The sequence below is a fragment of the Aythya marila genome (assembly GCF_965140915.1).
Source record: "Aythya marila genome assembly, chromosome: Z".
In the NCBI taxonomy this organism is placed as follows: Eukaryota; Metazoa; Chordata; class Aves; order Anseriformes; family Anatidae; genus Aythya; species Aythya marila.
In genome coordinates, this window is record NC_139080.1 from 24,251,849 (window position 1) to 24,311,796 (window position 59,948).

Below are 59,948 nucleotides of genomic sequence, written 5' to 3' on the forward strand. Positions count from 1 at the left end.
CACTTAGCTACCATTTTTTATGACAATGTTGAACACTGACCATTTCAAACGGGAGGTGAAGAGTTTCCCAGGCAGGGAACCAGAGAGCATTCGCAAGCAGAGTGGTGTCTGAACACAGCTGGTTGGGAGGAGAAACTGGGCTCAGGGAGCTGCTGGCTGCTGGTCTGCATTGGAAAGGCCTGTCCTCTTTGGAAAGAAACATGAAATTATTCCAGAATCAACTCAGAGAGCTGGTTTTAGTCTTCACAGGGTGCACAGTGAAGTTAGCTTTGTACACAGGAGAGGAAAAACAAAACAAAACAAAACAAAACAACAACAACAAAACAACAACAAAAAAACATTAAAAGTAACCCTTAGGAATTGCACTTCTAGGGTGCACAATAAAGCCTTCTTGCTCCCCAGGAAAGAAAAAGACACTGCAATGGGTACTAAGACAGAACCTCCAGGGATACCTTAGATGGTAACAGTCAGAAGGTTGAGTTGCTGATGCAGGTAGCAGCAAAATAATCAACCTAGGCAATGGCAGAGAGCAGCAGGGAAAGGAGGAGCCCAGCCAGCAGGAAAAGTTGTGCCAGCAGCATAAACTGCACAAAACAACATCAACCACTCCATTGCCTTCTTCCAGGTCTCCTTGTTGCCTGGGAGGATTCAGAGAGACCACATTGGAGGGGAGGACATCCAAAGGGGCTGCAGATCCCTCATGGTTCATTGCCCCAACCAAAAAAAGGTGTCCCCATCCTGGCATGGATCACCCAGAGAAGGAGTAATGGGTTTTCTAGGAATGTTTTTACATTCTTTCCCCTGGAGCACAAAGCATCTGCTCTGGTTCATGTCTGTGGAGATGGTTGCAGGAATGCCTGTGCACTGAGCAAAACCCTGGGAGGGGGCATTTGGGAGGCTGGGAAGAGAAAAAATGTAAACACTTCCCACTGCACTGTGTACCCAGAGTGGCTGCCTCTGCTGCTGGGGCTGCCTGTGGCAGGTGGGAGCCACTGACCTGCCCTGGGGGGTGTCCTCCAAAGCTGGAGGACATCGGGGCTGCTACTGCTTGTTTTCAGCACTGGAGAAGACATTGTGGATTTCTTTCTCTTGCCACTTGCACAGCTTTTCCTCTGCTTCATCTTCTTTCCTGAGGGAAGGACGATGCGTTTTGCACTGCTGAATTTTGCAAACATGGTGTTTGCTGCTGAGGCTTTCCCGGAGGGCTCTGGCTTTTCCAGGCACCAGCGTGAGCTGGTCACAGCAGGCAATGCTCTTGGGTGCATCTCGAGATGCCCCAGGAACCTCTGATGAGGCAGAGGACGCAGGCTTTGCTCCCTGTTTCCTGCTGGGTGTGCACCCAAGGTGGGGGGAGCAAACAGCATCACAGGCCTGGAGTTGTTGCTCAGCTCTGAGACCGCCTGTTTGGTGTGCCAGCACCTTCTGTGTTCTTTCTGCCACCTCACGTGAGACCTGCCACTGTCACTCCCGGTTTTTGTGCCTGTAAGTGTGGAAGCAAGGGGCTGAAAGGGGTGATTTGACAGTTTATGCTGCTGCAGCTCTGTGTTGGCTTTACTCAGGTGGGCAGCTGAGCTCCACCACAACCACTCTCTCACTCTCCCTTCTCAAAGGGAAAGGGGGAGAAAATATGATGCAAAGGGCTCAAGGGCTGTGACAAGGACCGGGAGATCACTCAGCAATTATTGTCACAGGCAAAACAGACTCAGCATAGGACGATTAATAAAATGTATTACGTATTCTTAACAAGCTAGAAAAGTGAGAAAACAAAACAAAACAAAACAAAACAAACAAACAAACAAAACCAAAACAACAACAACAAAAAAACACCTTCCCATCCACCCTCTTCCACTTCCTCTCCCCAGGCAGTGCAGAGGAACAGGGAATGGGGGCTGTGGTCAGCCCCTGACGCTTCGTCTCTGCTGCTTCCTCATGGTCACTCTGCCCCTGCTCCACATGGGGTCACTCCCAGCAGCTCTTCAAGCACTGCTCCCACACGGCTTGATACCACAGGGTCCATCCATTGCCCAGGAGCAAACTGCTTCAGCACGGGTCCCCCACGGGTGGGGGCAGCTCCCCCCAGATCCCCTGCTCCTGCGTGGGCTCCTCTCCACGGGCTGCAGCTCCGGCCCGGGGCCTGCTCCTGCGGGGGCTCTCCATGGGCCGCAGCCTCCTCCAGGCCACATCCACCTGCTCCACCGGGGGCTCCTCCACCCATGGGGGGGCTGCAGCGTGGAGATCTGCTCCATGTGGGACCCATGGGCTGCAGGGGGACAGCCTGCTCCACCAGGGGCCTCTCCACGGGCTGCAGGGGAACTGCTGCTGCCTGCCTGCAGCACCTCCTGCCCTCCTGCTGCACTCACCTGGGGGGCTGCAGGGCTGCTGCTCACTCCTCTATCCAGGCTGCTGTAGCACAGCAGGTTTTTTCCCCTTTTGTTATATCTGCTCTGCCAGAGGCCCTCCCATTCACTCTCCCTGGCTCGGCTCTGGCCAGCAGCAGGTCCCTTTTGGAGCTGTCTGGAGCTGGCTCTGGTCTGACATGGGGCAGCTGCTGGATTCTACTTACCAGGCCACCCCTGCAGCTGACCACTACCCAAAGCTTGCCACATAAACCCAATACATGGTTTATGTATTATTCTTATTTTTTCCCTGCAGAGCTAAGGAAGCACAACAGCACTACAACTTAATTGTTCTTTTCAGTGATGCCCCCTCAGCAGCAGTCCTAAGAAAGGTGTCCCTGCTGGAAGCATCACTCTTTGTTCTCACTGTCAGCCTCACTTCTGCAGTTTTATTCTGCTTTGTCTTCATGCCAGACTGGAAGACTCAGCTGAAGCAAGCCGTGAATCTAGGGAGTATCCAAGGATTACATCAACCAGTAATTTGGGAAGTGTTGCTCTGCATTCATTTCAGTGCCACGAGTCTGATAGGTTTGCTTTCCAACGTGTATGTATGTGATCCATTGGGTTCATAAAAAGTGTAATTAATTGTACTTTAAAAATAGGAGCTAGACATGCTGTTGCACATCTGTTACAGGCTGGCAAAAATAAAAGTCTGGCCCTAGCATCCAGGACATCTCTCTTGCCTATTTGTCCCTTTTCATATAGAGTAAAAGACAGCATTCTCTTGTTCCTTGGGTCATGGCAGTAACAGCTCCAAGCTTTTGATTCCCTGTGCTAACATCCTGCTTTCTACACGAGTGGTGCTGGCCATGTCCTTGGATTTGTTGCTTTATTAGCATCCTTTGGAGGGTGAGGGCACTGTGTCTTTTCCTTTAGCCTATTCCTCCATCACCTTTCCTGTATTGCACAGCCACGGCAGTGCAGGTAATACAGTAGCCATGCAGTTTCAAGAGGGACTATGAGTAGACCATGTGCACCACCTTAAAACACAGATACCTGCCAAGAGAAGGCAGATAACTGTTTTATGTTTGGAAAGTTAAAGCCAACATGTTTAACTCAAGATCAATACTATATTAAGTAAGAGAAGAATTTCACTAATGTACATGTCTTAAATTAATTCTAGTCTTGCTTGGAAAACAGCAGTGTAACAGTAATGAAGACAGAGCTCTGTATAACTGCTTGGGATTTCTTGTAACTCATTTTTCTGTTAGGAGGGATCTTGATTTTTTAAAGATAGGAATATGCTACAAAGTGCTTGGAGAGCAAGTACTCAGTTTTTCCTTCTGCTGAGCAAGTAGCAGTACAACAAACCCTGCCCTACAGGGGCACACAGCCCCATGTTCCTCGGTGGAGTAACTGGGAATGAGGACTTTGGTTAATTGAATGCCATCTTCAAGGAAATGAGTTTAAATTCTCATGCAGTAATTTTTAAACAAAACCAGTGATGTGCAAACCTGCCTGTCCTGTTGGCTCGAGCAGAAGAGGTACTTCAGGGGTGAGTAAGGCCCAAAGTATGCTCTTCCACCATGAATGCTTCTTGCAGTGGAAGTACTGTTCAGATACTCTGCTTCTTTCTTGGGATCTCCAGGGTCCAGGAGCTTTGGAAGAGTATCTGGAAGAAAAGCATACCATTTTCCCACCACAGATATGCAGGTGTCCTGGGAGTCCCACACGTTGAGGAAATGCCTGATTTATTGCTCTTTAATTGCCCGGGTGATCCACATGTGGCCAGCAAGCCCAGTCTATTCAGGCTCCACTGAACTTACCAAATCTGTGCAAAAGTAACTGCAGACCCACACCACAAAGCTGAGTCTTGTTACATTGCAATCACAGAACATAGCATCAGTTTCTGCTTGAGAAGCATATAATAGAAATATGTGGTCCTAAGCTAAGATGCAAACTTGAACTTGGGCTTAGTGCTATTTTTTTTTCTCCTACATCCCCACTACATACCTACATACCCCTGTCTCCCCAGAATGCTACTATTTAAGCCCCCAAATCTGCTTTCATACCCTAGAGAGTAATGCCCTTATGTACTTAGGGTGGACTATTTACATATTCCTATGTAATTCTGCTATGACTGAAACACAGAAAATTATTTACGTGTCTGAATACATGCCCTTTCTTTGAAAGGGAAGTCTTCACTTTGTACTTTAAATACTGATGCAGATTATTTCCTAAACACTACCAATCATTTAAGTCATCTGCACATCTAGTTGCACATTTTGCACATAGTATTTTTATCAATATTTTTTTAAGAAAAACAAACAAACAAAAACATAACCAAACAAAAACAAACAAACAAACAAAAAAATGAAAACAACAACAACAAAAACTTCATGGTTAAGATAATGATACTAGTAGCTACTAGATAGCCAATGTGGACCTCCAACACCAGTGGATGCTGTTGGAGCAGCATGCATAGCTCTCTCCCTTGTCAGCTAGTATTCAGAGCTCACTTGTATTCAGTCTTATTCCAAAGGTTATAATTCATTCTATAAGTATTATTTTTCAGTAATCTTCTTTCTTTCTTTCTTCTTTTTTTTTTTTTTTTTTCCAGAAAAACAGACAGACACATATCTAAAATACAATCACAGTCTATGTAAAGTAATCTCTTAAATTCACTTCAAAACGTAGTTATCCTCTTTGCAAGTAAGAGTTGTGGGACTACATATGCACTGTGCATCCTGAGCCAGGCTCATGACATGGTGTGAGATTGGTTTTTACAACATCACAAGGTTGGTCTACACAAAATAACACTCAGATGAAGGTCTCCTTTTGCCAGCCCCAGCGCTGAGAGCCACACTGGTTTATCTGTTCAGCAGAAGCCAGTTCTCTCCTGTAGCTGCTGTGGCCAGGGATCCAGCTCTCCATCCCTCACTCCTCGGTAGTGTGGTAATGCTTTGGCAGGTTGAAATTCAGCTGACCTCTGTATTAGCAGTGTATGATAAGCTATGGGCTATTTCCCTCTCTGCTTGCAGCAGTGCTTCTCCAAGGCTGAGAAAAACATGTTTTAGAAATGTTTTTACCATGCCTCTGTAATATAAGCCCTGAAGAGGAAGGTGTCTTTCTACACAGACATTTTCCAGAGTGGAACTGCACTTGAAATACACATACATTAACTGTTAATAAAATCATTGTAGTGGAGATCTCTTCCACCTCCTTCCAGGCTGTGCTTGTGCTCCAGGAGCTGCCCTGAAAGTGGTCCCTGACCAACAAATGCTACTTTCCACTATGGCAGAAAATCGCCAAACTCTGCATGAAAAAATGAAGATACTTTTCTACTCCCATCTCCCTGCCACAGCACATGGCTGGAAGCAGAAGAGACACTCACTTCCTTGCTGGCTGTGTAACTATCTGAGCACATTAGCTTCTTGAGAGCTAGCAAATCCTTCAGCAAAATGACAATAATGCAGCAGCGATTCTAGCACAAAATGTAGTTTTCCAAATCCAATTTAAACCTCAATACAGCAGAGGTCTTATTTATTATTCTGCAATGAGAACAGTTCAAAAAGATCATAACTTTATATTACTCTAACACCCATTGCTACGTACCTATTCAAACCCCTGCTGATAGAAATTGTAATTCACATGTGCATCACAGACAATATCACAATACCGTGGATTTAGCAACAATTTATTGGTACTGTGCCGTGCTGGGTATATGTCTTACTACAGCCTTAGTGATAACATGTAATTAAGCTCCACAATAGTAGTATTGGGAAGGGGGAGGATGTTCTTAACTTCTAAAGTAAGGTATCAGTGGACCACTTTCAGTACAAACATGTTTACATTTTAGTGACATATTCCTTTGTAAAAAGGGCTCGCATGAGAGTAAAGTTGTCCCTGTATGCAGGCACAGCACGTGCGCTGTGGTTTACAGATACATGGCCAAGCTCCTCTGCCTGATGTTGCAGGGAAGCATTAAAATCTTTCTGGAGCAGAAAGACCTAAGTAGGATTTGTGGATCAATACTACAGATACTAGCAATATTGCAGCCTGGCACTGTTTTGACAGTAGAAATCAATGTTTCCCTCTTACAGTCAGGCCTATATTCTCATTTCAGAGCTTGATGGTTTATGAGCCTAATCTAAAAACCACTGGAATGAAATCTTTCCCTTTAATGTAATAGGTTTCAGATCATTCCAAATACTTATTAATAATAATTGCAGTATTAGGTATCTGCTTTTGTACTTTCAGAATAAAAATAAACACCCAAATATTGGTACTCATTTATGGTTCTTTCTCTAACTCTTAAAATCTAATCCTATGTATTTCTAAGCATGGGTTGATGATCAGACAGCATACGCGCACTACGTAACCCTGCCAGCCCTAATACAAAGGCTTAGCTACTGTTAGCCAAGCTAACATCCTTTGCTGGAAAGTAAGTCACACAACTTTTAATATATTTCCAGTGCTAAACTCATGAAGTGCAGGAAAAGACATTGACCAGGAGCTTTTTGCCCTTTTTCCTCTGGTGTGTGGTTACAAACTACAGTGACCAGGAAAAATGGATGCAACAAGTCTCGAAATCTCAGCTCATCTGAACAGGAAGTCAGACAGACTGCACTGTTATATTCAAACGTACATGGACAGATACCTTCTGGAAAGTGAGTTCCTGAATGGTGCCACTTCATGCCCATCAGGTAAATAAAAAATCAGAGCAGATGTACCTCTAGGTTTTCCACAGGTGGTAGAGTTTGTACCATACATTATGACAACGAGCAGCTTGAATTTGGCTTTCAGGATCTGCTTTCCTCACCAGTATGATTTTTCTGCCTAAACCAAATCTTAAGTCTTGCATAGCATTTTTTTGTTTCCTGTACACTGTCTTCCATCTCTCCAAACCAGGATCCTGTCTCCAGGCATTTCTTCGCTTGACACGGCTTAATGCAGACCAGATTTAGAAAGTCAAATTAGCTTTTTTAGGGTTGCCTTCAGTGACATTTTAAACTCCAAATCATTTATCCAGCTTTCACATAAACAGTAACTACACTTTTTGATACTACCCAACTAAAACTCTGAGCCTTAAATAAAAATTGGGAAGAAAACAAAGCAGGTATGTTTTTTTGTTGTTGATAGTGGTGTGGCTTTTTTTTGTTGTTGTTATTGATGTTGCTTGTTTGTTTTTCAGAATGAAATAAATATTTCCAACAATGAGGTCCTTTCAGAAACAAATTTTGCCAAGCTGAAATGTTCCGGTAGTTCCTGAGTAGCAGTGTGTGGCAATAGATGAAGCCTTAGCTTTTTGTGTTAATATCATTGTTTACTCATACACAGTTGCGTTTGACAAGGCAATTGCTTCTTGCCTTAATTGAAAATCTACCCAGATAGTTTCATGTCATTTTGTTCTCCTTGCTCTCTGCCCCCTCGGCAATACATCATGTTCGTGTTGGTGAAGCAATCCCACCCCTGGGACAGCAACAATCAGGGAGGGGAGAGCACAGATACAACTGCCCCAGTGCTGGGATTTTTCAGATTTGATTCAAAGCCCCTTGTTAAGCTCCTGAGACAGCCAAACCTCTGGCGAGCTCAGTGGCGGTGGGAGCCTGAGGAACACACGCTGCTGACACCACTGACCTGACACTTGGTTTGTTACCATCTGCTCTGTGTGAGCTTCCGTCCTGCCTTCTGCCTCCATCTCCTCAGCCTTCACGATAACATTGCCCCCAATACCCTTGCTGTCTTTCTTTTCCAATTAATCCTGGACCTTTTTCTCACCATCCTCCACACTGCTACAAAACACCCTTTTGAGCCAATAAGGCGCTACCCTGCTTTTTCATTCCCTTCTCTCCCCAGCAGGAACTCGGAAGTGGCACTCTTTAATTGAAATGCCAAAAAGAACTCTGGCTTAAGATAAATGGTCACAGGATCTTGTTTATCTTGCCTCAAACATCCCACCCTAGCCTGCTGTGAAACTTAAAGAGTGTGGCTTCTCTGGGACACTGAGCAAATCTCATTAAGCAAGTTAAAATGGTCGTCTAGGTGGTGTTACACCATAAATTAAACAGCAACAGCAAGCACCTCCTCTGAGCATAAAAAGCAGAAGTCTTGTTATAACCCACTGAAGTTCTCTCTTCAGAAGCAAACCTTCTCCATTAGGCTCTTGAAATCTGCTTTTCTTCAGGGAGTATGGCTCTTCAGCTGAGCGCAGAAGTGAGTCTGGCAAAGCAGTCCCCTATGGCAGAAACTGCCAGAGCAGGCCCAGTATAAAAACCACCACCCTTGTTCCCTAAGATTAATTTCTGCCCAGCATTCACTGGAGTGTGGCACCACTGGCCCTCATGTGTTCTGCCTTTGGGGAAGGCAGGAAGAAAGCAGTATCACTGATTTGTGTAGTGCTTTGAAACTTGGTTTGAACAAGCCAAGGGGAAAAAACAGCGTTCTGTTCCTCTGCTGGCATCAACCATACTCAGCCTGCCTTGTTCAGCTCCCCTGAAACACTGCATCTTGCCAATGTGGTTCTGGTGCTGGTGTGGATAACTGGGCAGAGCACAGCAGACTCACGGAAATGCCCACAAGCCTGAAATTAGAAGCATCAAATCTGCAAGTGCAAAGGCAAGAAGCAGTGATGGAAAAAGGGCAATCCACAAGAAGGTTGCTGGTAACTTGACTGTTCTCTAATGTCCCAGGTGCCAACTTCCCCTTCACCACTTAAACCATCCACTCAGCAAATTGAGGGTGAAAAACATAGGGAAAGATTTCAGCACCGATGTTTTGTTTCCTCATACATGTTCTTCATGAGTACTTATTTACATGTACAGATATTTACTGAAACACGGTTAGATTGCTTCTGTTAGTCTGGTGTGAGCAGGGTAGGCAGGTGTTGTATATTCAAACTTCATGTGACTGATGTGGAGACTGCTCTGGGATTCATCCTTTTTGCAAACATACAGATTCCTAAGTTTTCAAGTTTTCTTGTGTATTTAAAGAAAAGTGTTGGTCAACAATAACACATGATGTATTAACCTGCAAGATGTTGCAGTTATTGGAAGTTTTGCACATTTTTCATACACATCATCTTGGATTCGGCTTTGATTGTCCTGGAAAATGATGAAATGATGGCTTTTTCTGACAAAAGAAGTCATGTATTGCAGTGAGAGATGCATTTATTTCATACACAGGCTCATCATCAACTTTAAAAAGACAGCAAGCACTGTCGTTATCTTCACAGGGAAAGTACATTTCCCCCCCTCTTAAAGCTCATATCTAACAAATCATTTTTTCCTCCTCCAAAATACTGCTGTGTATATCACTAGGTGTACATTCCATCTGAAGGTGCTGTTTTCTCTCCCGGCTCAAGGTGATTATGTGGCTGAACACTAACTACAATTACTGACGATGTGAGGGAGAGCCATGCACATAGCATTCATCAGAGAAAACTTGACATCCCTCCCTGACTATCCCCTTTCCCTCCCTGACCCTAACACTGAAACTGTTAGTATTCCTGAGAGTGTGAAGCAGGGAATTAGCTGTGCTTCACAAACTCTGGCAGCTCCATTCCTGTGTGCAGGGTAAGCACTCCAGCCTTTTCCAGGGCAAAGGCCGGGTGAGCAGCATCAGTAAATTTGTGCCTGATGGCAAACAGCACCAGTCCTCTCTCTGCATTGAAGAATAACAGTCTGCCACCACTGTAATCCAACAGGATGCCGATCCTGGCTGGCTGCTCTGTCACATGGACATCGCTCATCACGCCCGTGTGAAAAAACCTGTAAAGAAAGCTGTGGGAAAACGGAAATTAAAAGCAGTGAGCCTCCTCATTGTGATTTAACAGAAATAATGTACCACTTAATTCCCACCTATTAACAGCAGGATACAGCAGCGTATCACATGGCAACAGGATTTTGCTCAGTGTATAACCTGCCTACCTAAGCAAATATGGCATTGCTTCAAAGCCCTGTCCAGCATGCTGATGAGTCTTTTCATTCAACATCTTCAAACCCTCCTGCTGAAAGCTGACTTGCTAAAATTGTATTCATCTGTATTTTTCTTATTACATGTCTTTGTGGCGATTTAAGCATGAGCTATGCTATGGCAAAGCCCTTTGCATCCCAGGTGTTTCATTTAGTTGGTTATGTTCATGTGTTCACACGATCTCACACACACAAAACAAACAAACAAACAAACAAACAAAAACAAACAAACAAAAACAAACAAACAAACCACTTGTTTACATCAAAAACACCTTCACATCATTAAGAGGGTTATGACTCACAAATCTCCACTAGCCTCCTGACACTGGCCTACTGAAGACTACCCTGCAGTCCTGCCGCAGTAGCAGGTGGGTCCCTGTTGCTGTGAAGGGCAAGGCAGCAGAAGGCATTCCCTATAGAGGCTTGAAGCTGGAAATAGACTCTATAAAGACTATGCTTAAGGACATTGGTGGCATTTTGTGAAATGGTTCAGGATATGATCCTGGAAAGACAAAGCAGTAATAAATGGAGTTTTGATTCATTGGCTGGGTAAAGGGAGGTAAGTTGGCCTGTTTGAGATTTTTTTAAGATGCATTATAAGACTTTTTTTAAGAGGAGGAGGTTTTAAGATACTTTGTAGTTGCCCTTTTCTTGCTACAAAACTTTCAGAAAGAAAGCAGAGGGGTCCTTTCTGCTCTTGACATTCTTGAAGCTCACCAATTTTGTTTACAGGACAGACAAGTAACTTCTCAAGCAGCCAGACTCACTCAGGTTTACCTGGTTTGTGTAGGACAGCAGTGCATGCACCAGGAATTATCACTCAGTCCCAGGGCACTGCTCTGAGGTGTTGTCTCATAGCAAATCCCAATCCTGTAGCTTCTGCAGGCAGAGACAACAGTTTCCCAGTAATGACAACCCCGAGCAGGCAGCAGCTCACCCAGGACTGATGGAAACCTATTTGTGGAAAAGGCATAGGGTAAAGTGAGTGTGGTGATAGACAACCATATTGCGATATTCATTATAGTTACATCATGCAGCATCATCTAAAATTACTAATGGGTTACAAAGTGAGGAACAACGTGAAAGGAGAGATTACTTTTAGCCACAACATATTCAAAAATAAACCAACAAATCTCATCTTTTCAGTACAGCAAGTTTCTTTGATACTATAGTGCACTCAAGGATTAAGCAGTGACCACAGACCGAGGCAAACTCAGCTGTCGCACTAGGTAATTTCTCTCTGACCATTGTCTTTGACTTTCTGTGGAGATTCCTCAGTTCACCACTGAACTCTGCCCAGCACCTACAACACTGCTGCTACCAGTATTATTGAAGGATTGCAATGTTTAAAAGGAGGTCTGTCACATAATGTGCAGGGGCTGCATGACTGAAAAATTCAGTGCTTCTACAAAGTTAGTTAGTGATGTGCGAAAGCTGCCTACAGAGAAAAGAAAGAGTTTTGCCCATCCAGAATCCCCCAGGCTGGCTGCGCTCAGCATGCTGCTACTCACCCAGTGAATTTGGCTTTCTCGGGAAGGCAGATCACAGTTGCATCAGGGGAGATTTGCAAAGCAGGATGAGCTGTGCCACTCAGTACGTGAAATCGAGTTGCTAGTATAATTCACAACAAAGAAATGCCAGTTCAGAGAGGTTACCAACATTAACATGAGATGAACCATAATATATTAAATAACAACCACTGTCGCCTTAGCAGGACAGAGCTGTGCCTCCTGGCAGGTAGGAGTAACATAAAGCTGCAACAATGCAAGGACTCTTCTTCTGGAAACCAGGCTCAAGGATTATAACAAGTTATACCATCCAAAAAACTAACTAGCTGGGTGACAGAGAAGTCTTTGGTGTTAAAGATGGTTGAATTTTCAATGGATTGCTTTTTCAGAATAGCAAATTTGAATTTTGAAGCTGGTTTGGAAGAACGATGGATGATTTAATCATTTCAATCTCTGACAGAGTTAGAGAATTCAACAGTTTTGCTTCTGAGGTCAAAACACTTTTAAACTGACAGACAACTACCAACTTCAAGTAAAGTAGTCTCAGATTTTGCTAATTGTAAGGAGATAAAATATGGTGCCTTTTACCTCAATAACTTTCCCACTCCCATAACGGCAAATTCAGTTACGATTTCTGGAGGAAAATTATATACTTGACTGCTTTGCCCACTTACCCCATTGTTTTGACATCAGAAAATGGTGATATACCTTTAGTTGAGATGAGAGCAGCTTCACTCTGTTCACTTGTCCCAAATGTGTTGACAGCCCTCAAGTAGAAGAAATAGTTCACATTGGGCTCCAGGGATACTTTCAATTCATTTCTCTTTATACCAGAAAAAGATCTGAAAATATTTAAGATTTTCATACATGAAAACACATGCAGATACACAAAAAAGGAAAGACTAATCTAAACCACCTAAATATATTGTTGACTATTGAAGCAGGCACCATAGGGAAACTACAAAACAGAAAGGTGATCACTGTTTTCAGAAACAAACAGGTTCTGCAGGAGCTTTGCAATTTTACTTGAGATATCCTGACTACTTTTTCTGATGAATTTTCAGACATTTGTCCCTTAACTCCTTCTCACTCAGTGCGGTCATTTGGTGCAACACTGACTTTATTTTGTAGCATAAGTCATCACATAAAATGTTAGCAGCACAGCATCAAATTCTCATCAACCTCCTGTACAAAGCCTGCATTACAAAATAAACAAGCTTATGAAGAAAAAAAAAGCTTTTAATTAACTCAGCTGCATGATTATGAACACTCTTGCTGTGTTTGTACTGTCTGGGCACATGCTTTAGGTCCAAAAGAAGGGATACCCTTTCCTAAGACCACATAGAAACCTTGCAGTTATTATTATGAATGCCTTGCTCACCAGCTGTTCATCAACAAAGTTTTGGCTTTGTCTCCCTCGCTGTGCCATGCCCTCTAACAGGCTGGTTTTGAAAAAGGCAGCAGCAGGAGAACTGCCTTTGCACAGTGCCCTGTTTTGCCTCCTCTTTGAGGTGTCTAAAAAGCTCAAGCCCTTGCATTCTCAGCCACTGAAGTATTGACACACGGCAGACAAATAAGTGTCAGCACCCACTCAATCTGCTTCACAGGCACTTTGAAGCACCAGTGAAAGTACTTTGCATGGCTAGAAAAATGCCAATTTTATTTTATGTATCATTGGGAATACGAAAGATTGGCTTAATAGATTCTCACACAATGGGTCCTGCTTTCCCTCATTTTTGTATCACGTGGCAAAGCCAGACAGTGTATACCTGGTGCACTGTATGCTTGTTGGTAAAGACTGTGTATCTGTAGAGATTAGGCAATTTCCTCCAACAAATGCTTATGGAAGTCTTCAAGGCACGTATTTAATTTTCAAGCATAATACATGTCTTTTGAGATAACCCCCCTGCCCTCCGGGCTGAAAGACAATAACCTCAGCGGTAAGAGGGAGAGCTGAATGCAGGAGTGTTGCTCTGCACTCCAGCAAATTCACAAGCAGGAGATTTGTCTCCAGTGAGCATGCAAGGCACCTTCTTTTCCAAACAGGGTTTGAAAGTGGAGCTCAGGATTGTCTGCCTCCTGCAGGTAATGTCTCCACGGGGAGCCAGATTAAACAAATCACCTTTACCACCACTAATTACTGTGACCCCAGAGGAGGTACGGCAGGCAAGTCAACTGTGAAGTAAAATCATTGCTATTCATTTGTTGTGAATGTTTTTCCCCGTATGTCCCACCAGAGAGCAGCACAATCTGAAGAATAATCTGTGCTCATCCATTATGATTTTTAACACGCCTCCCTCTGCTGCATTTATCAGACAAAGCTAAAATCCCACAGTCCTACACACAGCATATTCCTGTTAACACCACGTAGAGCTCTGCGTCTAGGAGGACAGCATCCTGGGGAAAGGCTGGTGCCTCATCCTTATTATTCTGTAATGTGTATTTTGTACCGAGAGTTGACATTAAAAGTGATTGAAAACACAGAAAAAGCACTGGGTTCCTCTGTGATCTTTCAAATTTGAAAGAATTTCAGACAGTTTGGAGCTCTTGCACGATCAGCACTGGGCCTTGCTGCTTTGGGGCATGTGTTACATTAGTGCTAGAACTCATGCAGTAAACAAAAGAAGTGGGTTGTCCAAACATGGAAGCAATTGCACTCTCGCTTCACCCCTGTAATTAAGCAAAGCCCTAACCATGACAGCACTTCAGCAAGGCACTGGGAGTTAGGCTGGGTGATCACTTCTTCCTGGAAGGTTCAGGGAAGAGGCGCAACCTCACAAGTGAACATCACACATGAAACAAGAAAAAGGCTTTGTTTGAGTACAGGGAACATGAGAAAATGGAAAGATAAGTCAAACAAAAATACATAGGAACTGAGCAAGGAGGCAAATATAGAGGAAGCAATAGAAAGGAAAATGGGGGTGGAAGCTGAGGTATTGGAAAAGAAGTGGACACCCAAGCTTTGAGGAAATTCTGCTCTTTAACAGCATCATCTTGACATCTTTGGTTTGAATCTGAAGCACAAATCACCAGAAAGAAGTTTGAGCAAGTAGTTGCAGGTGAGATGAGATGAAGATATGTAAGCTATTCCTTGAAAGCTTTTTCTGGCAACATCCATGTGTCTTAAGCACAGTGATGTTCTCTGTGTCGTGCCTTCTTCTGTCTTCTGGAAAATGTTACTTAAGCCAGTGCCCTCACAAAGAAATTAGAAAATATTTTCTTTTTCACTATTAGCTAGTTAACTGATGGCTACTTAGTAAAACATGAAAATGCTTTTAATTCTAAGTAGTCATGTACATTTCAGCACAAGAAGTAGATCTGGGATATTCATATTCTAAAGTGTGGATTCCAGAGCCTGGATGTTCGGAAAAGATTTGGAGTCTAGCTGACTGAAAACAGGATCAGCCATCAAAGTTCAGCCTTGTGTTTCTCCCAAACCTGAAATTCTCCAAATAAGAGTTTGGTTGCATGTTTAAATATGAGAGCAATACCATACCTCTTTTCAGCTGTAATAGTGAGAAGGAAATGCCTGGACTTTAAGCAGGTCTGGTCAGTAAAACAATGATCAGGTTTTCAAATAGTGTTCTCTGCTTGGCAATCTTTTTTAGCCATCTCTAAGCTGCCTAAGAGTAAGAGTCCATCATTTTTAGCTACGATTAAGGCTTAAAAACAGTACTGCTGCTGCCAACTAATGAAACAGTATATGCCAACAAGAAGGAATTTCACTTGCAACACTGAGCCAGCTCCAAGCTCATGAAAAGCTGAGTGCAAAGAAGAAATAGGTTTTGCTATTGCCTTTCTGTCTAGAGGATAGGGTGAGGGAGGAAAGTGAATACTGAGGGCTTCTCAGGCTCTTAGCAATTACTGTTGTTTGTCATGCTTCAGGTTAACCATGTAATCAGTAATGAAAAAGTAAAGAGGAAAAGAAGGTATGATTACTGCCCAGCTTACAGCAACAGAGGACAAGAATGGGAGAAGGGAAGGGGAAATGCGTTTCTAATATCCTGATTGTTTTGCGTAAAAGCCTGTTTAATTTCTGAGTTCTTGTAACAATCATTGCAGCTAGGTCTTTCTCACTCCCACCTGAAGTATTGAAGCATGTAATTTTGGCCATGAAGGAAAAAGAAATGCAACTACAACCTTTTTTTTTTTTTTTTTTTTTTTTTTTTTTTTTTTTTGTGGCACCTTTTTTCTACGTGAAATATACCTGACTACTTCATAGGTGATTGAAAATGTAATAATGTTATTGTCAAAGCATGATGCATTCTGGCCTTTAGCATAAATATTATCACATTTACACTTTCCCCACAACATCTTGGTATCATGATACAAATTACAGAGCACAGAAATTCAAGAAACATTGAATTTAAGTATTCTGTGCATCTCTTCTTTATCTTCCTAAGAATAATCTGTAAGTTTCAAAATTCAGGCTCCAAATTTCAGGCATGCGCTATTCAAAGCAGAGCAGAAAGGAGTTCCATGCTTCTTCACCTTTAAATTGACAAGTAGCAACTGTCTCCTACATTTGTGATTTCCCTGTTTTTAGGGAAACCTGATTCTGTGTTTTGATGCATGTTCCTCTCATCAGCATCCTCATTTATTTCAAGAAAGCAGTATCTAGAGGGTATTTCTTAATATTGCATAAACCCAGCAAATGATATGCCTTGTAATGATTCAGAACACCCTCTGTGTTGTCATTGCAATTCCCACCCCCAATATCACACTGAAACAACACCTCCAGACCTGTGCAGGTACCACTGATACCAAGTCATAGCTGAAGATATGCAGGCTTCCAAAGACAGATGCAGAAGCACACAAAAGGGGTACACCATGAGTGCAAAAAAGCCCTAGAAGCTAAATATAAAGAGCAAACTTCTCTGAGTTCCCTTCCAGCTGCGCTGCATGCTTCATTTCCTCTCCTCTGTCCTGGCTCTGACTGTTGCAGTGTTAGATCAACAAAGCACCATCTGCAATGGTCTTCACCTGTATCTAGGATGTCAAACTCAGAACAGGCAGAGAGGAGGAAGATACCCTATTTTCTACACATTGCTTCCTGAGCTGGCTGGAGGGTCATGGGCAAAACAGCAGGAGAGAGGTTTGCTCTCCTGTTTCCAGTGTTAGACCTGTCCTTTGAGGAGACAGAAAATTTCAGTCACTGGTGGTGTCAGTCTCCCATTAGTGGAGAGGGTGACATTCAGTCACTTCCACTTCTATGAACTCACCGCATAATGTACTAATTTCTGTCTCCTTGAGCCTTTCATATTTCTCATGATGTGATACATGGCTTCCATCTGAACAGCCCACACACCTAATCCCTGGACTACACTTCTCACAGTTTTCCATCTTCCACCCACAGTTCCATTGACTTCTCAACAGAAAGAGTCTGAACAGCAAGAAAATAGCAGAGCTCTGGAAACTGAAAGAAACGTTTCAAAGCTGCATAAAGACTCTGGAAAAAGAATCAACCCAGTGAGGAGCTTGAAAAGCACAGCAGCAGGCCAGGGACTTGTGGTTGTAGAAGGCTTAACACCGTTTTATACAAAACCATGCCAAGCTGGCAAAGAGAACCCAGAAATGAAAATCTAGATTTCTTGATGGTATGTAGAAGAAAACTTTTTTTGTGAGGATTTATTTCTAGAGGTTCCTCAAGTTTTCTCCTTGGGGAGCTGGGATTGCCCAAGGACATGCTGAAGGCTACAATGGGCTGGTCCCATCCAGGGGCTCCACACATGGCCCCAGCTGTTTGATGGGGGCATTTCACCCTGCTTGCTCCCTTGGCAGTGTTCCTTGGCTTGTGTGAGCTTCCAGAACAGCTTGCATGAAAACAGCCATGCAAGCTGAGACGGAATCGTTTTCTCCAAGTGAAGTTAGTGAGATATCTGAACATTATTGCCCACAAGTTCTCTAAGTGGCCTTCCCTCACTGCTGCTTACCCGCTGTGCCCCTGAGAGCAGCTGTATGAACTTCACAGGGCTGCTGGGAAATGAATTTGGACTCCCACCCAGTGACGGGGGAATTGCTCATCTAAGGGACTGGGGCAAGCATGAGAGGTGCAGGCTGTCTGTTGGAAGGCTGTGTGTTTGGCAGGTCGCCAGGATGAATGTTGTTCAGGAAATGAGTGAAGGACATACTCTGAGCTTTCAAGGAAAGTAGCCAATAGAAACTATAGCATTTCAAGGCCCAAATGCTCCTAGGTGGATATAAATACACTATTTTATCCCACCTAGTATAGGTACTTTACAGAGTAACTCAAAGCTCCTTACGTGTACTTCCAAAAAGCACCTCTGCTCATCTAAGACCTGACTCACCTCCTGGAGCTATGTGTCTCACTGATCAGCTACATGACAAATTGATTTCTAGTCCTAACTTGCACATCAGCAGTGTTGGAAGCAATACAGGCAGTATGCTCCATCTACCAAATTTCTATTTTTTATGAAAAAAATAAAAAATTTAAAAAAGAAATAAATTCTCCATCCTTTACCATTATGGACTAAACTTTCCAGGTTAATCTTAGGGGGGTTGCTTTTGGAAAAGTAAAGAGAGGCAAATGAGAGGGAAAATAAGTGGTAAAAGGTGGTCTTTGACACTGTAGAAAGATGATGTCAGAACCCTTCCATAAACACAGAGATCTTCAACTGAAGCATTCTGAGAAAAGTCATGATTTTGTCATCTGTGAATTTTTTGTAGTTGCCACAGTAAAAAGACAGCTGCTGCCCACATAAAGGCCAAAAAGTCAAATGTGACTCTGTATGATTATAAACATTTTAGATTTTGCACGAGCTTACTCAAAAAAGGTAATGGGTCAGTTCTGGCAGCTTGTTGCAACAGTTATCTCCACACTAGCAAACGGCTTGGTTTTAACAGCACTGCTCTCACAGATTACAGAAATGGACACACTTGCTGGTTCAGTTTTGAGAAAAAGAGGCAATTGCAGTTAACAGCAAAGAAATTTAAGGACAAGTACACAGCCCAGATCTGGGGAGCAGCTACATTATCCCTGACCGACAGTGACTTTGGGAGTTCGACAGCAACCTGATGGCCTCATGAAATATGTATAAAACAGAGGAGGTCATGGCTGCCCTCCCAGAGAGCAGGAAATCTGGGCAAGATGCCTCCTCCTCCTCTTGTTTGCATTAACACGGCATGCTGGTACTGGGTGAAACAAGGTCTCCCAACCCTGCAGAAGTTTCTTCTTTCAGTTTTTAGCCTACTTTTCTAAGGAACAAGATACACACAAATGCACTTACTTGTCTACTAGAAACCTGTGAGCTCTTTAATCCACTTAACTAATTTTTATTGCAAGGGAAATTTTTTGAACAAACAAACAGCAACAACAAAATACAAAATAAGGACATACAGACTACCACATATTTTTTTCTGCATTTCAACACAACCAATGGTTTTGCTGCCTAGTGGTGTCTATGTCTCTTCTTGGCTTCTCCTGTATGCCACTCACACTTACTGTAGGGGAAACCAGAGAGGGTCTCACAAAAGCATATGCCACCCTGAATTTCAAAGCTGTTCTTTGTGTTGCTGCAGACTCAAGTGGTATTTTTGCAAAGAGTGGTGCAGACACACACATGCAGAGCAGAACAGCGCAGGGCTCTGCTGTGCTTTGGGAGGGATCTGCACATTCACAGGTGGGTAACCAACATTATGGAGATACCAGTATCTCACCTTGCTGTGTCCTCCAGCTGGCTCCTATCTTATTCCCCAGAAAGCAGAGAGCACACTGGGCTGGACTCCTCCATTCCACTGTCTCCCACAGAGCTCAGCTGCCCTCTCCTGCCCTGCCTGGGGCTATCACAGCTGTGGGGGAGTGATTGCTTCCCCAGCCAGCACAGCCCTGCAACTTCTGGTTGATTGCAGACAGTGCAACATCTCCAGGGTTTTGACCCCAAGCAAAAGGGATTCTCCGGTTAAGCAGAATAAAAAAGAAGTATTTTTATGTCTCTTAGCCTAATCTCATAGATTAGTATCCAGCCACTAAATTCTTCAGCATGCAGAAGCTGATTTCTTTCTTGCACAGCTGAAGACAGAATAATCTCTTGCATAATGACCCGCAGTCTGGGAAGCACTCATTAACATCTGCCTAATCTGATTGAGCAACATTTGCAACCGCAGCACTGACCTGAGACCCTCTCCTTCCGGCGAGTGCTGTCGGCAGTACTCCAGGGTGAAGGACTCTGCTGCTGCTGAGCCATCGTGCCAGCGTATGGTGGCTGTGTCCCAGCACACCATGCAGTCTTCAGCCTTGATGGTGGGGATGGCAGGTGCTGTGGACACAGGAACACATTAGCTGCACTGCAAGGCAGGTACCAGCAGCTGCTGAGATGCTGTCAAGGGAAAGGAAGACTCATCTCCCCCCCAAAAAACAAAGGACAGTTAGATTTACCTGTCCAGCAATGATCTTTTGCTTATTTGTGTTTCAACAGCAAAGGTTTACATTACAGGGGAAAAAAAGACATGCTGGAAAAGTCACTGTGAATATATGTGCATACCTGCACATCCTTAGAATGTCCAAAGAGATTTTTATGCCTTTGCTCAAGCACATTTTCACCATTTCCACCATTCTTTATGGAGCAGAGCATCAAGACTCTCCTGTGTATAGCCCTGCTTAGGTTACCTCAGTCCTGTCCTCAGCAGTTTCTGTATGAACTGCATCAGAAAGAAATGTACTGCCACAGAACTGAGGGATGATGATGAGTTTCTGCTTAATTATGTCCTGTTTATTTTTGCAATGTGGATTCTAAAAATTGGTTCGGTAATTTCACGTTTTTAGAGCCTCAGTTTAAGAACTGCAAACCCTACTGCAAGACAGAAAACTGAATGTAAAGCAGTGCACTGAATGCAAGTAATCAAAAGCTATTGTGTAAAATAGCACACCCAACACCACAGGCTGAAAATTGTTTAGTTGTATTCACTTACTCTATCTCTTTCCAGGGAACAGCAACATAGGAACATTGCAGTCTGTTGTTGACTCTCAGATAAACAGTCTTAACACTAATCATTAAAATAAACGTTTTTAATTTAAAGATGTCATAGGAAGTTGTCTTGCTTTTAAAGTAATTAAGTTTCAAATAGAAGGCCTACTAGGTAAAAGATGGAAAAAGGACAATTTTATGACAAGATAATCTCATAGAGCTGCAGTGAAGGTTCAAGATCACTCTGTTTTGTAACAAAAATAATTTCTTATTATCAGAAAAGGAAACAAACAAACAAACAAACAAACAAAAAACACAACAAAGTACATATTGATTTCCTGGTTTAGTGAAAATCAGGTTCCAGGTTAACTTGATGTTTCACTAGAGGAACAGCTAATCTAGGTATTCACCAGAGCAAAGAATCTGTGGGATAGATTCTTATCGACTAATAAATCTGTGCAGTTCCCTTGGCAATAGTCCTTTAATTCACTTCTGACATACATGATTACTGTCTATTTTTAAAAGTATCTATTTCTAGAGAACGAAAAATGAATAGCTAAATCTCCAAATGCCTGCATTCAGAAGCGGACACACATACCCACATTAATGGATATGCAAACAATACATCACAAGATCTCACACACTTTTTTATCTGAAATTATCTGTCTAGAGAATAGATGGAGTCAGAAAGCCAGAAAAAGTTGTTACTGTGCTTCTGAGTTTTTTAGCAAATTAACTGTAGTTACTCAAGCTGTTCTAATTAGAACACATATCTGATTTCCTGGTAATATTCCTGCACACTCATAAGTGATCTTACAAGATGCGAAGAGTGGAAATGTGTTATGTTCTTGCTCTGTCCCTCAGATACAGGATAAATATCAGATAAATTTTGAATGACAAGTTTTGAGTTTAGGATTGCAGAATTATGATCCAAATTTCCCTTTAAATCATATAATCATAGAGTCATTAGGGTTGGAAAAGACCTCCAAGATCATCTGATCCAACCATCACCCTACCACCAATGTCACCCACTAAACCGTGTCCCTAGGCACCATGTCCAACCTTTCCTTGAACACCTGCAGGGATGGTGACTCCACCACTTGCCTGGGCGGGCAGGTAGAAGGGGTGTAGGTGGATATTTTGCTGCCATCACCAAAATATATCTGTGAAACAGTGTGTTCCCCATTAGGAAAGGATACGAGTTTTGGAGGTGAAGGAGCCAGACATAGGAGAAGCTCCTCCTGCCTTCCTCACAGGCCTGCGAGTGCAATCTCAATGGGGAAGCCTTGGGGGGAGGGGAGGTAGTTCCCAACAACTGGAAGAGGCACAGTTTTGATCCACTATTAATGTTCCCATAACTGCATATACCATCAGATGTTTTTCTCCTACAGACATTTCATCTGAAATACTGAAAATAAACTCCCTAAATTATTGTTTTTGAGTTCATGTGGCTAAGTGGGCTATGAAGCACCGAAGCTTTGGGTGAGAGGGGTGAGAACCTCTTTATAAATAATGACTTAGCTGGCAATGATCTGTTATTGATTGACCACTTCAAAGGAATTCTGCATCATGCTCACAACTACATTGTTGATGTCATAACATTTGAATTTCTACTTTAAAATCTTTGGAAAATCAGCTTTGCTAAAAATATGAACTGCAAATTGAATATAATGGAAAAATAACAAATTTGATGTCTAAAGGAATAAGCAAAAGGCTTGAAGTTGTGTTTGCTGCCAAGTGATTTCAACAATACACTCAATGTTGTACAAAGTTATCACATTATGAAAATGTTGAGTATCCTTGTCTTTATTTTGCAAATTCAATTACAGAATGATTTTATTATTTTTTTTTATTTTTACCCTTTAGCACTAGAAAAATCGTCTGGCATGAGGGCCTCAGATAAAGTCTAGAATACAAGATGCTTCATCTTGCTCGTAATTTAAGAAGCAACAGTTTTGTCAATACGAATTATTTACGAAATTAAAACTCAGGAAAATGAATCAGTCAAATGAAGCTCATAAACAATACTCGTCTAATTACTCATCCCAATTTACACCACTTAAACAGCAACAGAGCCTCTCACAGCCACACCTGAGATTTGTGTCCCACAGAGCTAGACATGGCATGTAACCTCTGTAGAACAGGCCTCTCCCTGCAAAGTTAATCATTTAATCAATGTAACATAGATGTACTTGGGAGGATGGCAGAGAGGCAAAACCAGGCAGCTGCTGCCTGCATTTTCCACAGGAGAAGCAGTGGCAGAGAGCAGTAGGGTGGATTTCCCAGAGCTGCGCTGGAGCACTGCAGCCCATTCAGAAGAGAAGTTCGTAATGTGCAGGACCTGAGACTGCAAACATCTTCAAACCTGAATACTTCCAAATTTCCTCTCAGGAGCAATTATGCTGCTATCTTTTAGCAAAAAGACTGTGAATTGCCTGCTATCCACCAGATGGACTAAACAAATCGGCTTTATCTGCTTTAGTAACAACATGGACAAAAATTTCTCTAGGAACCTGAAGCTTACACTAATCAAATGCCAAACTATGTACATACCTGTTTTAAAAATGGCTTTTTCACTGGGCAAGCTACATCCTGTGCAGTTCACAGCCATGACCCACACACTGTAAGTGCGATCTGGCTCCAGGTCCTCCAAAATGCAGTGGCTTTCCTTCACTGTCACTCTGTATTCTTCCACCAAAGCTAGGAGAAACATACACAGGCTGTTACACCTATGCATTTCACTGTTAGGGTCTATAATTGCTCCTCTCAACTCAAATGTAAAAAATAGAGTGTTAAAGTCCAGAAGGTGCTATTAGCTAAGATCTCAATATTTTACTCCAGCTCAGTTTTGACAGAAAGTTTTTGACATGCTCGTGAGTGTATTCTCAGTCTTACTGAGGATTGTGCTGCAAACTGGGACATACAATCAATAATTATTAGCCCTGGTTTCATTTCTCTAAAGAATATAGAGAACAGAGAATAAAGAATAAGAAATTCTAGAGAATTCTAGAGAATTTCTTATAGTGGAATTTATATCCTATGCATCTTTTAGTGTGCACACATGGATATGTGTACCACCCAGGTGTTTTAAGTGACCCTGTGAACAGCCCATGCTTTTTAATGAATGAGCATTTGAATCCTCTTTTCTCAATTTCCATATTTAATCTTTAAATAATGTAATGTCATTTTGAAAAAATAAATATCTGGAACATGTGGAAATACTATGGAAATATTGATTATCTTTTCCTGTATTTTTTTTTTAATTAGGACACATTTCCAAAATACATGCAGGGCCCTAAAAACCAAATCAGGTCCATCCTCTTGGGATCTCTGTCTGCAGCCCCCATTACTACCCACAGGGCAGCAGGGACACATCCTCTCTGAAGGTCAGGTTGCTTCATAAAAGCACCTAAATACACGTGTTGCTGTTTCTCTATGAGCAACTAACTGCTCAGCACTATGCAGACCACAATATTTACCTTGTATTTGGCATGAAGGAGAGAAGAAACATCATCTACATCATGCTCTCCTCCACTGTTATTTGTCCTATATATTATTTTTTCACTGCACCCTGGGCCCTCCCTTGTAGCTCAGGCTCCCCTCTGCTGACCTGAGATCATTGGAGAAAGGGTTGCTGCTGTCATGAAGGCAAGACTGTACGCACCTGCCTCATCTTTGCTGGCTTGTGGCTCCTCCATACAATACACCTGGAAGCAGTCAATGGCATCCCCTTCATTCACAGTCCAGTAGACAGCAATGGAAGTGCTGGTAGCTGAGTTTTGCTCCTGAGGTATTACACTCGGTGTCTGTGGGACTGAATGGAAAGTCTTCAGTTGTTATTCACACCCCGGTATATTCAGGTGAATTTACTACATGTTCAAGAGGCAACAAAATTGCTTATTTTCCCTAAGGTTGTTATTTTCACAGAACAAATATATCAAATATTTGAAATATGGACAAAACTGGTGAAATTTTGCAGCAATAGGTCTGTCTGAACTAGAGAGGGAAGAAATTAATTGTTCAGAATAGAATCTGATGGCCCATTTCCCTCACAGTCCCAGAAAATTAAGATCCAGTTCTGGGACCACTTGAACCCAGCACAAAGCTTGTGTTCATGCCCTGTGCAGATCTCACGGTCCTTCCCTACAGGACCATTGCACAGATGAGTAATTTCTTCTCATTTCTGACTTCCAGCCGGGTGAGGGGAGCAGCACACTGCCTCCCAGGCTTGTGGCAATCCTGGACATGCAGAACTGTCACAAAACCCCAGCGGCATGAAGGACCACTCTCCTTTCCCCAGGAGACCTGCTCCCTCCAATCACACAGAGAGCTTTCCAGCTCTGCACTCCATTTCACAGGCACTCTGCAAGCACATGCACTGAAGGAACCCCAGGAGACACCTATTAACTTCAGGCCGTCTCCTCAGATGGGCCAGGAGACCCTGGACCTCAATGCAAGCTCCTTTGGTCAACTGCCTTCTCCATTACCTGACCACACCAGAGGAGAGAAAATCCTATGGAAAGGATGCTTGTGAAAGTGGGGACTGAAAGTACTTGTTTGTAGCAAGCAGCACAGGATAGATCACTGATGGGGAGAGGGAGCTTGCAGAAGCAGACAGCCTCCTGCAGAGATGTACATAACTGACACCAGAAACACAGGCGGGGGAAAGGAGCTACCACACTGGGGTGTGATTCATGCAGAGTCTCAAATCCACTGATAGACTGGCAACACCAGGCATATGCCTTTAGGATAAGGAAGGCTCAGACCTCCTGCACTCTAAGCCTGAGGAGCAGGAGGCTCATTGCTATCCCACATGCCCAGAAGTGGACCCTCATTGCAGTTAGACAACTGCATACTCCTGGCTGGCATGGGCTGGTGAGACTGAATAAATGCTATAATAAATATAATATATAGTAAATGAATAAATGTAGATGCTTAGCCAAAGCATCTACACCCCATGAGACAGTCAGGAGCATCCCTCACAAAGAGTGCTTCAAAGACCACCACAGTTCCCAAATTTATTTCAAACTTTGTCTGCTGATATGCACGGATCCATCCCTGCTGAGATATTATTTCCCTCTAAGATTATGGCTTAACAGAGAGGGAGGGAGAAGAAAGAAGCAAAAAGCCCCCAAAGATGTTCATTGTTAAAGTAAATGCAGGGAACAAAAATACATGGGTCTTTATCCTCATCTAGTAAATTTCCATGTTGCATGAACTCTGTTAGAATCTCAGCAGAAAGCTTTTACTTTTTCGCAGTTATCTTCATAGTAATGATGATGATCCCCTGTGGCATGTACAAGGCAAATGCAGATGCTGACTGTTGATTTATGCAGAGAGCTACTGGTACAGTAAGATTACATCTGCTTCCCACTAGAAGAAAACATATCTTTTTCATTGCTAAAAACAATCGATGTTTTGTCTTTTGATTGCATCTAGAGTTGGTCAATCTAGAAATTGATCACCTTTAGGAAAGGACTTCCTTCTAGTGGAGCCAGTGGGAAAATCAGCTTTTTTTTTTTTTTTTTTTTTTTCCCTGTGAAGTTGCCTAGAAACTGCCGTTTATGATCACAGAAACCCCACAATTACAAAATTTATTCTTATGCCAAATCTGAAGAGAAGCTAGCTTAATGAATGAGACTTCTGAAAAAATAAAACCTACAACAACAAAGAAACCTTTTGGGTCAAAATTGAGTTCAGTAACAATGAAAAGCATTTGATTTCTAATTTACTATTGCATAATAAGAAATAAACTTTTGAAAGGAAGTAATTTCAAAGCAAAAAAAGTTGAGCTATTCTCTGTGGAAACAGAACATTTCTGTGCTATCAAAATGCTGGTCCTTTTTAAAATGAATTTTAGTCAAACAAAAGAACTATTTGCACCACAAGTTTGACTAAATTATATTTTTCAACAGAAAAGTGGGACATTTTCTGATCAGTTCAGTTTTCACTGAAGTACTCTATGGTAAGGAAACATTTTGTTAATGCTACCTGATCTCCATGGCCCCCAGGTGAAAAAACAGTAATCCCAAATATTTTATGGATATTTACACCTTTCTGGTGTAATAGTAAATAATATTTCCTTTGCTTCATGTACTTCAAGACAGAGAGCATTTACATTCCTCTGTGATTTTAATGGATGATTGTTACCATCACAAAGGTTCTTGTCTTTTGCTATGAATGGGCAGCACTCACAGTAGGCTTTGGAAATAATGATTTTCTGATTTTGAAATGACTTAACTCCTTCTGACAGAGCATTTATTCCAGTGTGACCAAGGGCATACTGCAAGGTTGTCTTTATGCTTACACATTTGTTAATGGGTGGTTTACATGAAAGTAGGAAGAATTTGAGAGAAAAGGACTTTCCATTAGTGGATGTGGAAAATTTGGAAATGGAGGGTGTTTTGAAGGAAAGATGTTTTTGAAGCAATGAAAATAAAGTTCTGTGAAATTGTTCAGTGAAAGACTATTACTTGTGAAGGAAAAATATGTTGATTGGAGAAACATAGCAAATTCACATATTTTTCATCAAATGGCTTCAGTCAAAACAAATTCTGAGAGTGTCTGGCATTTGCCTTCAGTATTTGATAAATGATGTACTCAAAGTTTTAAATTCAAAATTGATTTCATGTAGGTATTTACCTTCATTTTCCTTCAGGAAGGGCACAGTGTTGAAAAACTATATATATATATATATTTGTCCTACTGCTCACCAAAGTAAAAATCACAATAGCCACTGAAATACTTTGTAGTGGAAGTGAAGAGTGAAAACTGTGTATTCTAGAAAAAAAAAGGGGAAAAAGAAATAATAAAAAAAAAAGAGTAGGAAGCATATAAGATGAAGAGCCTTGAAGGGTGGTTGCTATCTGACAGTCATTTCCACTTGGTAAAAGCAAACCTGGTCTGGAGCCATTTGGTGTTCAGTAAACACGGTAGCTAATGCATACAAAACTGAAAAGCAGATCTCAGCAGTCTGGGGAATAACATGTTGGAGTGACTTGTGGGAAAAGGAAACACAACATGTAAAAATTAGGTCTGTTCTCCTGTATGACCTTGCCAGTAGGTAGCAACCTAGGAGGAAAGCATGGTTGCACAAAGGGGACTGTGACAGGGAGTCTAGGAACTAAACTGCAATAGATAGCACATTTACAGTACTAAGTGAACACCTGCTAAATGCAGGTTTAAAAAAAAGAAAAAAAAAAGAAAAAAAAAGATCTTTTCACATGATTTCTTAAAGAAATAAGGCTGAGATAACAATGCACGCACAAATGCCTGTCTGACTTTACCTGAGGAGTTTGGAATACCTCAGGCAAACTCACAAGCATTACAGGGAAGTGAAGGTCTGAGAGATATCCAGTACGTCTACATCTAATAAAAACTAAGTGACCACTTGCAGGAGAGAGACAATCTTTCCACAGTGACATTGCTGAGTGCATTCAGCTCATACTGAAGACAGGAAAGTCTGCACAAGACAGCACTTTGCCAGTGTCCCACCTGATAACCCAGCAAGGAAACAAAGCACCTAAGGGAAATGTGTGCTCTAGCTGCACTGCCCAGGGACCAAAAGTGAGAGAGAGGCACCACCTGAATAGCCAGAGAGTGACTATGATGGCAGTGGTGCATGTGACAGTGTATGAGAGGTCACAAAAATCATGACAGTGAGGTGTGAGATCCCAGAAAAAAACCTCCTCTTGAGAAGGTTACACTGGACCGAGACCCCATTATGAGGAACAGGGATCTTCCTTGACTGCTGACCAGAACCAGATAATTTCTATAGGTGTGTATACAGACAGAGCAGAAAGCCCCCACAGGCAGGCTTTTTACAGTGTATGCAATATGAGATAGAGATAAATAAATCTCTTCATCACATGCAATTTTTGCCACTGTCCTCAGTAGAGGCTGTTTCCAGCTACAGTCATCACTAGCTACATCCAGCTCCACCACATCCCCCTATACAGTGGAGTTTCAAGGTGGTTTCATTCACATGGCACAAACCCAGGGTCCTCAGCCATCCCCCTGCTCTCCCCCTCTCCCCCCCACCAGCACTGCTGGGGCTACCCCCAGTTGGAAGAAGCAGTCTCAGGAGATCATTTGATTGACTCTTCTGTCCCTGCCTGCAAGGGAACAGAAACTTCTTTAGCCTCAGAAGACTTACAGATAAAAGATCTGCTGCTAGTCTGAGATACTGATATTTTAAATAAGGCAAGAATGCAAGAATCCCCCTTTTTAGCACTTTTCCCTCTGCTCATCTTAATGCCCTGCTATAAGCCAAACACTTGTGCACAATTAGACTTCATTTTATATTCAACTCTGATTGCTAATTATATGGTTTGCAAATTCATACTTCTCAAATAGATACTGTTTTTAGCTTCCCAAAATTTAGAAAGCATTGCCAAAATGTTAGCTTTTGTTAGTTTTAAGATAATATTCAGAGAGTCTTACCAGCCACTTGTTTTAAAGAGTGCTGGTTGCTTTTTCCTGGACTGTCCGCGTAGTGCTCAAACAGTGAAAAAGCACTGGGCACCTTTTCTAAAGAGAGAGTAGTATCCATTGCAGAAAGTAACCTATGTGGAAGAAAACAGCTGTGTAAATCCCTTCTGGTGTCACATAACTTGCAAGGGCCAGAAGCAAAGCACATGCAACATGCGCTTCCCTAAATATTTCCCATGAACTTGAAGACAGCATGCAAGGAGAAGCTGTTTTCCTGATTTTGAACATTTAGAGCATACTGAGATTTCAGATAAGGAGTGTGGTGAGAACAAACACAATCTGTCTACACTTGATCCGTGAGAACACGAGGATTTGAAGTTCACAGCAAGACTCCCGAGAACCCAGGGGTTTGGGCTTGGTAACACACTGCCTTTAAAGGTTACAAACATCAGAGCTAAACTACAGCAGCTGACTCCAGAGACATAATGTAAAGCAGCTGCTTGTGGCAAGCAGGAAACAAAACAAAACAAAACAAAACAAAACAAAAAAAAAGAAGAAATACAGATTCCACCTAATTAGCCCATATTTGCTGAGTTCATTATAGAAAGAAAAAAAAAAAAAAAAACCACTACACACATATTTTTAACTTTGAGGCAGAAGCTGCTTCAAGAGTATGAAAGATTATTTTTTCAAAGCAACCGAATTTTACCTTTCTTCCCTGCTTTTTTTTTCAGTCACTGAAGTAGTTAATTATGCATAATTTTCACAAAGCACAACAAATATAAAATATATTTTCTTTAGAAGAGCATGCATTGTGATACAAGCTTGTTTTTAACCTTTTTAGTAAGTCAGGTATTATCAAATAAACTGATAAAGTAATAACCAAACCCATGCACAAAACAGAATCAACTTTAGGTTTAGCATGTAAGTTAAGAAATAAAAACTAAGTATACAAAAAGCCTTGAAAAAAAAAAACACCTACAGGCAGACTGTCACATTTTGCTATACAACAGGCGAGTCCAAATTAATAACCCTCATTTTGCAAATTAATGGAAACTTGTGAAGGGATGTTTGGCACATACTCATCAGACCATTCTCCTGGGGTTGTAATTTGACTATGAACTGGAACCTTTGTGTCATTTTTACATCTCAGTCCAGCAACCCATGTCAGCACATGCATCACTGTCATGACTGAGGCAGCACTGACAAGGGTAGGTTTGCACCACACAGTGCCCCAGCCCCTTGGGCAAAGTCATTGGTTTTTGAAAATGCACAGGCAAAGAGGAATTTTCCTTGTTTTGTGGGCTTGCATAGGAGAATCCTGGAGACAGCCTGTCTAAATATTCATAGTTCACCTTGGAAGATTTATAGGGTGAATATGGACTTTTGGGCAAACTGAGTATTTCCCTCCTGAAGGATGGGTGTAATCAAAATTATTCCCTTGAGGAAATCACACATGACAGAGAATTATTTGCAATGTATGTATTTATTGGTTTCTGCAGGTGGGCCATTATGCAGCTGTGATAAGGCATGACCCCTTAGACACATCCTGAATCAGATGGTGTTGATGAGGAGACAGGACAGCATCGCTCTGTAGTCTCCTAGTAAGCTTTGGAAAGAGCAATGATGGAAAATGTAGATAAAACTGTTACTTAGTCTCTTTTTTTTTATTTCTTCTGGAGTTTTGTTCACAAATACAGCCCATCAACCCCAGACATATGAGTGATAATTTGCATTATAACCTTTCAGAGATCATATAATACCAAACTAGACTAGTAAACAAAAATACGTAATAATGATGTTAAGAAATGTGAGCATAGACAGATGATTTCTATTATATGTGTATATAGTAATAACTACAAGGAACTTGCTTAAAAAGCCTCTGTAGAGATTTAAAATTGAGTTGATATTTTAAAACTGTACTTAACTGATAAATCACAGAACTTCTGCAAAACACCACAAAAACAGTGAATAAAAGCAACAAGTATAAAACATCTTCTCTTAATTTCATTATTTGCAAGGTTTATAAAAGTTACTACTAATATTAGCAATGTAATTAGTAAATGAAGCATCCAGCAGGCAATGCCTAGTATTCACTACAGTGCACTTAACCCATACTTCATATACCTTTTATTCAATTCTTTAGATGACTAAGGAAAGAAAGAAAGAAATGTATTAGCAGTTTTCAAAACCCTGAGAGTGCTGTAGAGCCACTCATCTAGCAGTTCTGGTACTCGCCTCAGAGATAAATACACACAGCTTTATTGACTTGATATTGGCTGGGATGCTGCTCATTCACACCTGCAGAGAATTTGTTTCCTTAACAATATTTCACTTCAAAGCTCTTGCTCAGCAGGCTGTTAGAGTCTGTATCTGGTTTAAAACTCCTGAGGACTCAGCATTCAATATCTAGCTATAAAGACCAGGGTACAGTCAAATACTGTTGTAAATGAAGGCTATTGCAGAAGGAAATCACTTTTACATTTATAACACTTAAATATGAATTCTGGATGAAATCTTCTTCATAGCTTCTGATTGCCAGAAGCTGGGTGAGATTTGTACCCACAGAGGAAGAGTTTCTCTCATATTTAGTGAATCTTCAGCTAACATTTCCTGTCTCAGAGAAAGAGAAGTTCCTGTCCTATATCACTAACAGTAAGGGCTAGGGGATTTTTATGATCATATCTAGTTAAAACCTTGAAGGTTGTGGGAAGTAGTTACACATCCTACAAAAGAATTTCAGATTACAAGGTTTTCTTTTTGCCAAAGGACTAATCCAGTACCTTGCAAAGTTCGAGAAGATAAAATACATTTCTCGCCCGTCCCAAAGTAGCCTATTTCCCAAGGGACTGACTTGGTTACAGGATATTAAGTCACTAGGCAACTCAGAATGAGGAAAGCCAGGTATCGTTCCACCATTTCTATAACAGGTATGTGGACCGGGAGCTTCTACTCAGGAAGCCGTCTTATTTTGCGTGAATGATCAGTCTTCAAACAGTAATTTGAATTTTTCGTTTTCTTGCTTCCCAGAATAGTTTCTGCAACTTCCAAACTATTGGCTAATTCTGTAACAGCTAAAGACTGTTGTCCCAGAAATCTCACCCCATGATACACTTCTGTAGAGGAGAAAATGCCACCGCTGACCTGTGGGCAATTCTTGCAACACAAGAACAGTCTTGGAGGACCCAGGCCATTAACAATTAACCTGCTGGACTCTCTGAGACCAGCTTATAACTGTATCAGCCAGGTAACTCAAGTTATACAGATTCACAAAGTTTTTAAAATCCAAAAAGGACCATTAGAGACAAGAGTGTCATGTTCACATTTCTAAACCTAATCCATTCTGAATTTTTATCACAGCCAATCTGAGTACATAACTTTTCCCAGTGTTTCTTCATAAAAACACAAACCAAAACCACCAAAAGAACCCACTCTACTTACAGTTTGGGTAACTTTCAATTACGCTTTCTTTTTCCACCTTTCTTTCCAATAGTAATGTATCTTTTACTGTGACAGTTATTATTCCTCAGTGAATAATTCTAGATTAATTATTGAGACGTCTCTCAGCTTTCTCCTCACAAAACAAAATAGATAGAACTCTTTTAATGGCGTAAGGCATGTTTTCAACCTATGCATCATCTTTGCAATTCTCTCTGAGTGTTCACATGACAAAAACAACTGATCTGGCAGTTTCAGAGTGGAATAACTGAGCTTGCAGAATTTAGTAATCTTAGAAAAATGGAAGATAAATAACTCATTCTCAGCCTCGGCACTGTGTAAGTGCTTTCCTAACTACAATCATAAAAGCTATGGTATGAATGCCATTTATACTTACATTTAGGAAAACAAATCCATCAAGTTCTTCCATTTCCTTTACTGTTGTCTCCAAAGTTTCCTTTGCTGAATCAACAGTTTGCTGGTAGTTAACCATCTGCTCATACAGGTATTCCATTTTCATCTTCTTCACTTCTTCAAAGTTCTCTGATTTCTCATCATATTGTGCTACCACTTTCTTAAGCATCTCTTCATTCTGCTTTTCCAATAACTCTGCATTTTTCTTACAATTTTCCTGACAAATGAAAACAAATGTAAATTGATCTGCAGACTAAAATTACAACAGTTAATGAATACACAGAAATACACGATCCATCCACCAGACTCCTTTTGGCATCCTGACAGTAAGAGAACTTTATTTCTGTAAGCAAGCTCATCTGGGAGAAATTATACTAGAGAAATACACTTAAAACAATGGTACCTATTTTATTTTATTTTATTTTATTTTATTTTATTTTATTTTATTTTATTTTATTTTATTTTATTTTATTTTATTTTTTACTGTGAATGTTTAAAATTAAACTTTTATACTTGAGCATAGAGATGGGTAGTCTGATTACAAAATAGCTAAAAATCCATATTTTTAACTGAAATTAATACAGTCCTCAAGGCTTAAGAACTTACAGGCACTGAGCAACTCCTTTAGGTATTCAACACAGGACTCTAAATACAGACACAGTGTGAGCTTTTTATAAGCATAACCAAAATTAAGGAAACTTTTTCCTCCAGTGCTTGATAGTCACATATTCCATTTCGCAATGATGTATGAAAAAGCAGTATTTTGTCTCCCTTAAAGTAACTCTTTCCTGCAGGAGAAGTGAGTTTGAGGACTGGAGAAACAGCCCATTTTAGCAGAAAAAAAATGACACATCATCAACAACAAAAAAGGCAAACATAATTTAGAAGAAATTTTGTAGAGGGAAAGAACTAGTAAGAAAAAACACTGGACTTACCTCAACACAGTTAAATAGGGATTCAATATCACTCACAAACTCTTCAATCTTCATTGACTTTTCTTCCAGTGCTTTTAGCAATTCACCTAACTGATCCTGAAATTTAAAGTTTCAGAGATTAAGTATGTTGTTTTCATGTGGAGCATAGTTGAGATGAATATTTTGTTTTGCCATAATGGAACAATGGCTAAATTAAGTTCAGCCATCTCCCTGACTACAAGCACAGATATAGCAACTGGAACAGCTACAACATTGTTTCCAAAAGAAAAAAAAAAAAAGAAAGAAAAAAAAAAAGAAAAGAAAAAGAAAAAAAAAAGTGATATCAGTTCAACAAGGTGGTGAGTTCTCTACAAGTTGTTGGGCACTACAAATTCTACTGTAGCTTTGCTAGAAACAGAGGGTGCTCTGAGCTTCAGTGTCCTCAAGGAGATAAAGCCCATAAGAAGGAAAATATGGCAGGTAACTATGAGGCTAGCAGATTGATTTTAAGACACAAGCTAACACTGCAATATTTTTAAAACTAGAAATTTGAAGATATTGTCTCTTAACCAGAATCTATCAAAATCACTGATTGAATTATGTGTGCAAAGAAAAGCAGTCCAAGAGACAACAGGCACCAGAGACAATTCAGAACTTTTGTCTTAGTGCTTCTTGACCTTTCTTGAGAGCAAGCTGGAAGAGTGCTCAGGTAAAATTTATAATTTTTAGAAATCCGTATTTGTGATTAGCTGGAATAGATCTAAAAGGAAAATTAACATTCTTTGGTAACAGCTTCCTATTATAGCAAACTTCTACAGCCATATCTGCTTGAAAAGTAGCATATTAGTTAATATAAACTAACTATAAATGCACTTAGGACAGTAAAACCAAAAGCTAACTTCATAAATATTAGGGCCAGTCACCAATATTCAGAGGCAAAGTTCTGTTTGTCAAGATAACTTATAAAATCTGACAGGTGCCATTCATAGCTCATTTCTTTTATTGTGAAGTTATGTCCCTACAGTTAAAATTCAGGCAACCAGCATTTTGCTATTTTAATGTCTTCTCAGTAATTATACAGAAGTAACAAGAAACATACAAACACCATCTCAAGGTAACCTGAGCCCTGAGTACTAGAAATCATGTGAAGCCAGGCCTGATTTGTGGCCAGAATTAATACTGGCTTCATGTCCATCCTGCGCAGCCAGGGAGTGATATCATGGGACATTTATTTATGGCTTGACTTGACTTGCTGCAGTGTAGGTACATTTGAGGGATTGCTGTGGTCTGTGACTTTATTACTGAATTATTGGTGGCTAATTATCACTTCTAAGTCAAGCATGAATGGCCATATATAAAAAGCAACACTGCTGTCATACATGTACACCTACGTGCCACGGAGATAGTTTGCAAATGCTGATATTTGAAACTGGCACATTACTCCCCTACTTTTAATTTCTCTTTCTTATATACATAAAAGTAACAGAAATACCAGCAATATAAACCCTTCTGAAATTTTAAGGAAATTTCACTAAATCTGAATTGTGGACAACTGAACCTTTGCTAGAAAAGAGACTTCACATTTCAGACACTGGGGTGAGATTAAACTGCTGCTAAACAAGAAAGGAACATCTGTATATTTATATATAAAAATCTGATATGGGAAAAGTGAAACATCACATGCATGCAGTCTTCACGAGCAGAACTGCAATTAAGTAACAAATGAGCTTCCACAAAAAAAAACAGCATTTTCTCTAGTGTTGATAGCAAAGGTGTACTATTTTGAAATGGGACACATTTCCATCTGTCTTTTACAGTAGTACAGCTTAGAAATAGTGGGAAGAAGTAGGAATTGCAAAACTTACCTGTGGTATAACTAAAATGATACTGAGGTGATGAACATGAACTGAACAGAAAATGAGGATGGGGGTTCAATAAAAATTTACAGCACGAACTCTGTAACTAGTCTAACATATCCAAGCAGCAACACACATAACTGGAGTGGAGAACGTTTTATGATGATGGTAGTCCCTGCATATTGAGGTTTCTGTACCTCGTCAATTGAAATGAGCTGCTGTTACTAAAATTCTCTTTACAGAAATATCTTCTCATTTCTTACTCTACATGTACAAAACAGATGAACATGCACAGACAAGAAGACTAGAAGATGGAAAATCTGGTAACAGCTATGTATAAACATAGTCATCCAAACTGCTGAATAAATAAGATCGGCTTAGAAAGCCCAGGGCTCTACAGAATACCTTTATGATAGGATATTCTCCCTTCAAGACCTCTTGTGTTTAGGAATAACTTTTATTTTATAGATATTGTTACAGTCTCTGGGCTGCTCTCTGGGCCTTTCCACTGACTACACAAGAGGCCTAGAGAAATTAGGTTCAGTATCTCCTTCCACATACAAATTAATTCTTACCTTCATCTTGGTTGCAGCATCATCTAGTGTTGTGACCTCATGGTCTTTGTGTTCTCCAAAAAGCTTGTCAATAGCAGATATTGGACATTTGCAGTGGTAACAATATGTGTCTGTTTGCGCTTTCTTTAGTTCTCTTTGTGGACTCTCAACTTGAGGAATGTTTGCCGTTGATTTTTCGGGATACATCACCACAAAGCCTGAATCTTCAAGTTCAACAGGTGTTCTTTGCTCTGGTTCATTAACAAATTCATAACTATCCCCAACATGCTCAAAAGAATCCCTGTCTTCAAATAATAGCTCCTCATGTGTGAATTCAGATGATATTTCATCTTGTAACAGTTCTTCTTGTGTAATCACATCATAGTCCATTGACTCAGCAAGATCTTCATAAGCATCAGGGTGCTGCTGCTGCTCTCTTTGCAAATCTGTCTTCTCTCTTTGCTGAACGGTAGGAACACATGAGATACTTTCCTGGGTATACTGATCATCTTCACTGTCTTCAACAGGAGTTCTGATATACGGGACATATTTTTCCATTTGAGGAACTGCTGTTACTTTGTGCTGTTCTTCCCACTTATTGCCAGCTTCCGGATGTGCAGCTCCCTGAGAATCGATTATTTGGCTATACTCTTGACTCATTTGCTCTGGCAATTCCTCAGTTGTTTCTACAGGTACATTTTCTTCTTCTCTTTGTTCAGTAGTATCACTTCTAGCACCTGAAAGAACTGCTTCTCTTCCAAAAGGAATGGCATGCATTGGTTTACAAATTGTTGCTTTAATGTCACTATCAACCTGGACTTTCTCTGTCTCCACAACACCCCTTTCTGGCAGAATCTCAGTTCCTAAAACACCAGCAGAGCTATACTTGTACTTGTCCTCATAACTCTGAACTGAAATTCCTCCACTAAAAGACTCATCCTCTGGTATCTGATCCTCCTGATGATCTAAGACCTTACCTGGAATTTCATCTTTAAGAATGTATTTTTCAAAATATATTCCTGTTCCATCATCTGTGTCTGAATTTCTACTAGGAAAAGATGCATTAGAATTTCCACTCTCCTCATCAGATGGAGTCTCACCCTTTGTCTTTTCTCCTACTGCTTCTGCATAGAGATCCTTGTACAAAAATGACAAAGCAGGTGGCTCTTCTAGAAGCTCTGGGTTAACAGCAGCAACTGATGTTGGAAAAAACAGAGATCGTTCTAGCACTCCTTCTTCTGAATCAAATAGTGGGGTTCCTGGTGACTTCCGTTCATCTTCTATATTTGTAACTCTTTTACTGCTAATGTCAATTGATTTCTGCAGAGGTAAAGATTCTGGAGCTGCTGCATAGGCCTGCATTTTGCTTTCTCCTTTTGCAGTACCATAAAAGACTTCATCCAGATCCTCAAGCAGGGAAAACTCCTCTTCCAAAGTATCTGCCTCTGTGCTTTCTTTAAAAGATGCGGCTTGTTCCACAGGTTCATTAGGATCTTCTGTCTCAGGAAATGATGAACTCAGTCTTTCAAAATGTGGCTTAACTGGGGATTTGTCATCAATCAAGGTGTACTTTTCAAAGTAATCCATATCAGCCATACCATTATCAGGATCCAATATCACATCAGTATTGCTTTCTGGCAACAGTGGACTTTCCTTTTGTGTTTCTTCAGTTTCCTCAGTGTCATCATTCTTGACCAATTCTTTTTGTTCGTGGGTTTCTGGCTTTCCCAACATTGAGCTGTCTGAAATTTCTGTGGTTGTTCCAGAAGCTAAGGCACTATGACTATCATGAGCTAATTTTCTTTTAAATGAAGGATTTGTTTCCAAGTATTCTAGTTTATCTGGCATGTGTTTACTTTCTTCTTGATCAACAGAAGAAATATGTGTAGGAGCATGAATATTGAGTATTTCATAACCTTCTGAAATTATATTAAATAGATCTTTTTGTTCAGTAGGTTCTGGCTCATGCTGAGTGTCTTCTACAGCACTCGCTTGTTCCACTTCTTCCTCTTCTCTTGTCACATAATGTTCAGGCACTTTAGACGTTTTGTCTACCTGTGGATGTTGCACTGCTTCCCTTTCTGTAGGGTTTCCAAACTTAGTTTCACTCTTTGGAACTTTGTCTGCACCTGGATTATCTGCTCTTGGAGACAGTAAATCATGTCTTTGCATTCTGTGACCAGTTTCTGAGGGTACTCTGTGGGAAATTTCACTGGACACTGAATCAGAAACTCTAAATGTATCTCCTTTATTGACGGCAGTGCCATGAACTGTAAGTTCTGCACAACTTCCAGCTGGGAATTGTTTTGATCCAAAGCCAGAAATTCCCTTCAGAGAAAGTTGAATTCCTTGCTTGTCTACTTCTGTAGCTCGAATAGGATGAATTGAACGAGCTTTCACCTCTTCTGCCAGCCAGCTAGCCAAATCAAAAGATGGAATGTCTGTACTTGGCTTTTCATCAGAATTAGAGCAGACAGACTTTGACTCTGCTGAAGAGAGTCTGTCCTGTTCACCAGAAGAATGCTGAATTTTGTGTGTCACAGCTTCATAAACAAGATCTGGTGAAACAGCTCCCATTTGCTCTAAGGATGTATACTTCTGTTCTGCCAAATAGGGTTGCATTACATGTCTTTCCTCTTCTTTTTTTGTTTGGTTTCCAGATGTACCTACTATTTTAGATAGAGATAATGAAATATTTTTTTTCTCTTTATCACCAGTGAAAGACACAGATACTGACTTTTCAGATGAAGTATGAAAAGGAACAAATGAATCTGAGGATATTGGTTGCTGGTCTGCTACAGCAGTCACCTTTGACTCTGTGCTCATCAATGACGGCACCTTCTGCACATCAGGTTGTATTTCTTGCTTATCCTGGTTGGCAGTGAATGTGGGGTGACTTCTTAGCTGCTCTGATGACAAGTATTCTGTGAGGTTTTGCTCGTCTTGTTCTTGTGTGTGCAACAGGGACTTATCCCCCATCTGTGCTATATTCAAGCTTGCTGTTTTAGGTGAATATAGCTGATCTTTTTGCAATTCTGTTTCATCATGTGGTGGAATTACATATCTACTCTCTGATTGTGCAGACTGGGGAGTAACCAGCAGCATGCTCTGCCTTTCGTGTTCAGCTAGGGAGCACTTGGCAACCAAATACTCAGAGGTAGGTTTTGAATAAGGTGGAATTTCTTGCTGACATGTTTCATCAACTGAATAAAATGGAACTGAAGGTTCAGTCTCCAGTTTTGAAGGTACGGTTAAATACTCTTGACCTTGTACAGTTTCTGTTTTATCTGTAGAGTATGACGTATTTAATTGCTCAGATTCTAATTGTTTAGTTGTGTGGAAGTAATGTGGAGTCTGTTCTCTCTCTGCTTCAGATGTAATTATATGTTCAGCTTCTGAATATGCAGCCATATGCAAATGTGGATGAATTCTTGTATTCTCCACTTCTTTTCTTGCAGAGAACAAACTTGACACAGGCTGTGCAGTTTCTGACTGCTCTGTTTTATAATGGGTGTGAGATAAATCTAAGTGCTCAGGGGACATGCCTCCAGCTACAGGTGAAGACTTCAGCCTTCTTTCCATTTTTGTTTTAGAAACAGAATGTGAAACACCCAGAGGAACAGACACGGATTTTTCAGTAGGAGATGAATAGGGTTGAATTTTTGGGCTTGCTGCTTCCTCAGTGGAAAAGGATAAATCTTGTTCAGTTTCCCACTGAGTAGTTAGAGATGAAGTAGTCCCAGTGTCCCCCTTCTCTGAATGTCCTGCTCTCAATAGAGCCATTTCATGTTTTTCTGCTTGTTCAGTAGAGGTTGAAAAAGGTTGTTCAAACTTTGGTTGTGCAGTTTCCTGCTCCCCAGTCCTGCCAAGGGTATAAAATACAGAAGGTGTTTCTGGTTGCTCTGCTTCAACAACAGAGTACTGCAAATTAACACACTGCTCTTCAGGATGGGCCCCATCCTTTTGCTCTGTTTCACCCATGAAGTATGGTGTCTCTGGATGTTCCATCTGGGCAGCCTGTGGCTGCTCTGCTTTGCCATAGGAGTACATTAAACTCGATGGTTTCACTCCATGAGTTTCTAGTTTGCCAAGAGAATATGACAATTCTGGACATTTTAATTTCATTTGTTCTCTTTGCAACTGGTCTGCTTTTCCCATAGAATATGAAAAATCAGAAGGCACAAACCCTTCTTCTGCAGTTTCCTGTATTTCTGTTTTACCAAGCAGATGTGATACACCTGGCTGCATTGAGTCTAACTGTGAAGTTAGTTCCTGCTTTTCTTCACCATGTGAGTGCAAAATGGAAGGCTGGGCCATTGCTTTTTCCTCCAGTTTGCCAAAAGAATCCAAAACCTCTGGCTGTTGCAGTACTATTTGGGCTGGTTGTGAGATTTCTGACCTGTCACTTGTATAGGATAAATCCATTTCTTCCAGTTCTGGTTGTACTATTCCATGGTGCTCTTTTTGGCCAATGGAATGTGACAAATCTGTATAGTTTGATTTCTGATATGTAGCTTCCTCTTCTATTTCTCTAACTGGATAAGATAGCTGTTTATGTTGCAACTCTGACAACATCATTTCTTGTTCTGTTTTGCCGGAAGAATACTGCAAAGATCTATGTTCCAGTTCACCTCGCACAGTTTGTATTTCATCTGCTTTACCAAGGGCATATGTTAAATCTTGGTGTCCTATGTCTAGTTTTGTCCTTTCTTGTGACAGTGGTTTACAAACGGAATATGGTAAACTGGGAAGTTCCTGCTCTGGATGTGCCACTCCATGTTGCTCTGTTTTTACAATGGGATGGGGTGTTACAGTCTGCTCTGATTCCCATTGCATAGCCTGTGGCTGCTCTACTTTGGCAATAGAACGTGACAAACCTGGATGTTCAACCTCTGGTCGTGCTGTTCCTTGCCGCTGTGTTTTACCAGGTGAATGTAGCAAGTCCTGATGTTCTGTTTCCACTTGAACAGTTTGTGCTCGCTCTGTCTTGCCAGGGCAAGATGATAAATCTGCTTGTCCCAACACAAGCTGTGGTGTTTCTTTTCTCTGTGGTTTATCAGTAGAGTATGATAAACCTGAATGCTCCAACTCTTGTTTTGCCATTTCTTGTTGCTCTTTTTTGCTAAACGAATGCAAGACGTCCAGGAGCTCCCCTACCACTGAGGCCCTTTCTGGTTGCTCCACTGTTCTACTTGACAATGTTGGCTGTTCTAAGTTTAGTCGTGCTTTTTCCTCTGGGTGTAATGTATGGCTTTCCCTCTCCTGTTTGAAATCCAGTTGTGCACTTTGCTTTTCTTTTCTAATGGAAGAGGACAAATCAGGCTGTAGTGCTTTGGCCATGGCATCTGAGACATCTGGATGTTCAGGGTCTAGTGCAGCAGCCCATGATTGCTTTGTTTTGACAGTAGAATGCAACAAATCAAGTTCTTCCAACTCTGGTTGTATTGCTTTATGAGGTTCTGCTGTGCCAACAGAGAATGACAAATCTGCATATTCTGATTCTGCTTGTGAATTTTGTAGTCCTTCTGTTTTCTGAACAGAGTACTGCAACTCAGAGCGTTCTGCCTGCATTCCTGCACTTTCCCATTGCCCTTTGCTGAGAGATGATGAAAAATCACCTGGCTTTTCCAGCTCTGGTTGAACTCCTTCTTGTTGCTGTAAAGCACCAGTGGAATGTGATAAATCTGGACATTCCAAATCCAGCTTGGCAATTTGAGTTTGCTGTGTTTCACCAACTGAGCATGATAAATCCATTATTTCTGTCTCTGGCTGCATAACTTCATGGTGTTCTAATCCGCCAGCAGATAAATCTGAATGAATTGATTTCTTATGTGGCGTTTCTTGTTCTGCCTCACTAACGGAATAAGATAACTGTGAATGTCCCAGTTCTGGCTTTGCTTTCTCTCCTTGTTTGAAAGAATGGAAGAAGCTTGACTGCTCCTCTTGAGCAGCTTGTGCTCGCTCTGTTTTGCCAGGCCAAGATGATAAGTCTGGTTTTCCTATCCCCAGTTGTGTATTTTTTTCTGGCTGTGTTTTATCAATGGAATATGATAAATCAGGATGCTCCAGCTCTGGTTTTGCCATTCCTTTTTGTTTTTCTTTTCCACTGTCAGGTGATACACATGGAACTCCTTGCTTCTCTTTTGCAGGTGGTGGATGCTCTGTTCTGCTGACAGACTGCACCTCATCAGGGTGTTCCAAGTCTGTATGTGCCATGTCTTGCTGTCCCACTTTGTCAGCAGGGGATGTCAAGACTCTGTGGCCCAGCTCCAGCTGAGCAGGTGGATGTAGCTCTGTTTTGTCATGGACATGCAACACATCAAATTGTTCCACTTCCAGTTGTGTTATTTCTTCTACTTTCCTGAGGGAGCATGATAGACTAGGATGTTCAGGTTTCAATTCTGTAGTTTTCAGTTCTCCTTTGAAAACTGAATAAAGCAAGTCAGGATGTCCCTGCCCTGGCTCTGCTGTTTCTTCTTGTTCTACCGAACATTCTCGTTGGCCCACAGAATGGGCCAAATGTGAAATATCCACTTCTGACTGAACCATTTTCTGTTCAGGTTTTCCAAGGGAGTAAGTTAAACCCACTTGCTCTGATTCTAGTTGCACCTCTGATTTATCCAGAGGATGTATCACATCAGCATGTTCTGTCCCTGGCAAGGTCATTTTATCAACTGGCCTGTCAGTGGGAAATGATACACCTGATTGTTCCAAGTCCTCTTGGGCACATTTTAATTGTTGCATGTTGCCAGGAGAATATGAAAGCTTTTCTTGCTGTAACTGTTGTTTTGGGGTTTGCTGATGCTTTTCTCTGTCAACAGAAATTTTTCTGTGTTTCTGATCCAAAAGTATTGCTTCTGGTTTGTTTGCCTCATTGGTGAAATGTGACAAGTCAGTTTGTCTCACTTCTGATTGTGCAGTTTCTGGCTTCTCAACTTTGCTGAGGGAATACGTCAAACCTGGATGTTTTGTGTCGATTTGTGCAATTCCTGGTAAAGCTCTTTTTCTGGCCACTTTAGGCAAATCTTTACATTTTGACTCAAACTCTTGAGTTGATTGTTCTGCAGATTCACCAAAGGAAAATGATATATCTGGATGTTTTGAGTCCAACTGTACGGTTTCTTGCTGTTTTTCTTCACCAACGGAACGTGACAAATTTGTGTATTTAGATTCCACCTCCATGGCTTCATCTTGTGCTCCATTCAGGGTTTCTGGAGAATCTAAATACTCTGATTCTTGTTGCATTTCTCCCATGGAGTGTAGTTCTGACTCCTGCTGTATGGCATCATATGATTTCACTTCAGCCGTGGTACATGAAAAATCTGGATGTTCCATCACCAGTGGTGCAGTTTCTTGTTGCTTCGAACTAAATGGCAAAGTTGGATGTTTAAACTTTTTTTGTTGTTTAGGTCTGTGAGAGGAATATGACAAATCTGGATATTCTGAACTCACTTCCATTTCCAGTGGAGACTCTTTTCCACTGGAAGAGGGCAACAATGTTTGCTTCAGCTCTGGATGTGTTATTTCATCTTGTTCCATTTTCCCAGTAAAACATGAAAGAAGTGGTTGCTTTGATTTGCATTGTGTCACCTCCTCCTGCATGCCTGTACTTACATAAAATGTCTGTTCTGGGTATGCTGGCTTCATTTGCATTTCTTCTTGCATTAGTTCACTGAAAGTATATGGCAGAGGACATGCTAACTCTGGCTGAGCTGTTTCTTGCTGTGCCAAATCCATTTGGTCTATGTCTTGTGAATCTGCTTTCCCCCAGGTTTCTGACAAATCTGAATGCTGCAATTCCATTTGTGTAGCTTTTGGTTGGGCTTCTTCCAGCTCTTCCAGCTCTCTGTGTTCTGTCTTTTCTTGTTCCATTTTTCCAAAGGAATAAGATGTATCTGACTGCGCCAAACCCAGTGGTGATGTTCCCTGTTGCTTACTGTCAGAAGCAGAATAGGAAGGAAATAAATCCTTCTGCTCCAGCTGTGCCATTTCCCCAGAATTTGGTCTGTCAATTGAACATGAGGAGTATAATGATCCTGAATCTATTCCTTCTTGCACTATGTCTCCAGTGGTGAATGACAGGTCCCTGTTTTCTGAGGGTAGTACATTTTCATTTTGCTCTCCTTCACTAATGGAACTTGGCCACCCTGGACCTTCTAAGTCTTTGTGGACAGCTTCCAGTGCTGCTTCTCCCTGGGAATATGGGACATCTGCATGTTTCAGCCTTGGTTGCAATAATTCCTGTTCTGTTTTGTCAGTGGAATATGAAGTACCTGCCCCTTCTGCCCTCAGCTGTGAAGTTTTATGCTGTTGTTCTTTTGTAGTAGAATATGACACAATTGGATGCTCTGACTGAGCAAGTTGAGTAGTTTCTCCTTGTACTGCCTTACCAAGTGAGTACAGTGTACCTCCAAGTTGTGAATCCTGCTGTAGAGGCTGCAACTGTTCTCCTTTGTCACCAAAATGTGAGGAAAGAGAACTGTCCAAATCTACTTGTGCCAATGCTTGATGCTTTGTTTTATCCATGGGATATGGTAAATTTGAATGCCCTGTTTTCAGATGCCCCATTTGCTGCTTCTCAGCTCCTCCAGTGGAATCGTATATATCTGGATGTACTGAGTCAAGTTCTGTAGTGTTTTCTTTCTCTGCTTCTCCCCTCAAACACGATAAAACTGAAGGTTCCAGCTCAAGTTTTGCTGTTTTTTCTTGTTCTGCTTCTTCAGGGTAGTAAGACTCTGGGTGTTCTAGTTCAATAGGAACAGATTTTGGCCTTTCTGTTTCTTCCTTGTAAAAGGAAAAGTCCTGATGTTCTGTCTCCAGTTGTGCACTCTCTGATTCCTCTGTTTCTTCTCTGGAAAATGAAAGGTCTGGATGCTCCAGCTGTGCACTCCCTGATTCCACCATTTCTTCTCTGGAATATGAAAAGTCTGGCTGCACCATCTTATGTTGAGCATTCTCCAATTCTTCTGTTTCTTCGCTGGAAAAAGAGAAGCCTGGCTGCTCCATCTCCAGCTGTGCACTCTCCAATTCCTCTGTGTCTTCCCTGGAAAATGAAAAGTCTGGATGCTCCAGCTGTGCACTCTCTGATTCCACCATTTCTTCTCTGGAATATGAAAAGTCTGGCTGCTCCATCTTATATTGAACATTCTCCAATTCTTCTGTTTCTTCCCTGGAAAAAGAGAAGTCTGGCTGCTCCATCTCCAGCTGTGCACTCCCTGATTCCACCATTTCTTCCCTGGTATAAGAAAGACCTGGATACTCTGTGTCCAGCTGTGTACTCTCCGATTCCAGCATTTCTTCCTGGGAATATGAAAGACCTGGATGATCTGTCTTATGTTGTGCACTCTCTGATTCTTCTGTGTCTTCCTTGGAAAGAGAGATGTCTGGCTGCTCCGTCTCTAGCTGTGCACTTTCCAATTCCTCAGTTTCTTCTCTGGAATATGAAATATATGGCTGCTCATCTTCCTGCTGTTCACTCTCTGATTCCACCATTTCTTCTTGGGAATATGAAAAATCTGGATGCGCCATTTTATGTTGTGCACTCTCTGGTTCTTCTGTGTCTTCTTTGGAAAGAGAGGAGTCTGGCTGCTCTGTCTCCAGCTGTACACACTCTGATTCCTCCATTTCTTCTCTGGAGTATGAGAAATCTGGATGCTCCATCTTATGTTGTGCACTCTCCATTTCCTCTGTTTCTTCCCTGGAAATAGAGATGTCTGGCTGCTCCATCTCCAGCTGTGCACCCTCCAATTCCTCTGTTTCTTCCCTGGAATATGAAAAATCTGGCTGCTCCATCTCCAGCTGTGCACTCTCTGATTCCTCCATTTCTTCTCTGGAATATGAAAAATCTGGATGCTCTGTCTTATGTTGTGCACTCTCCATTTCCTCTGTTTCTTCCCTGGAAATAGAGATATCTGGCTGCTCCATCTCCAGCTGTGCACTCTCTGATTCCTCCATTTCTTCTCTGGAATATGAAAAATCTGGATGCTCTGTCTTATGTTGTGCACTCTCCATTTCCTCTGTTTCTTCCCTGGAAATAGAGATATCTGGCTGCTCCATCTCCAGCTGTGCACTCTCCAGTTCTTCTGTGTCATCCTTGGAATAAGAAAAGCCTGGATGCTCTGTTTCCAGTTTTACACTCTCTGATTCCAGCATTTCTTCACTGGAGTATGAGATGTCTGGATTCTCCATCTCCATTTGTGCACTCTCTGCTTGATTGTTTACTTCAGTGGAAACAACAGGGTGCTCCATATCTACTGCTTTATTCACAACGGAACTTTTCTGGGTTTCTTGTTTTTCTGTGCGAACAGCATAGGAAATGCCAAGATATTTGGAATCTATCTTTTCAGGAATATGTGATTTTAGTTTAACTCCTTCATCCTCTGTTATCTGAGTAGAGAAATCTTGTTCTGACTCTGTTTGCTTCTGTAAGTGAACATTTTGCATTTCTGGTATTGGGGTCCTTTGACTCTCCATTTTTTTAACGGAATCCAATGGACCTGAAAGATCAGTTTTTGACTGTGCAGTTGCTGACGAGTGACTCTCAGTTTCTTTCTTCTCTGTTTCATCTACAGAATGTGGTAAAAGCACATGTTCAGACTCTGATTGTGCACTCTCCGATGACTGAGGAATAATATCCTCCTGTCTTGTTTCAGATAGAGTGGAATATCTGAATTTAGCTGATGGAGAACTAGGTAAGTAAGACTGAACTGCTGACTTCTGTATTTCCTTCTCAGGATGTTCTGATGCTGATGCTGTAGGCAAAACAGGTTCAGTGCTTTGTCTATCTGCTGAATCAGGCTGTGGTGCTGAACTTGCCTGGGTTTCCTGCTCCTTTGGTTCATTCAGAAGATCTGATGCTGTCAGCAGTGATTGCTCTGTTTTCTTTTTTGCAGTTTCAGCTGAAGGAATCAGCACTTGTTTCTCTGATTTGTCATCAGACTCTAATGCAATGGATGTCGACTGCTCTGTTATTGCCATTTTGGCCACCGGTGAATAGGAGAAACTTTGCTGCTTCCTTGCTTCTTCAGGAGGGCAGGACTTCACTGACTGTCCTGGTACCTCATCTGGAGTCTCCAGTAGAGACTGTCTGTCTGTTCTTTCTTTATGCTGAAGAGTTGTTTTTTCAGCAGAGCTTGAAAATTTGCTTGGTGTATTCATTTTAGTAGGTTTAATATTTTTAACTGAAATATCATCTTTATTAGTACGTTGTTTTTCAAGATGTGTTGCTGAAGAATAGCTTTGACTTGGATATGTTGCAGATTGCTGCCTTTGATTCCTTCTTCTTTCTGATGGTGTTTCAAGATTTCTGCTTATCCTCTGGAAAGGTTTTGGATGTGTTGCTTCTGAAAATGTACTGAACTGATGCAATCTTTCTTTTACTGATGTATCTAGGAACTGTTCAGAATCTCCTGAAACTGAGCTCTTTCTTTGGATTCTAGTTTTCTCTAGTGTTTCAGGGGCTGGCCCAGTTCCTCCAAAAATGGAGTTGAACAGCTGAATTCTAGCTTTTACTGGTCCTCCAAGGATCGGTCCTACTTTTCTCAGTCTGCTTTCTCTAAATATGGATCTTATTGGAGCACGTTTTACTGGTTCTTCTGCAATGTTCTCCAGATCTTCTTTGTCATCCAACATTTCCTCATCTGTATCTCGTGTTTCCATCTGTTCAACATTTAACACTGAGCCTTGCACATCTCCTAGAACAGTTCTTGGTTCTTGTCTCTGCATTCCAGAAGAGTCACGTTTTTTGTTGCCCTGGCCTCCTTTGAGAGTTGTAGGCAATGGCACCCTATTTGAAGGTTTACGCTTCCTTTTCCTAACAATTTTACCTTCATCCATGATAAAGATAACTTTTCCTGGAGGAGAACCTACTGGTGAACTTTCCATACTGTAAAGATCAGAAGTTGTACTAGTTTCTGAGGTCCAGGGAGTAGAACATCTGCTCGAGCTGGTTTCCCAGGTTATTCCACTATCTTCACTTTGAACTGTTACCATAGAAAAGGAGGGGTTATTCATGATGTACTGCAGCTTGGGTTTCACATCTTCACTTTGGATAAGATCTTTTAAACTGAAGAAGAAAAAAAAAAAAAAAAAGAAAGAAAAAAAAAGGAAAAAAATGCCATAAAATCACATAACATCAAATTACTGCTATGAAATCCAGTGCACTAAAACAACAATGTTTTTTAAACTTTCAAAAATACTGCATGTGCATATATTTTGAAACACAAGCAGAAGCGAAGTCATATTTCATCTGACGAATGTACTTTAGAAGCATTTTTCTAAGTGTGCATGTTGCAAGGTTAGTTCACCAAAGGAGAGGTGTTTAAATGCTCTTGACAATGCAGGAAAAGCAGTCTTTGATCAGGCCTTGATTTGCCAGTGTGAGATTGAATGGATTCTGGGGTTATTCTCCAGTGCCTGATTATCTCACAGTATAATTTAAACCTAGCACTAAACATTTATAAGATACTGTCAATATTTTAATAGCATCCACATTTGCTTTGATATAATGTGCAAAGGAGTAGCAAATCTGGCTCGTTACTGTCTTCACCTATGTTTCACTGTATAAGCACTCTACATATTTAACAAAGTAATTTAGAATATGTTCAACAATTTAAATATTCTGAAATAACAGTGTTTTATAAAGCTAACTTTAAACCTTATGATATGCATGTGACAGTACACTGTCACATGCTGCAATTAAATCTCATCTTAGTTTAAGAAAAAATGAAGAAATGTTTTCTGAGAAGCTTTGGAAAAAAAACAGTCTTAGGTGTAAGAACGTAAAAAACAGCAAAAGCAATTATAAGACATTGAAACATGGTGCTATTTAAAAAAAAATATCTTACTAGGGTTGCAACACTTACTTTGAAAAAGCATAGAAAAAGCGATCATAACACTCAACCCCCATACTCCTGGAGTAGGTAGAAGTTCATTGGGGGAAATTGTGTTAGTAGCTGAGGGAAAGAAATGCAGGGTGCCTGCTGGCAGAGGTGGAGGCTTCAGCAGAGCAAAGCTGGTGAAGGAGGGGTGACCTCGGTCACTCCCACAGAAGAGTGCAAAACTATGGCTACACAAAGCCCTCTGTAGCACTTTGTATGTGATTCGGATAGAGTGCTTCACAAATGTGAAGAAATCTGGCTCCTGACCACGGGCTCTGAGCTGCAGCACCTGACTCACCGAGTGCTGCAAGTGATGACCCAGCTACGACCAGAAGGGTGCCCAAGGCAAGGGGAACACAGGTGTGGAGCTCTCAGCACTGCTCTGCAGGGTGCTGAGCAAATGCCAGGAGGCGAAGGTCTCTGAGGGAGGAGAAAAGGCAATTCTGCAGAGCCATCATCTCTCCATCAAGTGAACTTTGCAAACCATAAAGAATTCGTAAAGGTCACTCAGCAAAACTGCTCAGTACCTGCCAGAAGGTTAAAAAAAAAAAAAAAATCTAATACTGCTAATACCTCCAGCACTGCTGGTGTTACCTTTCCCTAACTTTTGCTCCTAAAAGGTAAAAGTACAGCACAAGAGCTGCCCTGGGCTGGCCCATGCTGAGGTTCATGCAAACTGTGTCCTATCTCTGATGTGTTTGGTGCTAACCAAAGACTGAAGTCACCCATGGGACACAGCCTGACCAGGCAGTGGTGGGACAACACATTGTTTAAGTCCAGTGACAGGACTTAAAGACAGTTGTGGTGACTGGGTTGGCCTGAAAGTTGTGCTTAGTAGGACAGCTTGGAGTCATGCCCAGAGTCTAAGTCTGACAGTACAATGACAAATAATCGTGTCTTAGCCAAAAACAAACAAACAAAACACCACCAAACCAAACTAAACCAAAACCAAACCAAAACAAAACATAATGCAATGCCCAGCCCACAAACCAAAGCAAAACCAAACTAAAACAGCAGCATAGACAGCTGATTACCTGCCTAGGTGTGGTACTCCCTAGCAAGGCTAGCTTCATAGGTAGGATTTATAGTGTGGAAGAACAGACAAAGCAAACAAAACCTGCATCAATTTTGCTGCTACCTCTTCCTTTGCCTGTTTCATGATTTGGTATTGGGTTGACTTGGGCATAGCATAAGCAAATAAATAAATAAAATCCATAGCATTAGTACTAAGGAAGTACATTCAGGTCCTATCTGAGTCCACAATAACAGAAGCCTAATCTTTTTATAGATTTTTCAACTTCTGAATAGCCCTCATATATTTTTTAACCTTCTCCTCTGCACTGGTGTTATTAAATAAAATCCCACACAGAATAGAGCAGCTCTCCCACTTCATCTAGTATTAGTTATTAAGAACAGGCTGCCCTGGCCCTGCCTATGCGAAGAGCTTCAATTATTCAAGTCATCCTCTGTTTTCCAAAGTTGCAGTCACAGTCCATCTTCCTCTGCAGCGCAACGAGCTGCTGCTTTATATTTTTAAGCCAGAATGAAAGACATACAATTTAAGCTTTTTCATCCAACATACTTCCAAATGCTCCTCTAGTTCTCTGTAGAATTTGTATGCTGTACAGCAGTAGGCTTCTAGTCACTGGAAGTGTCTGCCATTGCAAAAAGACATTCCCAATGTTCCAGGTGCATAAATAGAGATGTGAAAGTGCTGACATCCAGGGACATCAGACAACGTTGCTTTTTTCCAAACAGACATTTCACACCCAATCTTGTTGGCAAACCAGCCAGTCTGTTATTTCCACGCTAGGACATTGGCTCAAAACTTTTATAGTTCTTGAAGACACCAACAATCTGTTTTGTGCTTCCTGTTGTAATAGCCCAAACCCCAGAGATTTCTTATCTTCTTCTGCTTCTCACAGTCTCCTGCCTCTCACCACAACTTGCATGCTGTGCCTGCTGGGATTTCAGATTTCTAGCCCAGCGTGGCAGGCTGAGCTCATGCTCCCTTGCGTATGATGCTGGGGAGGACTTTTCACCTCCCTAGATGCCAGGATGTCCCTGTACGTCCTGGATGTCAAGCTGTGGCAGTGGCCTGCACAGGCAAGGTCTCTCATTTCCTAAAGTCTCCTACCACAACTCCGCAGCACAGCGCAAGGAGAAAAAAATTGGTTAGGCCAACTTCCCATCCTAGCTGAAAGAAACATGTTCTTTTTCTGTGATTTTGTTCTGCGCATTCCTGCAGTCTCTGCCTTCACCATGCTGCCCCTTTCGCCCTACAGCAATCTGTATGCTCAACTGTGTCTCCCTATTGCTCTGCATTTCCTAGGGCAATAGATCATCCTTTTCCTTCTGCAGGGTAAGAGAATTAGGAACTACCAGAAACTCATTATTTTAAACCCAGCCTTTCATGTATTAGCCTACTGTTAACTTCATATCTTCCTGTGGAATGACTACTTCATGTAAAAATGAGAAGGGGGAAAAAAAAAAGGAAAATAGGGGGAGTGGGAAATGGAATTTCCAGAACTCCATGACTTTCTCCCCATTAACTGGCCTTCTTAGGTCATCACTAAATAGATAAAAAGAGTCCCACACCCATTCCAGCTACCTGGAAACACACATAAATTGACTGCAGAGCCCTTATAACATAAGCCCTGCCTTATGTTATAAGACACATCCTGAGACCTTCCCTTTCTGCAAAAGGAAATCAGTTGGGAAAGTTATGAGAGGCAGAACTGTGCTGCAGCTGCTCAAGTGTCACATAGCGGTTAGAGGCTCAGGTATTCTAGCAGGTACACAAATCACTTGGGTGCTATCTTCCCACAACAAGACTGTAATCTCACAGTTACCAGCACAAAAATTAAGATCTACTCATATTTGCTGTTTGCCTTAAAATATAAAACAAGCGCTTTGAAAATATTTTTGCTATTTAAACGATTTATTCTACATGGAACTAGGAAAAAAAAAATAAATAAAGACATCTGTCAAGAGCCATTAGTCTCAGACAGCAAAATGCCCAAAGGCAAGAAAATATTGCATGAACCTTCCGAAGATGCATGGGTTATTTATACTGACCAGGATGTGATGCCTTACACCAGCTTTATATTGGGTTCTGATGTCGTGTGTTAGTCTCACTACTTGCATAACAAACTGTGATAGGAAACCAAATTGTTTACAGATTACATTACAAAGCTTAGTAAAACCTGAACTTTTCTGCTTTATGTGCAGGCATCATAATTCTTGGGCAAGCCATAAGCTCTGCTGCAACTTTATGCATTTTTTTAACACTCTAAAGAGACTTATGAATTACTTGGTGCATTTCCAACAGGAAAGCACTTTCTATCAGGGAAGAATAATTTTCTTAGTCCTCAGAAGTGCTCTCAGTAACCCATGGGGGTCTGATAGCTGGCTGGCGTTTTACCTGTGCTATGGAAGGGAAACAAAACCAAACCTTTACCCTGGCCTGCCATCAGAGCCCTGTACACAGACACCTGCTCGTTGCTCAGGCAGCTGGTGGGGATTAACAAGACGCAGAAGCCAGGCTTCTCTGCTGGAAGGGGCATGCATGAAAAAAGCTGCAGCAAAAACTATGCCCAGCTCCATAACTTCTGCAAAGGAACACATGTGGAAGTGGTGCAGGTCAGCCAGGGCTTGTACAGTGACGTGAAGGGAGCAGGGGAACACCGAGACTCTTCTGCTTCACTCCCTGAAGCACTTCCCGACCTTGGGCCAGCCGTTGTGTTGCATAACTCTTTTATAAAATAGGAATGAGAATTTGCGTGCTCGAAAGATGGAAATAGAAGGAGCCAATGGGGAACTTCCCACTGACTGCAATGTTGCACAATCAGGTGCCATTCAACTGCATGTAAAGGAGGAACACAAAAACGGCAGAGAGCTTGGGGCTGTTAAAAATAAATCAGTGACGACAGGGGCCAGGACAGGCTGTCTTCAGCCAAGTTTGCATATTGGTTACATCTCCTCTCAGCTACGTTTTCAAAACACCAGAAAATTATGTTCTGCATGGGGGCTTTAAAAAATGTTTGTCAACCAATAACTATCTTACAGACTCAGTGAGTACATGGAAGGGGCTTCGTCCTGCTGTTCTTGCTTAGCCAGTACTTCCCAGGAATTTTGCCCAGGCAGTGAGCATAGCAGAAGGCTTTAAACTCTACTAGCACATTGACATTTGCAATAGCAAAATTTAAGCTGTTAAAGAATCCATTTTATTTAATTTTAATAAGCTATTTCTGAATGCCCAGTGCAGTTAATGTATGTGCCAAAACCAAAATTTTGCATCTCAATTACCCTAATTAAACTAATCAAATGGAGTTATATACTCAGTTACCACTGGGCACAGCTGTTAAAGAACTCACTGGTAGGCTCTGATCTCTCTTATTAGTAGATGGTTAAGGGTAGGTATGAACTCTGGAATTTGTAATATAACTGACTGCTAAAGGGAATTATTTCTGTGGTTTAATTAAGCATTGCAATGCAACGCCTGAGCTTTGGTTGCAGAGGCTGCTAGCCAGCAGCAAGTCACAGCTGTGGGGAGCTGCAAACAGGCACCTGAGGAGAAGTCGTCCTCCCATCGTGAGCAGTAAATAACTGCAGTGTTACATACAGGCATGTATTTCCATTCCTTTAATGGAAAAGTTAGCCATTCCTACTCTTGCTGTGTTCTACAATTTGAGTTTTATTATTAGCCATTTAATTGCAGATAGCATTAAAAAAGAATCCAGGCTGTTGTGTTTTAGCTGTCTGCAGTGAGTAGCTCCAGCTTCAGCTGGTTTTCTTGTCAGGTTACAGCTATGCGCAGGTGTAAATACCATTTATAGTCACGTAACCCCTCTCACTGCCTGTGTGGACCTGAGTAAACGTCTCCCTTGGGAGAAAAGCAGCATTACCTACAGGAGGCATCCCCCCCTTTCTGGAAAACTGGCTCTTCATTCTCAGAGCACAGAACTTTCCCAGCTCTCCTGAGCTACGTTTCCCTGTTTAAATTTCACTCCTGCAGGACTCAGGGTGGTTTAGGCTGCACAGATGCTGCCCCACCACCTCTCTTCGGCCACCTCTTTCTCTCCTGGTGAAGCTCAGTGAAAATGAGAAATGTTTTGCATTTTCATACTCAGAGCAGTTTCTAAATGCAGGATGGCTCCACAGCACTTTGGTTTTAGGTCCTGTATGACCAAAATTTCATATAAATGTTCTTTCTGAAAATATCTTAAACAGTCAACGGTGATGTTATCGGTTCTTCCTGAAGTATGCACCCTGAACTGGTTGGCTTTGCTCCAGAAACCTTGCAGCCTGGTACAAAGGAGTGGCTTCTCTGTCTCTTTATGAAAGCAACAGCGTTTGCATGGCCAAAGATGACGTTAGGGTGAGTTGAGCTGCAGACGCCCCCACATGCAGTGTGGGACCAACACCCCACATTGTGTGCTGGGCCAAGTTCCCTCTTCTTATTTTCCTCACAGCAGAAACACAGTGTTAGGAAAAACAAACAAACAAACAAACAAACAAACAAAACCACAGCTTCCACGTAAGAGTTAAAAAAATCAAAAAATCAAAAAATCAAATGACACCTCATTCCACTCCACAAATCTCCTGAGATCTCCTGTTAGTGGAGTGTGTAGAACAAGTTTTACTTTTTTGAGAAACAAAATGACTGATGAGGGAGGGACGGGAGCGAAGGCAGAAAAAAGGAACAAATTTAACTGCACCATTATCATATTTGACCGTTTTCTCTCCGACAGGCAAATCTCCAGCACGTCTCAGATCGAAATGTGACAAAGAGTCAGCCAGAAAGGGAGGAGCAGAGGGAGATGGCACTTGAGCTGGCATGCCGGAGGCTCTTTAAATAGAAAAGCTTTCAGGGAACTCAGAGCCGGCGCTTGCTGCACAAAACCTAATTACGGCCATCCCCACCCAAAACACCCCCCACCTCATATCTGCAGCAGCCAAAGAGCCCCTGCAGGGGTGGGAAGGGGGAAGAGGAACTGAACCGGGCCCAGGCCCAAACCTTCACCTCCACAGGGCAGTGCTGTCAGGCGAGGCCGCCAGCAGCCCCCACAGGGGAGGCAGTACCTGTTACTCAGCTCCTCTGCTTCCTCTGGGTCCACGGCCTCCTCCTCCTCTTCTTCCTCCTCTTCTTCCTCCTCCTCCTCCTCTTCCTCTTCTTCTTCATCCTCTATGAAGGAGGAGGTCTCGGATGCCCGGTCACACTCGGCGCCACGGTACCCCTCCATGCCCTTTCTAGCTCAGGCCCTCGACGGTGATTTTTACCCCCGACCCTGTCCTCCCCAGGGTTGCCTGAAGCAACTGTCATCCCCAGCAGCTCTCGCTTCTCCTGACTCAGGGCAGTCTTTAAATAGAGGCAGTGAAGTTGCAGCACCGACTCGCTGCCGGTCCCACCCCGGGTCCTAGCACCAACCGGGTGCCAGGGCACGTGGCAGCGGCCGCCTGGCCGCACGCCGCCCCAGAGGCAAAGGCCACCACGGGCTGGGGAACGGGGCCCAAGCCCCGGCCAAGCTGCTCCAAGTGGGTCTGGTTAAAGAGCTGGAGTGGGGGGAGGCACAAACAAAGCGAGTGTTTTCTCCTGCCCCTGCAAAAAAAGGCGCTTTTGGCATGCCCAAATGCTATTTCCAGCGTGGAGCCCAGCTGGGGACATGTGGTGGCTCAAGGCAAGACCTCCTGGAGCTAGAGAGGTCACAGGAGATTACCCAGGGGGTGACTTGGATGTGCACCTTTAGTAATTAATGCTGTGCTCTGAGGGGTATCGGGTGCACTGCTGATTTCAACAACATGTAGGGCATATGTTTGAACCCCGAAATCAACTGATGTATTAAATCCCAGGGCATCTCAAGTATCTTTTTCCGGTGGACTAGAACTGATACTAATTTAAAGCAAAACCAAATCGTATTACCATGAAGAGTTAACGTCAAGCCCCATTTGTCCTTTAACATTCTGCATTTTCACTCAGAAGCCTGTGGTTTTCACAAACAGAATGGAAGCACTTCCAAATCACTAGCCAAAAAAAGTCTTTAAAAATAATAAAAATGAAGTGAAATCAAATAAAACAAAAATAAAATAAAGTAAAATAAAATAAAATAAAATAAAATAAAATAAAATAAAATAAAATAAAATAAAATAAAATAAAATAAAATAAAATAAAATAAAAATGAAAGAGGGAGAGAAAAGCATCTATGCTCAGATTCTAACTGAAGAACTTCCAAATTATTTCAGGTATATACAATGTTTGTACACCCAGCACAACTCTAATCTCAGTAATTTTAGTTCTAAGACAGTTGTCAAGCAATCAGCGAACTCTTCCTAGTGTTTTAAGTACAGAAACACCCAAGCAGGTATTTCTAAGTACAAGATCTTTCTGCAGTGCTAAATTAAAACTTTACTGTCAAATTCACCTGATGTAAAATACTTCCTAAACAGCATGTGTGTATAAAAGCAATCTGTTCTCCTGACCAACCCACTGACACCAGTGGTACACAATTCACAAGGTCAAAATGTAATTTCTCAAAGAAGAGTACTTGAAATGCATACTAAACTTAAACTCTAAATTTTATTGTGAGTGCAGAGAAAGTGTATGTATGGTAGATGAGCATTACAGCCTGGTAGAAATGAATCTATATGAAACGTGTGTATTGCACAAGTTTTGATTCATTCCACATACAGTGAGAGGAAGGTGACAACAAGGTGACAACCCTTTCACCAGTACCACTCCAAATTATTTTCAGAACTTGTTCTCTCCTTTCTGTATTTCTCACAATTTACTTTAGCCTTTAAGTTGACCAAAACAGCATATTCTTTCATGCTTCTCTTACAACCATCAAACTCTGTATGAGGGAAAGATTTATATCAATACACATAAGGATTAAAAGATCAACTGAATTTCTAGAGAAAACAAGACAAACACGACAAAAACAAACGCTACAAAGTACATGTGAGATTCTCCAGAGCAAGAGTACATTAGATCAGGAGTGACATTCTCTGAAGGACTGAAATTTAACATCAAATAAATGTACTGTGAATCAAGTTCAGTGACCTAAATTCAAATAAAGCATTGTTTCCAAATAGGCATTTAGAATGGTATTCACAAACACTACCTTTAGGTGATCTAGAATTCCTCTTGCATCCTCCTGTTATGTCTGCCTATTTATCCAAAATAACCATGTAACCCTTCAATTTGGGTCTTAAAATTGTTTTATATTGAATTCTTTGAGCAACCTGGTCTGGTGGGTGGCATCCCTGCCTATGGCAGTGGGTTTGGAAATAAATGATCTATGAGGTCCCTTCCAACCTGAGCCATTCTATGATTCTTCTGAAGGCATTTCTTAAAAATAACTCTCATATTGTCAGAACACCTTAAGATACGTAGAGTATATTTGTTATGCCCCCTCCCCCAGTTAGTTCAAATATCACATATAATGAGAAGCAAGGGAGCTAGAAGATACATGAAGTTCAATTTTCACAGCATACAGCCTATGCCAGTTCTGGTACTACTCTTATTTAATTGGAAGCTCTTGGTAACATTGAACTGGGAGCTCTTGCTCCCATACAAATCTAAGCCGATTAATTAAAAACCCCGCTAGAAGATTAAAGAGAGTTCCTAAAATCCTAGATAAGACATTAGCAGTTTCTGACATTATTTATGTGAGAAGTGACAGGTGAACCCAATGCCAAAACAAGTACACAGAACTACCCCTAAAATTACAGAGCTGAAATAAAGCATTTTTGATTGTAGGTAGTAAGAGGCCTCAGAGATGTGAGTGTCTTGCACACACATTAAAATGTTGGTCAGCAATGAAAAACAGACCTTTTAGTATATGCAGAACTGAATCCAAGTTAAAGTTCAACTCCTAGTCCTTATCCCAAAACAACTGATACTGTGGCACTTTAACTGAAGTTTTCGGTCAAGAGTTGCAGCCTGACATCATGTCCGCTTGTTCCAGTTGTCTGGCATTTCCATGGAAAGTAATGACACTTGTTTGCCTTGACAAAAGAATAATATAAGATGACACTAGTGAAATTTGTTTTCTGGACCTCTCAGATTATCTTTTAATACATGAAAGTATTGCCACTGTCTGTGCTCTTGCTAGATACCCACTTGTCCAATTCGCTTCTTTCACCGTAAGGTAAACCAAGTCACATTAATTTGCACGTCACCGGATAGTGCCTGTAATTGAGCTAACACAGCTAAGTGCTACTTCAGTGTTAATTACTGTGGAGTTTTCTCTTAAGAGAGGATGTGACAAAAATGCTTGTCCCAACATTTGCAAAAACTAACATCTAGACTTTACATTTTTGATTATAAATATAGCTTATCAGAAGTACATCAACTTTTTTCTTTTCTTTTTTTTTTTCTTTTTAATATTATTTTTAAGGATACAAGCCATTGTAAGATTGTATTCAAAAGATTACTGAATTGGGTCACTTTAAGAAGTTGCTTGAAGGTTTCAGATTTTTATTGGTCTATTTTGAAACAGATACTGAAAAAAAAAAAAAAACATTTCTAACACAAAACAACAATTTAAGGTGTGGGACATGTTAACTCCAAAAGTGATGGTTATTTTTTACTGTACATGTGCTGACCATGAGCCAGCACTGTGCCCTCATGGCCAAGAGGGACAATGGGATCCTGGGGTGCGTTAAAAGGAGCGTGGACAGCAGGTCAAGGAAGGTGATGCTGCCCCTCTACTCTGCCCTGGTCAGGCCTCACCTGGAGTACTGTGTCCAGTTCTGGGCTCCCTGGTGCAAGAAAGACAGGGATGCCCTGGAAAGAGTCCAGCAGAGGGCCACAAAGATGATATGGGGCCTGGAGCATCTTCCCTGTCAGGAAAGGCTGAGAGACCTGGGTCTGTTCAGCCTGGAGAAAAGACTGAGAGGGGATCTCATCAATGTGTATAAATACCTGAGGTGTGGGAGACAGAGGGATTTGGCCAACCTCTTTTCAGTGGTTTGTGGGGACAGGACAAGGAGTAATGGTCACAAGATGGATTGCATATAGTTCTGCACCAACACGCAAAAGAACTTCTTCACGGTGAGGGTGACAGAGCACTGGGACAGGTTGCCCAGGGAGGTTGTGAAGTCTCCTTCTCTGGAGATATTCAAGGCCCATCTGGACACCTACCTGGGCACCCTGGTCTAAGGGACTTGCTTTGGCAAGATGATTGGACCTGATGATCTTTCGAGGTCCCTTCCAACCCCCTCAATTCTGTGATTCTGTGAGTCTATATCTCTTATGAGATAGTCATGCATGAAGTTTTGTCATTCATGTCCAGCTCACTTAAAACACATTTTTGCAAAGTTTAAACACATGCCCATTCTTAGTTATACTATTTTCAAGACAGTTTACATTTTATAGACAAAAAGATGGCAAGATTTTTATTTTTTTTTTAAAGCAACATCTCCACCTCCCCATTTGTATGCCATCTTTTAATCAAGGCATCATTCTGCACTGAAAACTTCTGGTTGCATTTCAAATAAAATGAGGTAAAAAGGAAGGTGGAAAAACCTATCAACTTATAAAGATGAAGGCCAATATGGAGGCAAATACACATGGAGGGACAATATTTTAGTGGTTTGCCAGTCAGATTAAAACTGAAAGCCTGTGTACATTGCAGAAGGAAACTGTTTCAAGAAGCAAGCCAAACTATTAGATAGACTGGATCACAATTGTTTGTGTAAGTGACATCTCAGGAGGAAGTTT

General features: G+C 41.5%; 1 protein-coding gene across 1 annotated transcript; it reads right to left on the minus strand.

The window, feature by feature from the left end:
• Nucleotides 1-9,480: 9,480 nt before the first annotated feature.
• CMYA5 (cardiomyopathy associated 5) lies at nt 9,481-55,546 on the minus strand. Its single transcript, XM_082783449.1, has 13 exons — nt 55,310-55,546; nt 36,369-48,411; nt 33,959-34,054; nt 33,007-33,240; nt 31,299-31,321; nt 29,184-29,305; nt 24,406-24,555; nt 23,295-23,441; nt 19,949-20,093; nt 12,526-12,659; nt 11,821-11,920; nt 11,087-11,263; nt 9,481-10,117 (listed from the first exon to the last, which is right to left on the minus strand). Exons 1-13 carry the CDS (start codon nt 55,468-55,470, stop codon nt 9,865-9,867), a joined length of 13,785 nt encoding a protein of 4,594 aa, XP_082639575.1. The 5' UTR covers nt 55,471-55,546; the 3' UTR covers nt 9,481-9,864.
• Between the last annotated feature and the right edge of the window lie 4,402 nt (nt 55,547-59,948).

Excerpts from the sequence above, each read along its gene's own strand:
- CMYA5 (XM_082783449.1), bottom strand. The coding sequence starts at position 55,470 with ATGGAGGGGTACCGTGGCGCCGAGTGTGACCGGGCATCCGAGACCTCC. Across the intron at positions 20,094-23,294 it reads AAAAGCCATTTTTAAAACAG|CACCTGCCATCCCCACCATC; the intron begins GTATGTACATAG and ends CTGTGTCCACAG. Across the intron at positions 11,921-12,525 it reads TGCTCTCATCTCAACTAAAG|CAACTCGATTTCACGTACTG; the intron begins GTATATCACCAT and ends GAATTATACTAG.